The sequence below is a fragment of the Lissotriton vulgaris genome, chromosome 7 (genome assembly GCF_964263255.1).
Source record: "Lissotriton vulgaris chromosome 7, aLisVul1.2, whole genome shotgun sequence".
Lineage (NCBI taxonomy): Eukaryota > Metazoa > Chordata > Amphibia > Caudata > Salamandridae > Lissotriton > Lissotriton vulgaris.
Genome location: NC_141695.1, coordinates 254,606,540 through 254,678,628, shown reverse-complemented (window position 1 = coordinate 254,678,628; position 72,089 = coordinate 254,606,540).

Genomic DNA, 72,089 nt, shown 5'->3' with positions numbered 1-72,089 from the left:
CTGGGAACTATTCTGTACATGAGGAGTTGGGGATCCCCTATTTAGGCGATAGAATAGCAGCAAATCCTGTGTTGTGTTGGCTGAAATGTTGGCTTAACACCGACATCCCACTAACACATGCCCTATTGAAAGAAACTTTACAGCTAGACGGGAGGCTCAAAGTACAATGGGTGAAGTACATAAAGGATTGTTTAACGGCAATTGGTCGCCCGGACCTGTTTCATGCTCCAAACTCAATTACAACAGCTGATGTTATTTCTGTCAAGAACGCTATATCATTGTTAAGATGTACTGACAGAGAAGAGGCTGAGATATAGAAGGTTAGTGTAAGGAAACACTTACTATTAAAAACATGCCCACAAATGGAACCTTACCTGACATGGCCCATGACTAGCTATGATCGGTTTTTGCTAATAAGGTTCCGTTTGATCTATATCATCTTCTACTGGCAGTACCAAGTGGGGCTCAACGGGGTGAAGTGTTGCCAGCTTGTGGCTGCGACGGAAAGTCTCCTCAAGATCTGGCACACTTTCTCTTCATCTGCCCCTATTATTCCATCCCACGGAAATTATATCTTAGACCGTGCCTTAAAAAATTGAGTTTTGCACAAATTAAACCTGCACTTTACTATTTACAACTACTGAATATTGATTGTACATTATTTGTCTGTAACTTTTTTAAAAAAGCCATCTGTTTTAGGAAAAGTATGGATGGTTAATTATGCTGCAAACGCTTTAGATGTCTTTTTAAGAATACAGTTATTTATGTTTTTACTTTAATATTGCTCATGCCTATTGTGTCTGATGTGCCAATCTTTTTCTTCGTACTGTAAACTGTGTCATTATTTGCCATATGAAATGAATTGTTTGTAAAATGTTTAAATGTGTACTTAAAACTGTACTTTTATGATTGTAAAATCTACAATCGAATAAAGATTTTTGATTTGATTTATAAGATGTTATAAATAAACTCCCATTCTACCCTATGGGACAGATAACCTTTAAATATTGAAAAACAAAATGCACTGTTATTCACTACCAAGACATGCCACACACCAGTACCTGTCCTACTTTTAACAAACACAGCACCCTGCTCACAGGGGTACCTTGGGATTACCTTAGGGGTGACTTATATGTAAGAAAAGGAAAGATATGGGTGGCAAGTAACCCTGGGTGGAGTTTGCAGAGTTCTTCTATGCGGAATTCCACTGAGTTAAATAAAAACTCTGTGGAATTTCACGCCACCGCAACTGAGCCAGCGTTGTCCATAAGGAATTGTTTAAAACAATGCGTTGCAGCTGCTTACATATACAGACAGACATGGATCATCAGAGGCAAATGTTTTAAGCAAAGTCATGTTCACCGAGTAGTGTGAACAAAAGAAAACACCATGACCAATTTGTTTTCCTGCCATTCTGTACGCCAGTGCTTCAGGCTGCTTGTTCTATGGAGTGGGCAAAAGGTCACACACTGATAAAGGCCTACTTTAAATCAGCAATTCCGAATATTTGGCAATGGAACACCTTATATAATATGTAACTCTGGCCCCTGCAGAGCAAATGGTGCTAAATGTACTTTGAGCAAACACAACCTTTCCCTTAATCGTGAAATCAAAGAATAAAGATATATCATATAACCTTCCTCAGAACATTATTTAACCTATACAAAAAAATCCTTCATGAAGCACATTCTCTCTCACTAAACAGGTCGCTCTTCACAGCTCATGGATACATAATTGTTACTGCGCATGTCTGTCAGTTCATCTCCTAAAATGGGATCTCTAACTAATGACTATAGCTCAGCAGTTGCATCAATTAAATCATTCACAGACTGTAAGCAAGCGCAGATGAATGCAGCAGCAGTAAGTCATACCTTTGCACATACATCAGCTACAACCCACTGTTTTGCTCCACACTTAAAATGCTGCTCCTGTGGAGTCTTCATGCAGAGGATCGTCACTACTAACTGCCCCTCATATGTATAAAATGAGTGGCCAGGAGCATAAATTGTGTTAAATAAGCAATACACTACATACATGAGAAGATGGTTTATTCAAGACACACCACCAACTGAAACATCCTGCACTTCTAGTCTCCAGTCTCATTCTGCCTCCAGAGACACATCACCATGGAGACTGGAATGCAGTCACATGGAACAATAGAACTAAGTAACCTTAAGCATCTACTAGCATTACAACACATCTCTTATACCAACTGGAAAACAAAGAACAGTAAAATACAGAAAAAGAAATACAAAACTGACCTGAGTAAAAAGAACAACAATAAGCAAGAACTTAGCACAAAGCAAAGAAAATAGTTACATAAAATCCTTAAACCGTGCTGGAGCACAATGAGTACTCTGAGGAAACCTCTTTGATTGAACATCACTTGAATTAGAAGAAGATGAAGAAGATGAAGCACAATCAAAACACGATGAAGATGAAGGTTTAGCATCAGAGAACTTTACAAGTCTAGACATGCTCAATTTACAACCATTTTGCATGGTGACACCATTTCTGTATATAGAAGTGATCCTAAAAGGACCCATAAATTCTATAATACCTTTTTTGTGGAACCTTGTTTTTTCACCAGAACCCACTCAATAAATGTTCCAAACTTTGTATCTTGTAGAATTCTTTGAATCATAACGTTCCTTGTATTTATTCTGATAAGAATGAATTCTTAACTCCACCTCTTCTCTTTCCCAGGAAACAATATTTTGAGCAGGCACCAACTGAGGGATTTAACTTGGACTTGTCATGTCTACCCCTCAATAAAAAGAAAGGAGAGTTCTTTAAGACATGATTAACTGTGGTGCGATGCACCCACCAAGTGTCACGTAAAACTTCCTTAAGTGGAGCCTTAGTATCTAAAGATCTCTGAACACAACCTTTAACCACACGGTTCAAGCGTTCAGCTAGAACGTTTGCTTGTGGGGAATAAAGTGCAGTCTTGAGATGTAAAATTCCATGATCATCCAGGCAATTTTTCATCTCAACGGAAACAAATTGCACACCATTGTCCATAATGAGACACTTAGGGAACCCTTCACATTCAAATTCATCCCTTAAGAAATCCAAAACAACTTTAGTGTTAACTGTACCCACACATTTTGTGGAGACCCATTTAGATGTGTAGTCAACCAATAGAATCACAAACCTTTCAGAAGGTAGCAATAGATCAAAAGGACCCATTATGTCTAATCCAAGTTTCGACCAAGGTTGACTGGAAACTTCAACTGTTGACAAAGGTGCGTTGTTAACAACCTTAGATTTGTCATTGTTTGAACACTGATAACAATCTTTGACCACACTCTCAACTTGATGGTCCATATTAGGCCAGCAATAGCTCTCACGTAATCATGACTTTGTGAGACTTCTCCCAAGATGTCCTTCGTGAGCAAGATTTACGAATTTACATCTCAAATTCATAGGAGGAATTAATCTATCACCCCTCATTAAGACAACATGTATTACAGTCAGATCATCTTTCATGGACCAAAAGGGCATAAGATCAGAATCGACCCCTTTGCTGCGTGCAGGCCAACCTCTTATAACCAACTCTTTTTTAAGAGGAAATATATGATCTTGATATTTGGCTTCTTCCCATTCTTCATGAGAAATAGCACTTTCCCTGACCCAAGAAACACTGATAGTTTCAACATCCATATGATCATCTTGGTTTTGCAAAGGTAATCGGGAGAGACAATCAGCAGCTTTATTGGAAGAACAAGGTAAATATTGAACTTGGAAATTAAATTCCTCCAACCCTTCGGTCCAATGCTTTAGTCTAGGTGTCAATCTTTCACTCTCCATACATGAAAACACCTGCACAAAAGGCCGATGATCTGATCTTACAATGAACGGAATACCCCAAAGATAAAACTTGAAATGTTTGACAGCCCAGACAATGGCAAGAGCTTCTCTTTCTATGCATAAATATTGTCCTTCAGCCTTTTTTAATGCTCGTAAAGTAAATGCTACCACTTTCTCCTCTCCAGCATCACATTGAGTGAGGACAGCACCCAGACCAGATAAACTGGCATCCGTGGTTAAAAAGGTTTTCTTTTTAGGATAAAAATGACCAAGACTAGGTAATTGACTGATTGCTTTCTTAACAATCATAAAACATTCTTGCACTCATCATTCTAAACAAAATGAGAACCTTTCTTCAATAGATTCCTAATTGGTTCCACAACAGATGCAAAACCTCTGATAAACTTGGCATAAAATTCCGCTAATCCGAGAAAAAACTTTATTTTTGTGATAAGGAGTAGGAGCATCTACAATACTTTTGGCTAGTTCAAATTTTGGTTGAATTCCTTCACTAGAAATCACATGACCTAAGTAAGTCACCGAAGATGCTCCAATTTTGCATTTAGCTTTGTTTACAGTGAGACCTTTGTTGCCCAACCCCCCCAAAACTGTTCTCAAAACAGCATCATGTTCACAATCATCCTTGCCCCAAACCAAATTGTCATCCTGGAAAAAGATAACAATCGACATCTTACCAATTACCAACTTCATGATTCGCTTAAAACATGCTGCGGCCGACGCCAAACCAAAAGGCATTCTAACAAAACGAAATGCCCCCTGCGGCGTTACAAAGGACGGCAGATTTCGAGTCTTGATGAAGCGGCACCTGATGATACGCCGAAGACAAGTCAAGTACTGAAAAGACTTTGGCACCAGCAAGCATTGTGATGGTTTCAGCAATATTTGGGAGGGGTTGTCGGTCTACCCATATCCACTTATTCAACCCTCTGAGGTCCACACTCATGTGAATACACTTTCCCCCATCCTTGGGGGCAAAAACCACAGGGGCCAACCACTCTGATGTCTCAATCTCTTCAATTATGTTTAATTCTTTTAGCCTATCAAGCTCAGCTTTGAGAGGAGGTAGCATCATGTTAGGGACTTTACTGACTTTGTAAACACACGGTATGGCATTCTTTTTGAGAATAATGCGATGCTCAAAATCTTTGCGCAATCCAAGTTTGTCTGAAAACACATGTGGAAACTCATTAAAAAATCTATTAGAAGATGAAATCTGATCAATTAACATGACCTGATCATCTGGTTTGAGAGCATTGTGATTAAGGATAATCCCTAAATTCCTTTGATGTCTCCATCCTAGTAGGTTGTCCCCCCTATGTGCAACATATATCTTACCAACAGTTTCAATCCCTTTGAAGTGTATCCTCATAACAGTATAACCAGAGAAATCAATATGAGAACCACCATAGCTGACTGGGTTAATATCAGGTTCAAGTAGTTGTACATTAGGACAGGTTTTGTTCCATATCTCGTTGCCAATCATTGTGAAGGGAGAACCTGAGTCTGCCAGTACCACAAAAACTTCACCACCAATTTCAATGTTACATTCTGGCATTGTGATGGGATCAGCGTCAATCACTCCATCACTTCTTACAATGGATATAACTAGCTGTGGATTGGTAGATTCAGTTTCAACATTTTCTAGATAATGAACCATCTCAGAAGATCTGCAAACTCTAGCATAATGTCATTTTATACCACACTTTAGACATGTTGCTGATTTAGCATAACAAATAGGGAACCTGGAGGAGTGATTAACACTTCCACAACTATAGCATTTTTTCTTACTGCGATCAAATTGAGCCCTTGTTTTAGGATTTTGAAGAACTTTGCAAATGTTGTCCCCAGTTGCAATTGGTTGAATACCACTAGACACTTCATGAATATTACTGGGAGTGGCAGAACAGTCCATAGAAGTCCTATGTTCCTTCATTTCCTTTGCCCATCCAGAAGTATTCTCTATACCTTCCACAATAGATATAGCTTCCTTTAAAGAAGGATTTTTCGATAACAGTTTTTCCTGTACTCTGGGACTATTTGTGCATCTTACAAGTTGATCACGAATTAATGAATCAGCAAGTTCCCCAAATTCACAAGTACGTGCTAATGCTTTTAAAGATGCCACATATTTCCCAACTTTCTCTTTAGGCACTTGTGCACTCATGAAACGTTTGTGTCGTTCAAGCACAACATTAATCCGTGGGCCAAAGTAATTCTCCAACATTTTCAAAGACATTTCAAAAACATCAGAAGGTTCACCAGAACCCTCCCCAACCAGTAGTTTATCAATACTGTCATAAATGTTGCTTCCTCCACCCCCAGATAGTGAAGAAGTATGGCTTGTTTCCTAAATGCGAAAAATCTTTCTCCACCAATTGCTACTAAAAAAGAGTCAAATACATTTTACCATCTTTTCCATGGAAGTAAAGGTTCACCTTTTTCAGAGAGGAAAGCTGGGGGTTGGCTCATGGAAGACATTTTGTGTGGTGCTGTATTAGTAACAAAATAAGATTTAGAAAAAATTCAAATCACAACTAATACATTACTTACTAATATAAGCAAGGGTAGATAAGTTATACATAGAAGAAACAAGACTAAAAAGTGTGTGTATCACTGTTGGACACACGAATAGTGTGAGTCACAGAAGAACCAAAATTCCTGAAGAATAATTGTCAAGTATGTGTATCAGTGCAGTAATACACTAACCGAAGATTGCAACATGTATTTTGTTGATGCCTGCGCATTTAACACTTGATATCGGGTCAACGTCGGCTTCGTGAAAGCCCAGAAAGCTCCGTTGATATGCGTTGCTATGCATTGCTTAGGTAAATCTAAAATGGCTTCCATTGCATGCATGCGTTGCGTGCGTGACGTAATGATGTCTTGTTCAAGCCTCAATAAACACGTTGCACTAGAAACTCGAGCAGAAGAAAGAACTCCAACATGAGGAAGATTGCACGCGAACAAAAGTAGCAGCGCGAGTGAGAACGGTGAGTGTGGCCGTTGCGAGTTGAATAACAATAGGAGCGTTGCACTCAGACTGCCAAAGCCTTAACAAATAAAATGTAAATTTTAACTCAAAAATGAAATGTGGTGTTGCAAAATGTACGCCAATGCGGATCAATAATAATCCAGTCTGTAATAATAATATCCAAAAGGTGGCAGGATGCGTCAAGGCAATTACACTTGGTACAAGCACAGCAAGAGTAAAGAGAAATAACGTTTTTACTTACAGAAGTCCAAATGAAAGTCATTCAACGTGTATAGTGCAGTCGAAGAAAAACTCTTAGTTCAGTGCTTGAAAATAGACATCAGTGCTTGAAGGTAGACAGCAGACGTTTAGAAGAATGTTCTGTGGGTTCCAGGGTTAACTGGTGGTGTAGGAGCTTGTCCCTTCCAAGCTTTCCTTCATCGCCAGTGTTAAATAAGCCATACACTGGATAAATGATAAGATGGTTTATTCAAGACACACCCCAACTGACTCATCCTGCACTTCCAGTCTCCAGTCTCATTCTGCCTCCAGAGACACATCACCATGGAGAACTAAGTAACCTTAAGCATCTACTAGCATTACAACACATTGATTTTGGTGGCCTTCAACTCAATAACAGTGGTAATGCACAGCATGTTACCTTCCAATACCTGGGAACTTCAGTAAGTTTAGAGTATTTTTCGTGCAGTGCATGCAAAACTCAACGGAGAGCAGCAGCGGGAGATGGAGAAACCTCTGGCTGCATGAAGGGTGTGGAGAAGCTTTAGAACCTTCTTCTCTTCAACTGCTGCTGCAAGTCTACCCAGGTGGATGGCAAAGGTGGCTGCAGTTTCTGACCCTTGCAGCACAGAGCCCTTCTGACTCCTGGGAGTTGCTCATCCCTGCTTGCGCGCCACGCTCTACATGATCAGGCAAGAGACTGAACGTACTCAGTAAGCAAGCATCAGTCAGAGCATGCTCAAACAAGGCCACAGAATACCTTTGACCTGCGAGGTAATGTCCTAGCAAAGTGTGGTGTCGGTAAACTACGCTCCGTGGAATTGACAGCGTTTTTGCAAACTTTGTGTTTGAAGCGGAGTGCAGAGATGGTAAAAATCCGCAAATTCCGCCAGCAGACCGGAGTTAGCCTCACACCCTTACTGGTAAGTGGGTGCGCTTGCCAAGTCGACATGGCAGTTACAAATTGCGCACAGGCTCTGCAGTAGCAGGTTTGATTTACCTTCACAGGTCTACTTTTGTGGGTGGCACAATCAGTGCTGCAGGCCCACTAGTAGCATTTGATTTACAGGCCCTGGCACTCTCAGGGCACTTTACTAGGGACTTACCAGAAAATTAAATATGCCAATCATGGAAACACAAACTTATGATACAATTTACGCAGAGAGCATATGTAATTTAGCGCTGATTAGCAGTGTTAAAGTGCCCAGAGTTTTAAAACCAACATAACAGGTCAGGAGAAAATAGGAGGAAGAATCAAAAAGTTTTGGGATAAGCCTGCAAAAAGGTCAATTTTTAACATTCACACTTGCTAGTGGCCGTCAAATCTTGCACTTACATGTGTAGCGCAGAGTTACTGAATTCGACCAACTAAGGAAGCAAAATTATAATTTTACCTGGGCTTTGGCAGGCATAGAAATGTGATGAGGGAAAGTGAGGTTAGATGGTTGGACAGCGGCAGTAAATGGATAATGAAGGTAGATGGAAGGGGCAGAGGGAGCCAGGTGACAGTGGAGAATAGGTGAAAGGGGCTTGGCCCGCCAACTGACAACTGAGGATAGGTCGGAGGGGCAGTAAGCTGACAACTGAAAGTAAGAGGGAGAGGAAGGGCAATGGGCAGGGGCAGAAAGCTGACACCTGAGAGTAGGAGGGAGGTGAAGAGGTGGGGAAGAAAGCTGAAAACAGAGATTAGGTGGAGTGACTTGGGAATCACGCAGACTAGAAGGGCAGGACCATCAAGCTGACAATAGATGGCAGGTGGGAGGAGCTTGAACAGCATATTATAAAAAGAGGATATGTGGGCAGAGCAAAGGGCATCAAAGTGACAATGAACAGTAAGTGGGAGGGCTTGAAAAACATGTTTTTAACTGAAGGTAGATGGTAATAGTAGGGGAAGCAAGCTGACAACTGAGGGTTTATGGGAGCGGCTTGGGCAGCACACACAGAGCAGAGGTTAGGAGTGTAGGGCAGGGGTAGCAAGCTGACAATTGAGGGTATGCAGGAAGGCCAGGAAGCTGACAATTGAGGTTAAGTTTGAGGGGCAAGAAAGTACACAGAAAACAGAGGGTATGTAAGTGGGACATGAGCAGCAAGCTGATAAATAGGGTAAGCTGAGAGGTTGGGAGCAACAAGCTGACAACTGGGTTTAGCCTTGAGGGTCAGGGTAACAAACCGGCCAATGGAGGGATAGCAAGAGAGACAGGGGATACACTCTGATAATACGGATAAGGTGGAAGGGATTTGGACAGCACACTTTCAACTGATTGTAGGCAGGAGTAGTAGGTGCAGCATACTTCTGACAACAGAGAGTAGGCCGAAGGCACTTGGAAATCATACACATAATGAAGGGTAAGTGGTTGAGGTAGGTGTGGCAAGCTGACAATGGAGGGTAGGCAGGAGGAATTTCAAGCTTAGAACAGATGTATGATGGGAGGGCATAGGCAGCACACAAAGAACCATGTGAGAAGTTAGCCTGGCATATGATGTCCACTAGTTCTAGTGGACACCTTGTACCAGTCTAATCGACCCTTATTGATGGTGGTTGTAAAGTCAACCTTATAGAAAGCTATCCTACTGGTAGCATGAACCAGCAGTCTTCAGGCTAGAACTTCAGTAGGCGAGTTAAGCAAGTAGTTTTACCATATATAATCCCTTTACTACCAAATTAAAGGACACCACACAAGGTATATATCAAATATATATGTATTTAATCTAAACACAACCCCTCTGTACTCTTTATGAGGTCAGAGGTCAAAATTAAGCATGGGCGAATTTTGCGAATCTCGCGTTCGCGAATTTTGCGGATTTGCGAACTCGCAATCCGCAAAATCCGCGAATTCTTGCGAATTTGCGTATTTTTTTTTTTTGTGTTCGCAAGGATTTCTGCCAGTTCGCGAGGGGTTCGTACCAGTTCGCAATTGCGAACTTACATTTCGTCGCGCAACGGTCGCGAATTATGTTGTTTCTACGTCTGGTTCATCATCACAGGTTCCCAGCACCCTCTGTTTCACCACTGCAACCCTCTGTTACATCAATGCCACCCTCTGGTTCATCATTACTGTAGATTATGGGGGGGAAAAGCAAGCACACCAGCCCTGCTTCAACTGAGATGAATTAATTTGGGGTTAGTTTATTAATGTGTCACTGTTTTAAAATTCCAGTCTGGCACCTGCTTCCTTATCTGTAATTTTGCTTTCTGTTGCAGTGCATTTTTTTTCCCCAGGACCTTCTTTGTGGCCTACTTGTAGCTATTGTATGAGCCTGCTGTGAGGGTCAGAGCAGGGTCATACAATTGTTGCAACTAGCAACTGAATTCTGGAGGGGCCCCAGTCAGGAAGCACTACCGGGAATTGTTACTAATGATGAGTTTGAACTCTTGCCCCTGCCGAGTGCTTTCAGTTTTGAAAAACTCGTTTTTCTGCAATTTCGCGGGGTTCGCGGGGTGCGAACATGCGCGAGATCGGATTCGGAAGCCGCAAATTCGTGCGAATATGCAATTTGTTTTTTTTGCGGCGTGTTAGTTGGTAAGGTTTTGTGCGTTTTTGCGAGCCGCTCGTAGCGCAAGACGCAAAGTTACCCTTGCGGTCGTTCAAGGGCGCAGCCATCTTGTTTGCCTGACGTATTTCCGTTTCCGGGCGCGAAGTGTAATCTCGCAAAGTCCGCGGCTTGCCAGTACAGTCTCGCGCGTGTTCGCAAGGAAAATCTCGCGCGAACTTACCCGCGCGGTCGTGAACGGGCGCGGCCATCTTGTTTCTCATTCATTGCTATGGTTCTGGGCATGGTCTTTGTATCCTCTGTCAATCTCTGCCATCCTTTGCTTGTTTGAAGTTTTTTTTGATCTATTTTACTTATTATCTATCCCTCTATTTTTCTAGCCCTATATTTTTGTGTTTACTGCTACTTTTGGTTAATTTTAAACTACTTTTGTAAACTCTTTTCTTTTCTTCTCTTCCCTATTCTATTTTCTTTATTCCTTTCCGCCCAGACCATGGTGAAGGGAGCCGGGAAGCATCCCGAGAAGGGGAAGGGTCCCGCACCCCGTGTCCGGCTCCCGTGCGGGCGTTTGAGGGGGGAGCTCGTGATGCCACGGGAGATCTTTACCCCGGAGGAGGTGGCCCAACTCATTTTTTATGTTCAGCGCCGCCTCCCCAGGACCATCATGGGAGGCGGCAAGATCAGTGCCGGGTACGGGGCCCGGGAGCGCCGGAAGCGGTGGGAGAAGGTGTGCCAGGCCATTTACCACCACTCTCGGGTCTGGCGCACCTACAACCAGGCCACCCACCGCTGGACAGATGTCCTGACCCGTGAGCGAGATCTGCTCGACCTCCTTGGCCTTGAGATCCCCGGGCTTGGTGAGTAGTAGTAGCTATGTCTTTACTACTATGTTTTCTCCTGCTGTGTTATTATATTGCAAATTTTTGATTTTTACCAAGAGCAATAATGCTGCTCATTACATTGTAGGTAAATTTTATTTCAAAATCTTCTGTGCATTTCAGGTACACTGCTCTCCTTCTTCTCAGTAGTGTTGCTACTATGCTTATTTGTTTTAGATTTTGTGTTCATTTCATTGGCCTGTGAAATTATGCATGAGTGTACTTGAAAGAACTGCGTAATGCTACACACTAAGGTTCAGATTTTTAATTACCGGCGCATCCCTGCAAAAATGCAGGGATGCGCCAGTAATTGTGCGTCATGCCACCATCACCCATGGTGCGCCGTATTTACAATGCGGCGCGCCATGGGCCCAAAACGTCACCAAAGCGTTACGCATCTGTGCCGTAAAGGCGGCGCATTGCTGGAGTTGCGTCGCAACGATGGTGCAGCTCCATCAATGCTCTGGGGTGCCCTATCTCCCCAATGCTGCGTCAAGCCGTACGTCTGCTTCAAGCAGGCGTAGGGTTTGAGTCACGCATCATTGTCCTCAAAGTGACTGATTGAAATCTTGTAGATTTCCCTCAGCCAGTTTTAGGATACGTTCCTGCGCAGGAACGCCCTCCCTTGCGCCGGAACACCCCTATTGGCGCAGGGCTTTACAACGTGATGCATCTCCCAGATGCGTCACGTTGTTAATATACGCCGCACCATTGCGCCTCTTTTGTGCTGTCGCTGCGTCACAAAAGTCACGCAACAATGGAGCAAAAGAGCCGGAAGGGCCTTCTAAATCAGCCCCTACAGACTCAAGTCCAGTCCTTCCTTTGTACACATGGCGATAAGAAGAAATAGTGGTGGTGGATTAATAGTTTGAGTATTTTAATGACTGGTGAATGTAGTAGGAAACTTTAGTGTTGTCGCTGATCTTCAATCACGATGGACTTTGGCTGTCACTTTGCGTGCTGCGGACTGCTGCCTGCCAATCCTAGGCAAACCTTTTTAGTACTTTGTTTAGTGAGTTACATAGGGTAGTTTCCAATTCGACGGTCCTCAAATCAAGCAATACTAAAGTAATGACGTAGTCGACCACATGAGATTGGTCAATAATATATCCCGTGGAGTCGTTCCCTATTTGCTATTTCGCAAAAATATTTTGTTACTTTGTTAGTTCTTTTTTAAATGTTTGATTTGGTTGAGAAATATCATCCATGTTTTCTGTTTTTCTTTCTTTCATGTTGTACATCAGCTTCCCCCAGGGGCAAGAGGAGGACACAGGAGGAGGAGGAGGAGGGTGCTGTTGTCGAGGCAGGCCAGGACCGGGCAGTCGAGGGCTCCTTTGCTGGCCCCAGTAAGTTTTAATTTTAATATAGAGTACTTATTTTTTCCTAGCGTTCCTCATTCGATTTTTTCTAAATCGTCTTTGATCTTCTTGTAGACAGGATCTAAATTCTTATCCTGCCTCGACTATGACTCCGTGTGGTATTACTAGATTATTCTTATTAGTCTGTCTGTGTAGCTAACTAAGATTGCACATTTGGCATTTCCATTGGACTCCCATTCTAGTCAGCAATAGCTCTATGCACTGAGTGTAGTCCTCTGGGATTGTCCATAATGTCTTTTCAAGTATTCTAAATGTTTATGCTTTGACCATTGCCAACAATAAAAAGGTGAATGACCACCACCAAGAAATAATAAGATACTACTTTACTTTTGGTTTCGATAGGAGGACAATCCATTCTACTACTGTTGCAGGGACAAATCTGCACAAACAGAACTATGGACACTAAATAATGCATCGCTTAGCTTATCAATTATAATAGGTGCTGTAACTGTTAGACTTTCCACATACCTCAGTGATAACAGACTTTGTAGTTGAACCCCCAATCTCCTTACTGACTAGATAGTGTGGCAGAGTCATTTAGCTCCCAAAGTCACCGATGGCAGAGGCACGGACTCATGCTTGCAAAAATTCGAAAACCTTTAGCTCATCCACTCTAGTCTGGAGGACCAAAAACCACAGAGTCTATTTAAGTTTAAAAGCTTTATTAAAAGTAAACACATTTATTAAATTCAAGTTTGTCATAAAAGTGAACGTGTAACTGAAAATGGAAAAGTGCTTAGTGCTGACGATTAATTGGACACATTTCTTGTGGTCGAGCCGAGCTCTCACCTGGTTTGAACTTGATCCTGCTCGTGTTCTTAGAAGTCAAGGTTCTGTCTGTTAGGAGAAAAAGTGGTGCGTGTTAAAAAGTAAAAAGCAAACATTCATCAGTTGTGCCAAAAAGTGCAGCAAGACAACAGCCTTCCCTGGAAAAAGGGACATTTTTACTCTAGAGTACACAGTCAAAAATTATTAAATTGTACACTTTTTTTCACATTTCTTTCTTCCTCCTAGACCAAATATTATATAGTAGTGAGTGGTGTATTCTAACATTATTAAATGTACTTTGTAGGTGGAACATCTGGAGACGGGGCCAGCGCGGAGGTGGTGGTGGCATTGGACGAGGAGGACAACTCTGGGGAGGAGGCGGTGCAAGTGCCGGACAAGGACATGCCTGTGAGGGTTCACACGGTGGTGGCGGGCAGAGGTAAGCTATACATTCCTTAGTCATTGGGATTGAAGACTGCAGAGTGTGCTTTCTGCACGGGTGTATTATAAAAAAAGCAGGTAGTAGCCTCCTCTAAATGTACTTCGACTTAGCTGTGAAGTTTTTGGCGAGAAGAATCCCAATCAGATCTGAGGTGAACTTGATGGATGGGATGAACGAAAAGCGAAAGAAGGGTGTAAGTGTGGAAGCACGAGAAATGTAATTATGACTGGCAAAGAAGAATGATATGTGTTTGCTTGGTCCCCGAGGTGGCTGGGAAGGTACGAAAATGGTATGGTGCATGGCTGGGTGAATGATGAAGCAAGGATGGGTAGAAGGAGAACAGCCTGGGTGGGTGAGACAGAAACTGTATGTGTGCAATATACTTTGAATGGATGGATGCCTGGATCATTCATGGTACTATCTGACTCTTAGATAGCATATGTGAATCTAGAGAGAGTAGACGGTCACTGGATGAACTAAGTGTTACTTTGAAGAGCATGTAACACCGCACCCGCACGTCCGTTCCAGTGTAGGAAAGGGAAGGAAAAGAAGTTGTAACGTTGTCCAAAGACTACCATGAATAGTAGCAGTAGTTTGTATTGCAACTGCAAGCACAGCATATATCCAGTTATTACGGTGGACACTCCCTACCTCCCTTAATAACTTTAGTTTAGTAGTAGTACGTCATTCATGTGTGGGGGTATCACTGTTCACTCAATAATAAGCAAAGCACCTAAAGACTGCAGAGTGTGCTTTCTGCACGGGCGTATTATAAAAAAAGCAGGTAGTAGCCTCCTCTAAATGTACTTCGACTTAGCTGTGAAGTTTTTGGCGAGAAGAATCCCAATCAGATCTGAGGTGAACTTGATGGATGGGATGAACGAAAAGCGAAAGAAGGGTGTAAGTGTGGAAGCATAATTTCACGCCACCGCAACTGAGCCAGCGTTGTCCATAAGGAATTGTTTAAAACAATGCATTGCAGCTGCTTACATATACAGACAGACATGGATCATCAGAGGCAAATGTTTTAAGCAAAGTCATGTTCACCGAGTAGTGTGAACAAAAGAAAACACCATGACCAATTTGTTTTCCTGCCATTCTGTACGCCAGTGCTTCAGGCTGCTTGTTCTATGGAGTGGGAAAAAGGTCACACACTGATAAAGGCCTACTTTAAATCAGCAATTCCGAATATTTGGCAATGGAACACCTTATATAATATGTAACTCTGGCCCCTGCAGAGCAAATGGTGCTAAATGTACTTTGAGCAAACACAACCTTTCCCTTAATCGTGAAATCAAAGAATAAAGATATATCATATAACCTTCCTCAGAACATTATTTAACCTATACAAAAAAATCCTTCATGTAGCACATTCTCTCTCGCTAAATAGGTCGATCTTCACAGCTCATGGATACATAATTGTTACTGCGCATGTCTGTCAGTTCATCTCCTAAAATGGGATCTCTAACTAATGAATATAGCTCAGCAGTTGCATCAATTAAATCATTCACAGACTGTAAGCAAGCGCAGATGAATGCAGCAGCAGTAAGTCATACCTTTGCACATACATCAGCTACAACCCACTGTTTTGCTCCACACTTAAAATGCTGCTCCTGTGGAGTCTTCATGCAGAGGATCGTCACTACTAACTGCCCCTCATATGTATAAAATGAGTGGCCAGGAGCATAAATTGTGTTAAATAAGCAATACACTACATACATGAGAAGATGGTTTATTCAAGACACACCACCAACTGAAACATCCTGCACTTCCAGTCTCCAGTCTCATTCTGCCTCCAGAGACACATCACCATGGAGACTGGAATGCAGTCACATGGAACAATAGAACTAAGTAACCTTAAGCATCTACTAGCATTACAACACATCCCTTATACCAACTGGAAAACAAAGAACAGTAAAATACAGAAAAAGAAATACAAAACTGACCTGAGTAAAAAGAACAACAATAAGCAAGAACTTAGCACAAAGCACAGAAAATAGTTACATAAAATCCTTAAACCGTGCTGGAGCACAATGAGTACTCTGAGGAAACCTCTTTGATTGAACATCACTTGAATTAGAAGACGATGAAGAAGATGAAGCACAATCAAAACACGATGAAGATGAAGGTTTAGCATCAGAGAACTTTACAAGTCTAGACATGCTCAATTTACAACCATTTTGCATGGTGACACAATTTCTGTATATAGAAGTGATCCTAAAAGGACCCATAAATTCTATAATACCTTTTTTTGTGGAACCTTGTTTTTTCACCAGAACCCACTCAATAAATGTTCCAAACTTTGTATCTTGTAGAATTCTTTGAATCATAACGTTCCTTGTATTTATTCTGATAAGAATGAATTCTGAACTCCACCTCTTCTCTTTCCCAGGAAACAATATTTTGAGCAGGCACCAACTGAGGGATATAACTTGGACTTGTCATGTCTACCCCTCAATAAAAAGAAAGGAGAGTTCTTTAAGACATGATTAACTGTGGTGCGATGCACCCACCAAGTGTCACGTAAAACTTCCTTAAGTGGAGCCTTAGTATCTAAAGATCTCTGAACACAACCTTTAACCACACGGTTCAAGCGTTCAGCTAGAACGTTTGCTTGTGGGGAATAAAGTGCAGTCTTGAGATGTAAAATTCCATGATCATCCAGGCAATTTTTCATCTCAACGGAAACAAATTTCACACCATTGTCCATAATGAGACACTTAGGGAACCCTTCACATTCAAATTCATCCCTTAAGAAATCCAAAACAACTTTAGTGTTAACTGTACCCACACATTTTGTGGAGACCCATTTAGATGTGTAGTCAACCAATAGAATCACAAACCTTTCAGAAGGTAGCAATAGATCAAAAGGACCCATTATGTCTAATCCAAGTTTCGACCAAGGTTGACTGGGAACTTCAACTGGTGACAAAGGTGCGTTGTTAACAACCTTAGATTTGTCATTGTTTGAACACTGATAACAATCTTTGACCACACTCTCAACTTGATGGTCCATATTAGGCCAGCAATAGCTCTCACGTAATCATGACTTTGTGAGACTTCTCCCAAGATGTCCTTCGTAAGCAAGATTTACGAATTTACATCTCAAATTCATAGGAGGAATTAATCTATCACCCCTCATTAAGACATCATGTATTACAGTCAGATCATCTTTCATGGACCTAAAGGGCATAAGATCAGAATCGACCCCTTTGCTGCGTGTAGGCCAACCTCTTATAACCAACTCTTTTTTAAGAGGAAATATATGATCTTGATATTTGGCTTCTTCCCATTCTTCATGAGAAATAGCACTTTCCCTGACCCAAGAAACACTGATAGTTTCAACATCCATATGATCATCTTGGTTTTGCAAAGGTAATCGGGAGAGACAATCAGCAGCTTTATTGGAAGAACAAGGTAAATATTGAACTTGGAAATTAAATTCCTCCAACCCTTCGGTCCAATGCTTTAGTCTAGGGGTCAATCTTTCACTCTCCATACATGAAAAAACCTGCACAAAAGGCCGATGATCTGATCTTACAATGAACGGAATACCCCAAAGATAAAACTTGAAATGTTTGACAGCCCAGACAATGGCAAGAGCTTCTCTTTCTATGCATAAATATTGTCCTTCAGCCTTTTTTAATGCTCGTAAAGTAAATGCTACCACTTTCTCCTCTCCAGCATCACATTGAGTGAGGACAGCACCCAGACCAGATAAACTGGCATCCGTGGTTAAAAAGGTTTTCTTTTTAGGATAAAAATGACCAAGACTAGGTAATTGACTGATTGCTTTCTTAACAATCATAAAACATTCTTGCACTCATCATTCTAAACAAAATGAGAACCTGCCTTCAATAGATTCCTAATTGGTTCCACAACAGATGCAAAACCTCTGATAAACTTGGCATAAAATTCCGCTAATCCGAGAAAAAACTTTATTTTTGTGATAAGGAGTAGGAGCATCTACAATACTTTTGGCTAGTTCAAATTTTGGTTGAATTCCTTCACTAGAAATCACATGACCTAAGTAAGTCACCGAAGATGCTCCAATTTTGCATTTAGCTTTGTTTACAGTGAGACCTTTGTTGCCCAACCCCCCCAAAACTGTTCTCAAAACAGCATCATGTTCACAATCATCCTTGCCCCAAACCAAAATGTCATCCTGGAAAAAGATAACAATCGACATCTTACCAATTACCAACTTCATGATTCGCTTAAAACATGCTGCGGCCGACGCCAAACCAAAAGGCATTCTAACAAAACGAAATGCCCCCTGCGGCGTTACAAAGGACGGCAGATTTCGAGTCTTGATGAAGCGGCACCTGATGATACGCCGAAGACAAGTCAAGTACTGAAAAGACTTTGGCACCAGCAAGCATTGTGATGGTTTCAGCAATATTTGGGAGGGGTTGTCGGTCTACCCATATCCACTTATTCAACCCTCTGAGGTCCACACTCATGTGAATACACTTTCCCCCATCCTTGGGGGCCAAAACCACAGGGGCCAACCACTCTGATGTCTCAATCTCTTCAATTATGTTTAATTCTTTTAGCCTATCAAGCTCAGCTTTGAGAGGAGGTAGCATCATGTTAGGGACTTTACTGACTTTGTAAACACACGGTATGGCATTCTTTTTGAGAATAATGCGATGCTCAAAATCTTTGCGCAATCCAAGTTTGTCTGAAAACACATGTGGAAACTCATTAAAAAATCTATTAGAAGATGAAATCTGATCAATTAACATGACCTGATCATCTGGTTTGAGAGCATTGTGATTAAGGATAATCCCTAAATCCCTTTGATGTCTCCATCCTAGTAGGTTGTCCCCCCTATGTGCAACATATATCTTACCAACAGTTTCTATCCCTTTGAAGTGTATCCTCATAACAGTATAACCAGAGAAATCAATATGAGAACCACCATAGCTGACTGGGTTAATATCAGGTTCAAGTAGTTGTACATTAGGACAGGTTTTGTTCCATATCTCGTTGCCAATCATTGTGAAGGGAGAACCTGAGTCTGCCAGTACCACAAAAACTTCACCACCAATTTCAATGTTACATTCTGGCATTGTGATGGGTTCAGCGTCAATCACTCCATCACTTCTTACAATGGATATAACTAGCTGTGGATTGGTAGATTCAGTTTCAACATTTTCTAGATAATGAACCTTCTCAGAAGATCTGCAACCTCTAGCATAATGTCATTTTATACCACACTTTAGACACGTTGCTGATTTAGCATAACAAATAGGGAACCTGGAGGAGTGATTAACACTTCCACAACTATAGCATTTTTTCTTACTGCGATCAAATTGAGCCCTTGTTTTAGGATTTTGAAGAACTTTGCAAATGTTGTCCCCAGTTGCAATTGGTTGAATACCACTAGACACTTCATGAATATTACTGGGAGTGGCAGAACAGTCCATAGAAGTCCTATGTTCCTTCATTTCCTTTGCCCATCCAGAAGTATTCTCTATACCTTCCACAATAGATATAGCTTCCTTTAAAGAAGGATTTTTCGATAACAGTTTTTCCTGTACTCTGGGACTATTTGTGCATCTTACAAGTTGACCACGAATTAATGAATCAGCAAGTTCCCCAAATTCGCAAGTACGTGCTAATGCTTTTAAAGATGCCACATAATTCCCAACTTTCTCTTTAGGCACTTGTGCACTCATGAAGCGTTTGTGTCGTTCAAGCACAACATTAATCCGTGGGCCAAAGTAATTCTCCAACATTTCCAAAGACATTTCAAAAACATCAGAAGGTTCACCAGAACCCTCCCCAACCAGTAGTTTATCAATACTGTCATAAATGTTGCTTCCTCCACCCCCAGATAGTGAAGAAGTATGGCTTGTTTCCTAAATGCGAAAAATCTTTCTCCACAAATTGCTACTAAAAAAGAGTCAAATACATTTTACCATCTTTTCCATGGAAGTAAAGGTTCACCTTTTTCAGAGAGGAAAGCTGGGGGTTGGCTCATGGAAGACATTTTGTGTGGTGCTGTATTAGTAACAAAATAAGATTTAGAAAAAATTCAAATCACAACTAATACATTACTTACTAATATAAGCAAGGGTAGATAAGTTATACATAGAAGAAACAAGACTAAAAAGTGTGTGTATCACTGTTGGACACACGAATAGTGTGAGTCACAGAAGAACCAAAATTCCTGAAGAATAATTGCCAAGTATGTGTATCAGTGCAGTAATACACTAACCGAAGATTGCAACATGTATTTTGTTGATGCCTGCGCATTTAACACTTGATATCGGGTCAACGTCGGCTTCGTGAAAGCCCAGAAAGCTCCGTTGATATGCGTTGCTATGCATTGCTTAGGTAAATCTAAAATGGCTTCCATTGCATGCATGCGTTGCGTGCGTGACGTAATGATGTCTTGTTCAAGCCTCAATAAACACGTTGCACTAGAAACTCGTATTTACAACAAGGGGTGGTGAGGGACAGAGTCTCTGAATTAAGCAGAAAGCTCTCACCCAGTCAAGAGATCAGGGCTAGATCCAACACCGTTTTTTATCTCACTGCACCATCCCAGTTTCAGAACCTGGCTGTATGCAAATTAGTCTGTTCCTGTCCCAGTGCATGATGGGAACAGGGCAAACCAAACTACAAAAGCCAATTCTTACACTGGGAAGGAAACAAGCTCCCGGGGACCGGTTTCTGGCATTACAGCCGTCTTCGGCCCGGTTTGCTTGAATCCTGATGGTGCAATGAGCAAGGGTCTCACATCTGAGAATACCCTTCCACGCTTAGGGTGGACAAAAATATTTACAACAAGGGGTGGTGAGGGACAGAGTCTCTGAATTAAGCAGAAAGCTCTCACCCAGTCAAGAGATCAGGGCTAGATCCAACACCGTTTTTTAGCTCACTGCACCATCCCAGTTTCAGAACCTGGCTGTATGCAAATTAGTCTGTTCCTGTCCCAGTGCATGATGGGAACAGGGCAAACCAAACTACAAAAGCCAATTCTTACACTGGGAAGGAAACAAGCTCCCGGGGACCGGTTTCTGGCATTACAGCCGTCTTCGGCCCGGTTTGCTTGAATCCTGATGGTGCAATGAGCAAGGGTCTCACATCTGAGAATACCCTTCCACGCTTAGGGTGGACAAAAATATTTACAACAAGGGGTGGTGAGGGACAGAGTCTCTGAATTAAGCAGAAAGCTCTCACCCAGTCAAGAGATCAGGGCTAGATCCAACACCGTTTTTTAGCTCACTGCACCATCCCAGTTTCAGAACCTGGCTGTATGCAAATTAGTCTGTTCCTGTCCCAGTGCATGATGGGAACAGGGCAAACCAAACTACAAAAGCCAATTCTTACACTGGGAAGGAAACAAGCTCCCGGGGACCGGTTTCTGGCATTACAGCCGTCTTCGGCCCGGTTTGCTTGAATCCTGATGGTGCAATGAGCAAGGGTCTCACATCTGAGAATACCCTTCCACGCTTAGGGTGGACAAAAATATTTACAACAAGGGGTGGTGAGGGACAGAGTCTCTGAATTAAGCAGAAAGCTTTCACCCAGTCAAGAGATCAGGGCTAGATCCAACACCGTTTTTTAGCTCACTGCACCATCCCAGTTTCAGAACCTGGCTGTATGCAAATTAGTCTGTTCCTGTCCCAGTGCATGATGGGAACAGGGCAAACCAAACTACAAAAGCCAATTCTTACACTGGGAAGGAAACAAGCTCCCGGGGACCGGTTTCTGGCATTACAGCCGTCTTCGGCCCGGTTTGCTTGAATCCTGATGGTGCAATGAGCAAGGGTCTCACATCTGAGAATACCCTTCCACGCTTAGGGTGGACAAAAATATTTACAACAAGGGGTGGTGAGGGACAGAGTCTCTGAATTAAGCAGAAAGCTCTCACCCAGTCAAGAGATCAGGGCTAGATCCAACACCGTTTTTTAGCTCACTGCACCATCCCAGTTTCAGAACCTGGCTGTATGCAAATTAGTCTGTTCCTGTCCCAGTGCATGATGGGAACAGGGCAAACCAAACTACAAAAGCCAATTCTTACACTGGGAAGGAAACAAGCTCCCGGGGACCGGTTTCTGGCATTACAGCCGTCTTCGGCCCGGTTTGCTTGAATCCTGATGGTGCAATGAGCAAGGGTCTCACATCTGAGAATACCCTTCCACGCTTAGGGTGGACAAAAATATTTACAACAAGGGGTGGTGAGGGACAGAGTCTCTGAATTAAGCAGAAAGCTCTCACCCAGTCAAGAGATCAGGGCTAGATCCAACACCGTTTTTTAGCTCACTGCACCATCCCAGTTTCAGAACCTGGCTGTATGCAAATTTGTCTGTTCCTGTCCCAGTGCATGATGGGAACAGGGCAAACCAAACTACAAAAGCCAATTCTTACACTGGGAAGGAAACAAGCTCCCGGGGACCGGTTTCTGGCATTACAGCCGTCTTCGGCCCGGTTTGCTTAAATCCTGATGGTGCAATGAGCAAGGGTCTCACATCAGAGAATACCCTTCCACGCTTAGGGTGGACAAAAATATTTACAACAAGGGGTGGTGAGGGACAGAGTCTCTGAATTAAGCAGAAAGCTCTCACCCAGTCAAGAGATCAGGGCTAGATCCAACACCGTTTTTTAGCTCACTGCACCATCCCAGTTTCAGAACCTGGCTGTATGCAAATTAGTCTGTTCCTGTCCCAGTGCATGATGGGAACAGGGCAAACCAAACTACAAAAGCCAATTCTTACACTGGGAAGGAAACAAGCTCCCGGGGACCGGTTTCTGGCATTACAGCCGTCTTCGGCCCGGTTTGCTTGAATCCTGATGGTGCAATGAGCAAGGGTCTCACATCTGAGAATACCCTTCCACGCTTAGGGTGGACAAAAATATTTACAACAAGGGGTGGTGAGGGACAGAGTCTCTGAATTAAGCAGAAAGCTCTCACCCAGTCAAGAGATCAGGGCTAGATCCAACACCGTTTTTTAGCTCACTGCACCATCCCAGTTTCAGAACCTGGCTGTATGCAAATTAGTCTGTTCCTGTCCCAGTGCATGATGGGAACAGGGCAAACCAAACTACAAAAGCCAATTCTTACACTGGGAAGGAAACAAGCTCCCGGGGACCGGTTTCTGGCATTACAGCCGTCTTCGGCCCGGTTTGCTTGAATCCTGATGGTGCAATGAGCAAGGGTCTCACATCTGAGAATACCCTTCCACGCTTAGGGTGGACAAAAATATTTACAACAAGGGGTGGTGAGGGACAGAGTCTCTGAATTAAGCAGAAAGCTCTCACCCAGTCAAGAGATCAGGGCTAGATCCAACACCGTTTTTTAGCTCACTGCACCATCCCAGTTTCAGAAGTTGGCTGTATGCAAATTAGTCTGTTCCTGTCCCAGTGCATGATGGGGACAGGGCAAACCAAACTACAAAAGCCAATTCTTACACTGGGAAGGAAACAAGCTCCCGGGGACCGGTTTGCTTGAATCCTGATGGTGCAATGAGCAAGGGTCTCACATCTGAGAATACCCTTCCACGCTTAGGGTGGACAAAAATATTTACAACAAGGGGTGGTGAGGGACAGAGTCTCTGAATTAAGCAGAAAGCTCTCACCCAGTCAAGAGATCAGGGCTAGATCCAACACCGTTTTTTAGCTCACTGCACCATCCCAGTTTCAGAACCTGGCTGTATGCAAATTAGTCTGTTCCTGTCCCAGTGCATGATGGGAACAGGGCAAACCAAACTACAAAAGCCAATTCTTACACTGGGAAGGAAACAAGCTCCCGGGGACCGGTTTCTGGCATTACAGCCGTCTTCGGCCCGGTTTGCTTGAATCCTGATGGTGCAATGAGCAAGGGTCTCACATCTGAGAATACCCTTCCACGCTTAGGGTGGACAAAAATATTTACAACAAGGGGTGGTGAGGGACAGAGTCTCTGAATTAAGCAGAAAGCTCTCACCCAGTCAAGAGATCAGGGCTAGATCCAACACCGTTTTTTAGCTCACTGCACCATCCCAGTTTCAGAACCTGGCTGTATGCAAATTAGTCTGTTCCTGTCCCAGTGCATGATGGGAACAGGGCAAACCAAACTACAAAAGCCAATTCTTACACTGGGAAGGAAACAAGCTCCCGGGGACCGGTTTCTGGCATTACAGCCGTCTTCGGCCCGGTTTGCTTGAATCCTGATGGTGCAATGAGCAAGGGTCTCACATCTGAGAATACCCTTCCACGCTTAGGGTGGACAAAAATATTTACAACAAGGGGTGGTGAGGGACAGAGTCTCTGAATTAAGCAGAAAGCTCTCACCCAGTCAAGAGATCAGGGCTAGATCCAACACCGTTTTTTAGCTCACTGCACCATCCCAGTTTCAGAACCTGGCTGTATGCAAATTAGTCTGTTCCTGTCCCAGTGCATGATGGGAACAGGGCAAACCAAACTACAAAAGCCAATTCTTACACTGGGAAGGAAACAAGCTCCCGGGGACCGGTTTCTGGCATTACAGCCATCTTCGGCCCGGTTTGCTTGAATCCTGATGGTGCAATGAGCAAGGGTCTCACATCTGAGAATACCCTTCCACGCTTAGGGTGGACAAAAATATTTACAACAAGGGGTGGTGAGGGACAGAGTCTCTGAATTAAGCAGAAAGCTCTCACCCAGTCAAGAGATCAGGGCTAGATCCAACACCGTTTTTTAGCTCACTGCACCATCCCAGTTTCAGAACCTGGCTGTATGCAAATTAGTCTGTTCCTGTCCCAGTGCATGATGGGAACAGGGCAAACCAAACTGCAAAAGCCAATTCTTACACTGGGAAGGAAACAAGCTCCCGGGGACCGGTTTCTGGCATTACAGCCGTCTTCGGCCCGGTTTGCTTGAATCCTGATGGTGCAATGAGCAAGGGTCTCACATCTGAGAATACCCTTCCACGCTTAGGGTGGACAAAAATATTTACAACAAGGGGTGGTGAGGGACAGAGTCTCTGAATTAAGCAGAAAGCTCTCACCCAGTCAAGAGATCAGGGCTAGATCCAACACCGTTTTTTAGCTCACTGCACCATCCCAGTTTCAGAACCTGGCTGTATGCAAATTTGTCTGTTCCTGTCCCAGTGCATGATGGGAACAGGGCAAACCGAACTACAAAAGCCAATTCTTACACTGGGAAGGAAACAAGCTCCCGGGGACCGGTTTCTGGCATTACAGCCGTCTTCGGCCCGGTTTGCTTGAATCCTGATGGTGCAATGAGCAAGGGTCTCACATCTGAGAATACCCTTCCACGCTTAGGGTGGACAAAAATATTTACAACAAGGGGTGGTGAGGGACAGAGTCTCTGAATTAAGCAGAAAGCTCTCACCCAGTCAAGAGATCAGGGCTAGATCCAACACCGTTTTTTAGCTCACTGCACCATCCCAGTTTCAGAACCTGGCTGTATGCAAATTAGTCTGTTCCTGTCCCAGTGCATGATGGGAACAGGGCAAACCAAACTACAAAAGCCAATTCTTACACTGGGAAGGAAACAAGCTCCCGGGGACCGGTTTCTGGCATTACAGCCGTCTTCGGCCCGGTTTGCTTGAATCCTGATGGTGCAATGAGCAAGGGTCTCACATCTGAGAATACCCTTCCACGCTTAGGGTGGACAAAAATATTTACAACAAGGGGTGGTGAGGGACAGAGTCTCTGAATTAAGCAGAAAGCTCTCACCCAGTCAAGAGATCAGGGCTAGATCCAACACCGTTTTTTAGCTCACTGCACCATCCCAGTTTCAGAACCTGGCTGTATGCAAATTAGTCTGTTCCTGTCCCAGTGCATGATGGGAACAGGGCAAACCAAACTACAAAAGCCAATTCTTACACTGGGAAGGAAACAAGCTCCCGGGGACCGGTTTCTGGCATTACAGCCGTCTTCGGCCCGGTTTGCTTGAATCCTGATGGTGCAATGAGCAAGGGTCTCACATCTGAGAATACCCTTCCACGCTTAGGGTGGACAAAAATATTTACAACAAGGGGTGGTGAGGGACAGAGTCTCTGAATTAAGCAGAAAGCTCTCACCCAGTCAAGAGATCAGGGCTAGATCCAACACCGTTTTTTAGCTCACTGCACCATCCCAGTTTCAGAACCTGGTTGTATGCAAATTAGTCTGTTCCTGTCCCAGTGCATGATGGGAACAGGGCAAACCAAACTACAAAAGCCAATTCTTACACTGGGAAGGAAACAAGCTCCCGGGGACCGGTTTCTGGCATTACAGCCGTCTTCGGCCCGGTTTGCTTGAATCCTGATGGTGCAATGAGCAAGGGTCTCACATCTGAGAATACCCTTCCACGCTTAGGGTGGACAAAAATATTTACAACAAGGGGTGGTGAGGGACAGAGTCTCTGAATTAAGCAGAAAGCTCTCACCCAGTCAAGAGATCAGGGCTAGATCCAACACCGTTTTTTAGCTCACTGCACCATCCCAGTTTCAGAACCTGGCTGTATGCAAATTAGTCTGTTCCTGTCCCAGTGCATGATGGGAACAGGGCAAACCAAACTACAAAAGCCAATTCTTACACTGGGAAGGAAACAAGCTCCCGGGGACCGGTTTCTGGCATTACAGCCGTCTTCGGCCCGGTTTGCTTGAATCCTGATGGTGCAATGAGCAAGGGTCTCACATCTGAGAATACCCTTCCACGCTTAGGGTGGACAAAAATATTTACAACAAGGGGTGGTGAGGGACAGAGTCTCTGAATTAAGCAGAAAGCTCTCACCCAGTCAAGAGATCAGGGCTAGATCCAACACCGTTTTTTAGCTCACTGCACCATCCCAGTTTCAGAACCTGGCTGTATGCAAATTAGTCTGTTCCTGTCCCAGTGCATGATGGGAACAGGGCAAACCAAACTACAAAAGCCAATTCTTACACTGGGAAGGAAACAAGCTCCCGGGGACCGGTTTCTGGCATTACAGCCGTCTTCGGCCCGGTTTCCTTGAATCCTGATGGTGCAATGAGCAAGGGTCTCACATCTGAGAATACCCTTCCACGCTTAGGGTGGACAAAAATATTTACAACAAGGGGTGGTGAGGGACAGAGTCTCTGAATTAAGCAGAAAGCTCTCACCCAGTCAAGAGATCAGGGCTAGATCCAACTAAGCATGAGCGAATTTTGCGGATCTCGCGTTCGCGAATTTTGCGGATTTGCGGATTCGCAATCCGCAAAATCCGCGAATTCCCGCGAATTTGCGGATTTTTTTTTTTTTGTGTTCGCCCGTGTTTCTGCCAGTTCGCGAGGGTTTTGTACACTTTCGCAAATTGCGAACTTACCTGTCGGGTCGCAAGTTTCGCGAACTTGTTGTTTCTACGTGTCCAGCCTGTTTGGGACACTCTTCTTCATCACTGCCACTCTCTGTCACCACTGCCACTCTCTGACTACTCATGCCACCCTCTGGCCCACCCATGCCACCCTCTGTTTCATCACCACACCCTCTGGTTGTCCAATGTACATTATTTTCGGCAAAGCAAAGCACACCTTCCCTGCCTCAAGTGACCTGAATTAATTTGGGGCTGATTAATGTGTCACAGAATATTTTTTTAGCTGGCACCTGCTTCCTTAGTGCGCCCTGATTAGTGATCTTTTGCACTTGCTAAGTGCTTTCATTGTTGCAAAATTAGTTACAACACCTGCCCTGCCCCAACTGACAATAATGAATTAGGGGCTGATTAATGGATTTTAACTTCCAGCCTGGCTCCTGCTTGTCTCCCTTAGCTGTAATTCAGGACCTTTGTGGCATATGTGTAACTATTCTGAGGTTCAGAGCAGGGTCACATAATAGTTTCAACTGGCAACTGAACTCTGGAGGGGCCCCTCAGGAAGCACTACAGGAAATGGCTACTAATGATGAGCCTGAACTTTTGAACCTGGTAAGTAGTTACTTTCAGTTTTGCTAGGATCGTATTTCTGCAATTTTGCACTTATTTGCGGGGCGCGAACTCACGCGAACTCACGCGAACAGTGCGAGCAGTGCGAGCAAAATCCGCTGCTCGCGGATTTGCGGATTTTGCGGGAGATTCGCAAATCTCGCGGATTGCGGATTTCCCGAAAATCCGCAAAATCCGCGAGCGGAACGGATTTTCTGCCCACCCCTAGATCCAACACCGTTTTTTAGCTCACTGCACCATCCCAGTTTCAGAACCTGGCTGTATGCAAATTAGTCTGTTCCTGTCCCAGTGCATGATGGGAACAGGGCAAACCAAACTACAAAAGCCAATTCTTACACTGGGAAGGAAACAAGCTCCCGGGGACCGGTTTCTGGCATTACAGCCGTCTTCGGCCCGGTTTGCTTGAATCCTGATGGTGCAATGAGCAAGGGTCTCACATCTGAGAATACCCTTCCACGCTTAGGGTGGACAAAAATATTTACAACAAGGGGTGGTGAGGGACAGAGTCTCTGAATTAAGCAGAAAGCTCTCACCCAGTCAAGAGATCAGGGCTAGATCCAACACCGTTTTTTAGCTCACTGCACCATCCCAGTTTCAGAACCTGGCTGTATGCAAATTAGTCTGTTCCTGTCCCAGTGCATGATGGGAACAGGGCAAACCAAACTACAAAAGCCAATTCTTACACTGGGAAGGAAACAAGCTCCCGGGGACCGGTTTCTGGCATTACAGCCGTCTTCGGCCCGGTTTGCTTGAATCCTGATGGTGCAATGAGCAAGGGTCTCACATCTGAGAATACCCTTCCACGCTTAGGGTGGACAAAAATATTTACAACAAGGGGTGGTGAGGGACAGAGTCTCTGAATTAAGCAGAAAGCTCTCACCCAGTCAAGAGATCAGGGCTAGATCCAACACCGTTTTTTAGCTCACTGCACCATCCCAGTTTCAGAACCTGGCTGTATGCAAATTAGTCTGTTCCTGTCCCAGTGCATGATGGGAACAGGGCAAACCAAACTACAAAAGCCAATTCTTACACTGGGAAGGAAACAAGCTCCCGGGGACCGGTTTCTGGCATTACAGCCGTCTTCGGCCCGGTTTGCTTGAATCCTGATGGTGCAATGAGCAAGGGTCCCCGGTAGCTTGTCTCCTTTCTGGTGAAGAATTGGCTTGGTAGTTTAGTCTGCCCTGTTCCCATGATGCACTGGGCCAGGGACAGACTGATTTGCATATAGCCAGGTTCTGAGCTGGGATGGGGCAGTGAGATAAATAACGGTGATGGATCAAGCCCTGATCTTTGGACTGGGTAAGAGTGGTCTGTTTAACTCAGACACTCTGTTCATCACCACCCCCTTTTTGTAAATCGTTTTTGGCCACTATAGGTGTGGCAGGGTATACTCAGACATGAGTCCCTTTCTCACTGCTCCATCAGGATTCAAGCAAGCCGGGCCGAAGAAGACTGAAATGCCAGAAACCGGTCCCCGGTAGCTTGTCTCCTTTCTGGTGAAGAATTGGCTTGGTAGTTTAGTCTGCCCTGTTCCCATGATGCACTGGGCCAGGGACAGACTGATTTGCATATAGCCAGGTTCTGAGCTGGGATGGGGCAGTGAGATAAATAACGGTGATGGATCAAGCCCTGATCTTTGGACTGGGTAAGAGTGGTCTGTTTAACTCAGACACTCTGTTCATCACCACCCCCTTTTTGTAAATCGTTTTTGGCCACTATAGGTGTGGCAGGGTATACTCAGACATGAGTCCCTTTCTCACTGCTCCATCAGGATTCAAGCAAGCCGGGCCGAAGAAGGCTGAAATGCCAGAAACCGGTCCCCGGTAGCATGTCTCCTTTCTGGTGAAGAATTGGCTTGGTAGTTTAGTCTGCCCTGTTCCCATGATGCACTGGGCCAGGGACAGACTGATTTGCATATAGCCAGGTTCTGAGCTGGGATGGGGCAGTGAGATAAATAACGGTGATGGATCAAGCCCTGATCTTTGGACTGGGTAAGAGTGGTCTGTTTAACTCAGACACTCTGTTCATCACCACCCCCTTTTTGTAAATCGCACTAGAAACTCGAGCAGAAGAAAGAACTCCAACATGAGGAAGATTGCGCGCGAACAAAAGTAGCAGCGCGAGTGAGAACGGTGAGTGTGGCCGTTGCGAGTTGAATAACAATAGGAGCGTTGCACTCAGACTGCCAAAGCCTTAACAAATAAAATGTAAATTTTAACTCAAAAATGAAATGTGGTGTTGCAAAATGTACGCCAATGCGGATCAATAATAATCCAGTCTGTAATAATAATATCCAAAAGGTGGCAGGATGCGTCAAGGCAATTACACTTGGTACAAGCACAGCAAGAGTAAAGAGAAATAACGTTTTTACTTACAGAAGTCCAAATGAAAGTCATTCAACGTGTATAGTGCAGTCGAAGAAAAACTCTTAGTTCAGTGCTTGAAAATAGACATCAGTGCTTGAAGGTAGACAGCAGACGTTTAGAAGAATGTTCTGTGGGTTCCAGGGTTAACTGGTGGTGTAGGAGCTTGTCCCTTCCAAGCTTTCCTTCATCGCCAGTGTTAAATAAGCAATACACTGGATAAATGATAAGATGGTTTATTCAAGACACACCCCAACTGACTCATCCTGCACTTCCAGTCTCCAGTCTCATTCTGCCTCCAGAGACACATCACCATGGAGAACTAAGTAACCTTAAGCATCTACTAGCATTACAACACATTGATTTTGGTGGCCTTCAACTCAATAACAGTGGTAATGCACAGCATGTTACCTTCCAATACCTGGGAACTTCAGTAAGTTTAGAGTATTTTTCGTGCAGTGCATGCAAAACTCAACGGAGAGCAGCAGCGGGAGATGGAGAAACCTCTGGCTGCACGAAGGGTGTGGAGAAGCTTTAGAACCTTCTTCTCTTCAACTGCTGCTGCAAGTCTACCCAGGTGGATGGCAAAGGTGGCTGCAGTTTCTGACCCTTGCAGCACAGAGCCCTACTGACTCCTGGGAGTTGCTCATCCCTGCTTGCGCGCCACGCTCTACGTGATCAGGCAAGAGACTGAACGTACTCAGTAAGCAAGCATCAGTCAGAGCATGCTCAAACAAGGCCACAGAATACCTTTGACCTGCGAGGTAATGTCCTAGCAAAGTGTGGTGTCGGTAAACTACGCTCTGTGGAATTGACAGCGTTTTTGCAAACTTTGTGTTTGAAGCGGAGTGCAGAGATGGTAAAAATCCGCAAATTCCGCCAGCAGACAAGAGTTAGCCTCACACCCTTACTGGTAAGTGGGTGCGCTTGCCAAGTCGACATGGCAGTTACAAATTGCGCACAGGCTCTGCAGTAGCAGGTTTGATTTACCTTCACAGGTCTACTTTTGTGGGTGGCACAATCAGTGCTGCAGGCCCACTAGTAGCATTTGATTTACAGGCCCTGGCACTCTCAGGGCACTTTACTAGGGACTTACCAGAAAATTAAATATGCCAATCATGGAAACACAAACTTATGATACAATTTACGCAGAGAGCATATGTAATTTAGCGCTAATTAGCAGTGTTAAAGTGCCCAGAGTTTTAAAACCAACATAACAGGTCAGGAGAAAATAGGAGGAAGAATCAAAAAGTTTTGGGATAAGCCTGCAAAAAGGTCAATTTTTAACATTCACACTTGCTAGTGGCCGTCAAATCTTGCACTTACATGTGTAGCGCAGAGTTACTGAATTCGACCAACTAAGGAAGCAAAATTATAATTTTACCTGGGACTTGGCAGGCATAGAAATGTGATGAGGGAAAGTGAGGTTAGATGGTTGGACAGCGGCAGTAAATGGATAATGAAGGTAGATGGAAGGGGCAGAGGGAGCCAGGTGACAGTGGAGAATAGGTGAAAGGGGCTTGGCCCGCCAACTGACAACTGAGGATAGGTCGGAGGGGCAGTAAGATGACAACTGAGAGTAAGAGGGAGAGGAAGGGCAATGGGCAGGGGCAGAAAGCTGACACCTGAGAGTAGGAGGGAGGTGAAGAGGTGGGGAAGAAAGCTGAAAACAGAGATTAGGTGGAGTGACTTGGGAATCACGCAGACTAGAAGGGCAGGACCATCAAGCTGACAATAGATGGCAGGTGGGAGGAGCTTGAACAGCATATTATAAAAAGAGGATATGTGGGCAGAGCAAAGGGCATCAAAGTGACAATGAACAGTAAGTGGGAGGGCTTGAAAAACATGTTTTTAACTGAAGGTAGATGGTAATAGTAGGGGAAGCAAGCTGACAACTGAGGGTTTATGGGAGCGGCTTGGGCAGCACACACAGAGCAGAGGTTAGGAGTGTAGGGCAGGGGTAGCAAGCTGACAATTGAGGATATGCAGGAAGGCCAGGAAGCTGACAATTGAGGTTAAGTTTGAGGGGCAAGAAAGTACACAGAAAACAGAGGGTATGTAAGTGGGACATGAGCAGCAAGCTGATAAATAGGGTAAGCTGAGAGGTTGGGAGCAACAAGCTGACAACTGGGTTTAGCCTTGAGGGTCAGGGTAACAAACCGGCCAATGGAGGGATAGCAAGAGAGACAGGGGATACACGCTGATAATACAGATAAGGTGGAAGGGATTTGGACAGCACACTTTCAACTGATTGTAGGCAGGAGTAGTAGGTGCAGCATACTTCTGACAACAGAGAGTAGGCCGAAGGCACTTGGAAATCATACACATAATGAAGGGTAAGTGGTTGAGGTAGGTGTGGCAAGCTGACAATGGAGGGTAGGCAGGAGGAATTTCAAGCTTAGAACAGATGTATGGTGGGAGGGCATAGGCAGCACACAAAGAACCATGTGAGAAGTTAGCCTGGCATATGATGTCCACTAGTTCTAGTGGACACCTTGTACCAGTCTAATCGACCCTTATTGATGGTGGTTGTAAAGTCAACCTTATAGAAAGCTATCCTAGTGGTAGCATGAACCAGCAATCTTCAGGCTAGAACTTCAGTAGGCAAGTTAAGCAAGTAGTTTTACCATATATAATCCCTTTAATACCAAATTAAAGGACACCACACAAGGTATATATCAAATATATATGTATTTATTCTAAACACAACCCCTCTGTACTCTTTATGAGGTCAGAGGTCAAAATACAATACAAGTCACACAGTTAATATACGATATGTTGCACAGTATACATTTTGCCCTAGGGGCCTCACAAACCATATACTAAGAAAGTGGTATAAGTACCGCGTGAGAGTTAGAAAGCATGCCTAGGGCCTGCGGAATCGCTGGGGCTACACTAACCAACCAAAGGTTAGGAAGTAGGAGGCCCACGAGAGACGCGTGCAGTCTCTTAACACAGGTGCGGGTTCCCATTGACTTTCTATGGAGATCGTAAAAGTTACAAAGTTACAATTTAAGGACACTTCCGGATGGACTAGGATGGACCCCTTTTAAACTAGGACACTTCGAGAGTCAAGACCCACAGGAGCACCGGAGTACTCATGTTACCTCTCCCAGGGAAGCCGGGTGCATAGGTGTCTTTTCGTGTCAGGTTTCATAGTCGATTAATATGGAGAGCTGCAAAGAAGTGCTGCAGGTGACCAGAGGAAAAGTGTCTGGGTGGATCCAAGGGTGTATCGGAGATGTGAAGAACCTGAAAGCAGAGGGGACAGAGTCTGGGTCCATCAACTTATGAAAACTTCGTGCGGAATTGGAATTTTCTCCAAGAATTGAGAGGAAATGTATCTTGCCCAGATAAACATGTTGAACCTTTCTGCAGATCACACAGAACAATATTTGTGTATTCCATTTGCAACTGAAATTCTGTGGAAATGTGTGTGAAGGCGATACACTGATCTCAAAATATTTGCAAGGCAAAAGTAAGGGAAATTAAGGTGCTTATATTTTAGGGAGCGCAGTGCATGTTGGGGGTAGTGAAGTGACAGACATGTGAGGAAGGGCATTCGGGGAAGAGTGAAAAGAGGATGATGAAGAGGAAAGATAAATGGGTTGAAGATGTGCAGATGGACAAGATATGCAGAGAAAAAGAGGATACATATCTAACATAAAGCAGACATAATTGAAGGCCAAAAATCCTTCCACAGGCCTCAACGCTATTCAAGTTCAGAATTTAAACATTTTCAATGTTATTTATTTATAAGAAATCATTGTTGTTACTCATTTATCTTAACTAGCTAACACCCAGTGACAAAGCCAATCATACTGACAGGCTTTAGCGTATGTCAGTTGCTGTGCCATTTATCTGGATAAAATTACATCTCAGAGAGAAACCAAAATACCTGTCTGATGGCACACTATGGGAATCACAGAAATGTATTCGTCATGTTCCTTTATAGGGAGCACCCACTTTTTTCAACTCACTTAAAGGCCTGTCTGCACATATTTCTTTATGACTGGTTACAGCCAGCAGCTGCGGGTGCTTCCCGATGTCTGGTTGGAGCATATTTTTCTAAAGTTAATGCTGCATGCAGTGCAAGACACAGGGCAAGCTAAGCATACAATTTAAAGGGCCAAAGTTGTCATGCAGAACATTTTACATATTAAAGTAACTGTTGAACAAGTTAATGCAAGAAGATACGGGCCGTTTTTAATGTGTTTAATATTTAATATTTCAAGACTATACGTTCCCACTGCTTAATGAGCCTTGCTTTATCGGTGCATTCATTTGCTCTAAAATGCACCATTTGCCAATCTTTTTTAAATTTCTTTCTCAGGAGAGGGACTCTCCCTAGACCCCAGGTTTGTCCATTGAACTTGTTCACATCACTACTAATGTTTTCTATTGGAAAGGGTAGAGCCAAATCAGTCTTTCTTAATACCCTAACCCTCTTCAGAAGTCAGACTTGCTTGGCAACCCAGAAATTCTCTGAAATAATGTTTGAGTTTTCTTTAATGAATGCCTAGAAAAAATGAATTTGTAGTCCATTTATCACAGATATAGTGCTGAAAATCACACCAAAAAGATGCCAATTATTTCAATTAAATATTCCAAAGCTCATTTTCTGTTGCCCCCCAGACGTTACACTATCATTTAGAGAGATGCTTTAGTGGGGAAGGCAGGATCTCCCCTTTCACATCTTAGAAGCATTGTGTATATTTCAAGTTTTTGAGTAATTTAAAAACGCGTGGTGGGCATCAATTCACACAGATGGACTTGCTCAATATCACGAGAAACATGAAAGTATTAACAGTGCAACAAACAGGGACTGATGCCCACTTTTGTAATAAGTGTTGAGTTCACATTTATTTATGTGCTGAAATCTGCAGCTTTGCTGTCTCTAGTGAAACTTTATTATATATAGTGAGGGACAGCAGTGACTACCATCATGTACTGTCTGCGCTGAACGACAGATCGTCAGCTTGTTGTCCTGTGTCCTCTATTCTGAGAGTGACAGCAGGGATTGACTTTCTGTGCCATCTGTACTTGGTGACGGATGAACTCGCCTTCCTGCTCCATTAATTGTGACATCAGTGTATATCTTCCTGCACCATCTATTCTAGGTGACATCAAGGTTTGCCTTACTGTGCCACCTTTACTGCCTTGTCTTTTTGTGTTATCTGTAAGATTGAAGGTAGCCCTTGACGCCCTGTACTCTCTGTAATGATTGACGGCTGACACTATATTACTGCATTCTGAAAGATGAGTCACACCTGTGCATACTTCATTTGCAAGCTACAGTAACTTTAAGACTCCCAGTGTAAGACCACTCCATTCACTCGACTTCAGCAATGTTTGCCTTCTACACTGAATGAGGGATGGGCCTCCCTTCCATTTATCTACCATGCAACACCAGAACTGAAACTCTGTTCCCCATCTAGCGAGTGGCAATTGCGCTGCAGTACTTTTTAGTCTGTGATGCGTGTGACAGCCGTGAATGAATTTCAGCTCTAATAAGTTATAACTGCATTGTCAGTTTGTGCAGCCCCCAATGAGGAACAGTGTTGCTGGTGTGCTCTGCTGTCTTTAATGTTTATTTAAAGCATGTGCTATATTGTCACATCTGACCTGACAAGCACAGCCACTTTCAGGGCCACTAAAGATTGCCTCCTGTGGAGACCGGATATGCATCATTTTCTGTACACATCCGAATCTGCCTGACCACAGATGGATGCTGCGTAGTATGTGTATGTTTCCAGTTGTGCAATTACCACAATTTAGGGCCCAATTCACATCTCATACGGAAGGCACTCCCAGAGCTATCCGTAGCCTTACCATCCGCCCGACTCATCCCGGGAGCCGGGCCATCCAAATGACGAAGTACAATGCACAAAATTCTTCAATTCCCGAGTGACTCATACGCTCCGATTCTAACTGCATTTTCCTTATGAGCACGATCCGTAAACGCTGAATAGAGTCATGCGGAGGCATTTTCCAATCATATTCCGTTCGGCCTAGTAAGATGCGTACTTCCCATGTGCCAAACAGGTCGCCACCTCCAACACGTCAGAGCATCCGGAAGAGCAGTATTTCAACTCTGATTCCCGCCACAACACAATCTCTGTGAACAAGACGGAGCAGCCATGTAATGTACACCTAGGGTCGATACTACAAACCTAACCGACCCGTTTGTCACAGTCAATAAGTCAGACACCTACCACACACTGAAACTTCACTACCCAGCAAAAGGCAAAATAATACACAGCTTGTGAGAAACCACAGTCAATACTTGGGTCAGGGGAATTCTTGCAGGAATTTAGAGGCAAGGGGGTGGGGGATGGCAAACCCTCCCACCAATGTCTGCCTCATAGTGGAGTGGATGCCTAACACTACCGGCGTTGTCCACCCCATTGGGTGGTGGATGCCCAGCTCTCCTACCTTTGTCTAACCCATAGAAGAGTGGATGGCGAGCACTCCAAGCATTCTTTACCCCATAGGGGGTAGATGCCCATCACTCCCACTATTTTCTACCCCATAGGGGGTGGATGCGTAACACTTCCAGTGCTGTCCACCCCATAGGGCAGTGGAGGCCCATCACTTCCACTGTTGTCTATGCCATAGAGGGCGAATGCCTAACACTCCCACCGTTGTCCACCCCATGGGGGGTTGGATGCACATCACTACCACTGCTGTCCACCCAATAGGGGGGTGGATGCCTAACACCCTCAGTGTTGTCTTCCCCATAGGAGGGTAGAAGCTCATCACTACCACTATTGTCTACCCCATAGGGGGCTGGATGCCTAACACTAACAACATTTTCCACCCCATAGAGGGATGGATACACATCACTCCCACCATTGTCTACCCCATAGGGGTGTGGTTTTCTAACACTCCCAGCATTGTCCATCCTATAGGGGGTGGATGTCTAACACTCCCACCATGGTCTACCCCATGGGGGGGGGGTGGATGCCCAACACTTCCACTGTTGTCTACCCCATAGGTGGATGGATGCCCATCACTACCACCATTGCCTACACCATAGGGAGGTGGATGCCTAACACAACATAGGAGGGTAGATGCATATCGCTCTCACTATTGTCTACCCCATAGGGGTGGATACCTAACACTCCCAGTGCTGTCCTCCCCATGGGGGTGTATGCCCATGACTACCACAGTTGTCCACCCAATAGGGGGTGGATGCCTAACACTCTCAGTGTTGTCTATCCCATAAGGGGGTTTATGCCCATCATTCCTCCGTTGTCTACCTCATAGGGGGGTGGATGCCCATCACTACCACCATTGTCTACCCCATGGGGGGATGTCTAACACTACCAGAATTGTCCACCCCATAGAGGGGTGGATACACATAACTCCCACCATTGTCTACCCCTTAGGGGGGTGGTTTCCCATCACTACCACCATTGTCATGCCATAATGGTGTTTAGGGTGCAAACCTCCAGCAATAGTTACCCATATTGTGCTAGACGGTAAACCCCCCTCAATGTAGTGACAAAGTAGGGGATGTAGGCCTCAACCCCACCCCCTAAATGGTGCAGCAAGAAAGGGGTTGCGAGCTAACCCCCCCCCCCCCTCAGCATTGTAGTGAGAAAGTGGGGGATGTGGCCAAACACCAGCAGAACTGTTGAGGCAAACTTCGTTGGGGGGGGGCACACCCTCAGCCATGTGCAGCTAATCTGTGTTTTGGAGGAGTAACATTTCAAGCAATTTCTAATTGGACAATGTGAAATGTGACCATCCAAAATGCATCAACAGCCACATTTGGGGTACGGGCAAATGGAAATACAAAGGATTCAATCCACAAATGGAATAAGCAGAGAGAGGATGTATGAGGCCCAAGGCCAGTAGAGAAAGAAACAAAGCACACCATCCACTCAATTCCCATCAAAGACACAGGGGAAGATGCACAAATACAACCAACCAGCCACCCACTACAGAGCAAACACAGCATGTGTCTGAATGTGGAAGTTGGGTTAACCTGGGTCAACACACACAACGCTGAGCTCCACAGAGATTTATGTGTGTTGAGTACAATCATGAAGTCTTTCATAGGGGACTTGTATTAGCAATGTGGCCAATCAGTCATTGGTTGATGAGCGGGTGCACCAGAGTCACATGCGGACATACATTGGCAGACAGCAAGCTTCAGCAGATATGAGACACAGCCACAGATTTACTCTGGGAATTCTCACTGCCCAAACACATGCACATGATCTACACATATGCACATGTCAACTTCAACACAAGTTGTGCATTAGATCAACACATGCAGGAATGATCCCCCCAACACTTATTGCATGGCATAGGCCACCTCTGGTGCATCTGGATGGAGAAGCATGTCTGCCACATGAGCACCAGCCCAGTAGACATACCTTTACATCCCATGACGTATAAACACACATGGTGCAGCCCTCATCACATCTACACCTACACTCGCAGCACTTCTCTCCATCACCATGTACACAACATGTCTCAAATACATGCTATGCACACAATGTACACATTCCCTCATCAGCAGATGACAAACGTTACATGTCAGATGGACCACTCTCATTAACATCACCACACTCAGTGATGCCTTTGACTGCACTCATGCCACATCATGCAGCATCACAGCACCCAGACAGGCACACTCCGCACATCTCCATATCTCACAACAAGACACATACATAGTATGATGGCTGTTTACTCAGTTATTTGCATATCACCGCATAATCACCCAAAACAGCACAAGTTCAAAGGATTGTCACTTGTGGAAAATATGCATACACATATTCAAACACAACATTCTACAACTTGATAACACCTCACATTTTACCATCCGTGACAAATGATCACATCACTGGTATACAAACCTTAACATTCACAAATCCACCATGACCCATATGATTAGTCAGACCTTGTTTCAATGTTGCCCTGTCACATCTACATATGACTTCCATTACCAATATCCCCATGGACTTATGCACAGTATCAAGAAACATCACTCATCCAGAACTGCCCTGTTATAGTCAAATCGCACATTAGTGCAACAGACCACATCTCTTATCACATGCCACAATACAACCTTCTCCAGTGGGAAACCCCCCATCACATCCATACATTTCTACCACTCCTTGTGCAGGGTCAAAGCAATAAATCAAGCTCACTGTTATGTGGTTGGTACTGGCTGGAATAGGGAGTTGCCGTCCCTGGTGGTGCTGTCAATATAGGGGGCCGCTACCTGTATCTTAAGCAATTACATAGTGTGTGTGTATGAGTACTATTTGTATGCTGCTTTGTACCTGCATATCTTCGGTTTTGTATCTCTGCTACTATGTGACAACTGATGATGAAGGTTGGATGCCTCTACTCCTACCCCGTGGTCCCGCTTGAGGCCACTGTCTCGTTTGGTGGGAGGAAGACAGGACGCATGGTGTGCGGTACTGGAACCGGCTGCCCTCCCATCTGCTGGTCTGTTCCCGTGCCTGTGAGGTATGCTCCATTGATTGATTCTGCATCCTTCCAGCCCGTGCATGCTGTGTGTCCTTCTTCTGTGAGGGTTGGCTCTGCCCCTTCCAGTGCAGCCGTGCTGTGTTCCATGGCGGCGGACGAAAGCCTGTCCTGGTTTGTGGCATTCTGGAGACTGTTCTGATCTGCGGTTTTAGGAGTGGTCTATTTGGTTGCTGACATGCAGACTGGACAGAAGCTGGGGATGTTTGGAGTGATGCTGTGATGCTCAGAGTAAGACGACTGGAGAAGACTGGATTTTCTTTGTTTCCTGTGGCCATGTGACATTAAGTGGAGGTAACTGGTGCAACCTTTTTGTTAATACTTGTAGTCCGTGGGTAGCTTACCCTGCTAAGTCTGCACCTGTCGGCATAAAGTAGTTTTTCTTTGTTCTATAAAACTGGCAGCAGGAACTGTTTTATCTTGTATCATGTCCTCTGTGCACCTGTGCAGCTGTTTTTACTTGATGACCCACCATTTGCACATGCAGCCCACTGGAGAGACAGGCTGGAGCACCTTGAAACTTATTTTGCAGTAATGAGCCTCCTAGCTGAATGCCTGGTACACTTTGGTGGGTCTGCATTACACAAGCTTGGTAAATAAGTAGTTGAAGCGAGACCCCCACATAGCTATGCTACATTTAAGTAACCCTGGGCAGTGAACTACGTTATGCTCATGGACTTTGTGTAGTTTTGGTAACTTTGCGATTCGGGTAGAACACGTAGTTACCGAATACTACCCAATCTGTACCGTAGCGTAATTGTTTTTCTTCTTAGTGCGCTCAATATGCGTTCTTGTATGCACAGTAACAACTTACTCTGATTATGCATTCAGCGATGAGCTTTCCTATCCGTTCGCTTGCGCCACAAGATGTGGAATCTGCTTGCACAATCCTGCGAGAGTGTACAAACGCGGACACGTCATTCAGACGCGCAATCTGACTTCTGGTGGCAGTGTTGGTAAGATTGCGATCCCGAACTGCAACCTGCCAAAGAATATCTCTCTCGAGCATCATAAAATCTTTTCGACAATTATAATTTTGCTAAAAAGAAAAACTCAGATTGTGATTTGGCTGTAGTTTTTTGTGCAAGGAGTCCTTTTTCTTTTATTACTTTTTTTTTCCAGAGGAAGGAAGTGCCCATGAGTCTCCAACTTCCTGTTCCTGTCCAGCAGGTTCCTCCCAGTGCTTTGTCCATGTGCTGTTCACTTTCATTTGGATTTGGAGCTGGAACGATCACTTGTTGTGTCTGTCTGCTGTATCATATCATTGGATTGGACTTGAGGACTTTTGGATTTGAGATTTTGCAAGTATATTGGAGAATTGGTGTACTTGTTTGTTTGATTTGGGCTTGTTTGTAGTGTACCTACTAACTCAATTTTATGGGGATTTTCATAGTTTTAAAAAATAATTGTTGTGGTTGGCCTGTAGTTTCAGTAGGGGCCTAGTTGTTTTTCTTTGAAATATCAGCCAGTAGGCCCAGATGTACCCATGGGTGCATGTTTCTGTGGTGTCAGTTAAATTTAAACAACATGTAGGGCAAGGATGGCATTGGATTAAATTGCTAAATGTGGTTTTTGGGGTGCATTTCACTTTTTGGGGGTGTGTGTTAATAAATAAATACCTTTGTTGGATGTTTGTATGTGCTTGCTGTGTAACTTTCCAACCTTTTGTAGCCCTGTTGATTTTCGTTTTTGCATTTTTGTATTAAAGCTGTGTTGTTTAGAAGGCCTCTTTTGTATGGTCATACATAGGGCTTATAGGCCTGCCTGAGTTCATTGTTTTTCATGGCTTGTTGTGACTTTGAGTAACCATTTGGCTTGGGGCCATTTTGTGGTGTTAGTTTAATAGTGTGCTGCTTTTTCCATATGTCTTTTCTTTGTTCCCCTTGGCTTATGCTTGTTGTTGAGACCTTTTGGGTGGCGGCCATTTTGTGAAGGCAGGCAGTGTGCCTTTGCCATAGGCTTGCATTGTCTGTCTTCCATTTCTTTTTGTTGTGGGTGGCTAGCGGCCATTGTATGAAGCCATCCAGGCAGTGGGCTTTTGCCCATTGTCTGTCTTCACTTTTTTGTTATTGTGGGTGGTCTGGCCATGTGGGTGGCTTGCATTATCTGTCTTCCATTTCTTGTTGTTGTGGGTGGATAGCAGCCATTTTGAGGTGCCATTCAGGCTGTGTGCACTGCTTTTGCCATAGGCCTGTATTCATGGTCTGTCTTCACTTTCTTGTTACTGTGGGAGGCCTGGCCATGTGGGTGTCAGCCATTTTGTGGAATAAGGCAGTGTGCTTACTTTTGCCATAGGCTTCAAGTTCCAAGCTTGTGGCCTAGTCTACCAGTAGACAGACTGATTTGCATATAGCCAGGTTCTGAGCTGGGATGGGGCAGTGAGATAAATAAGGGTGATGGATCAAGCCCTGATCTTTGGACTGGGTAAGAGTGGTCTGCTCAATTCAGACACTCTGTTCATCACCACCCCCTTTTGTAAATCGATTTTGGCCACTATAGGTGTGGCAGGGTATACTCAGACATGAGTCCCTTTCTCACTGCTCCATCAGGATTCAAGCAAGCCGGGCCGAAGAGGCTGAAATGCCAGAAACCGGTCCCCGGTAGCTTGTCTCCTTTCTGGTAAAGAATTGGCTTGGTAGTTTAGTCTGCCCTGTTCCCATGATGCACTGGGCCAGGGACAGACTGATTTGCATATAGCCAGGTTCTGAGCTGGGATGGGGCAGTGAGATAAATAACGGTGATGGATCAAGCCCTGATCTTTGGACTGGGTAAGAGTGGTCTGCTCAATTCAGACACTCTGTTCATCACCACCCCCTTTTGTAAATCGATTTTGGCCACTATAGGTGTGGCAGGGTATACTCAGACATGAGTCCCTTTCTCACTGCTCCATCAGGATTCAAGCAAGCCGGGCCGAAGAGGCTGAAATGCCAGAAACCGGTCCCCGGTAGCTTGTCTCCTTTCTGGTAAAGAATTGGCTTGGTAGTTTAGTCTGCCCTGTTCCCATGATGCACTGGGCCAGGGACAGACTGATTTGCATATAGCCAGGTTCTGAGCTGGGATGGGGCAGTGAGATAAATAACGGTGATGGATCAAGCCCTGATCTTTGGACTGGGTAAGAGTGGTCTGCTCAATTCAGACACTCTGTTCATCACCACCCCCTTTTGTAAATCGATTTTGGCCACTATAGGTGTGGCAGGGTATACTCAGACATGAGTCCCTTTCTCACTGCTCCATCAGGATTCAAGCAAGCCGGGCCGAAGAGGCTGAAATGCCAGAAACCGGTCCCCGGTAGCTTGTCTCCTTTCTGGTAAAGAATTGGCTTGGTAGTTTAGTCTGCCCTGTTCCCATGATGCACTGGGCCAGGGACAGACTGATTTGCATATAGCCAGGTTCTGAGCTGGGATGGGGCAGTGAGATAAATAACGGTGATGGATCAAGCCCTGATCTTTGGACTGGGTAAGAGTGGTCTGCTCAATTCAGACACTCTGTTCATCACCACCCCCTTTTGTAAATCGATTTTGGCCACTATAGGTGTGGCAGGGTATACTCAGACATGAGTCCCTTTCTCACTGCTCCATCAGGATTCAAGCAAGCCGGGCCGAAGAGGCTGAAATGCCAGAAACCGGTCCCCGGTAGCTTGTCTCCTTTCTGGTAAAGAATTGGCTTGGTAGTTTAGTCTGCCCTGTTCCCATGATGCACTGGGCCAGGGACAGACTGATTTGCATATAGCCAGGTTCTGAGCTGGGATGGGGCAGTGAGATAAATAACGGTGATGGATCAAGCCCTGATCTTTGGACTGGGTAAGAGTGGTCTGCTCAATTCATACACTCTGTTCATCACCACCCCCTTTTGTAAATCGATTTTGGCCACTATAGGTGTGGCAGGGTATACTCAGACATGAGTCCCTTTCTCACTGCTCCATCAGGATTCAAGCAAGCCGGGCCGAAGAGGCTGAAATGCCAGAAACCGGTCCCCGGTAGCTTGTCTCCTTTCTGGTAAAGAATTGGCTTGGTAGTTTAGTCTGCCCTGTTCCCATGATGCACTGGGCCAGGGACAGACTGATTTGCATATAGCCAGGTTCTGAGCTGGGATGGGGCAGTGAGATAAATAACGGTGATGGATCAAGCCCTGATCTTTGGACTGGGTAAGAGTGGTCTGCTCAATTCAGACACTCTGTTCATCACCACCCCCTTTTGTAAATCTAGTCTACCAGTAGGGCCAGCGCCTTGAGACCCTAGCGGGTGAGTAGCGCGCTATACAAATTCGCTGATTGATTGATTAATTGATGTTGTCATCATGGGTGCATAAAAACAGTTTCTGTGTTGTCTGTTGAATTTTAACATCATTTATGGCATGGATGGCATTGGATTGAATTGCAAAATGTGGTTTTGGGGTAAAATTTCAGTTTTTTGATATGTGTTAAATAAATAGCCTTTTCAGCCAGTAGGTAACACTTGGCGTTCATAGGTGTGGGCGGAAAATCCGTTTCGCTCGCGGATTTTGCGGATTTTCGGGAAATTCGCAATCCGCGAGATTCGCGAATCTCCCGCAAAATCCGCAAATCCGCGAGCAGCGGATTTTGCTCGCACTGCTCGCACTGTTCGCGTGAGTTCGCGGCTTCCCAGTACAACTTCGCGCCCCGCGAATAAGTGCTAAATTGCAGAAATACGATCTTAGCAAAACTGAAACTACTTACCAGGTTCAAAAGTTCAGGCTCATCATTAGTAGCCATTTCCTGTAGTGCTTCCTGAGGGGCCCCTCCAGAGTTCAGTTGCCAGTTGCAACTATTATGTGACCCTGCTCTGAACCTCAGAATAGTTACACATATGTCACAAAGGTCCTGAATTACAGCTAAGGGAGACAAGCAGGAGCCAGGCTGGAAGTTAAAATCCATTAATCAGCCCCTAATTCATTATTGTCAGTTGGGGCAGGGCAGGTGTTGTAACTAATTTTGCAACAATGAAAGCACTTAGCAAGTGCAAAAGATCACTAATCAGGGCGCACTAAGGAAGCAGGTGCCAGCTAAAAAAATATTCTGTGACACATTAATCAGCCCCAAATTAATTCAGGTCACTTGAGGCAGGGAAGGTGTGCTTTGCTTTGCCGAAAATAATGTACACTGGACAACCAGAGGGTGTGGTGATGAAACAGAGGGTGGCATGGGTGGGCCAGAGGGTGGCATGAGTAGTCAGAGAGTAGTCAGAGAGTGGCAGTGGTGACAGAGAGTGGCAGTGATGAAGAAGAGTGTCCCAAACAGGCTGGACACGTAGAAACAACAAGTTCGCAAAACTTGCGACCCGACAGGTAAGTTCGCAAATTGCGAAATTGTAAAACCCTCGCGAACTGGCAGAAACACGGGCGAACACAAAAAAAAAAAAATCCGCAAATTCGCGGGATTTCGCGGATTTTGCGGATTGCGAATTCGCAAATCCGCAAAATTCGCGAACGCGAGATTCGCAAAATTCGCCCATGCTTAGGCGTTCAGCTCGCGTAGTTTTGGCAACTCCGCTCTGTGTGACAACGCAGACTTATACTTTTTTTTACTTTGTGTGCTCAATATGCATGTTTGCAAACACAATAACGGCTTTTTGTGAAGATAGCGATGCCGAACACGTAAAATTTGAAATCGGGCAAAGAATGTCTCCCAAACATTATAAAACCTTCTTGAAACTGATGATTTTGTTCTTTTTGTTCCAAAAACTCCACAGATTGTCATTTGGCTGTAGTTTTTTGAGCAAGAAGTCATTTTTCTTTTTTAACATTTTTTTTAAAGAGGAAGAAAGTTTCCCAGAGTCTCCAACTTCCTGGTCCTGTCCTTTCTCTTCACTTTCTTTTTTATTGTGCGTGGCCTGACCATGTGAGTGGTGGCCATTTGGTGAAGCTAGACATTGTGCTTTTGCCATAGGCCCCCAACTTGTGGCCTAGTCTGCCAGTAGGCCCAGAAGTACTCATCAATTATCATGGGTGCATGAAACATGTGTTTTTGTGTTGTCTGTTGGGTGTGATAAATAAATGCTTTTTTTGCATGTGTATGTGTTGTTGTTGTGGCTGTTAACTGTATAACTTTCCAACCTGTTTTTAGCCATGTGGATTTACGTGTTTGCATTAAAGCTGCGTTGTTTATCAGGCATCCTTTGTCTGGCCATATAGGCCTGCTTGAGTTCATTGTTTGCCGTGCCTTGTGCCTGTGAGTGACCATGTGGCTGGGGGCCATTTTGTGATGGTAGTTAGTAGTGTGCTGTTTTGCCACATAGGCCTGTGCGTATTTCCATTGTTCCTCTCGTCTTACTGCTTCCAAATCCATCCCTATTGCCAGCTGCAGCTCCCTGTTGCTGCATCCATCCCACATGATGCACAAATTTAGGCCAAACAGGTTTCACTTCATTTTTGTTTTTGTTCTTTGCTATTCCTCTTCTTCCTGAGTGTACACAGTACACCAGGAAAACCCTGGCCTTGTTGTCAAAGTCTTATAAATGGGTACACTGTTGTTGTTCGCTGAGTTACTAAAATTTAACAAGTGTGACCACCGCATACTAAGTTGCAAATGATATTAGTTTGATTGTACTATTGTTTGACTGAAGTTCTTCTGGCATTTTTGCTTTTAGGTGCACAAAAGACTGAGGAGGAGGTGTGTTATCATCGCCCCTTGTGCTGCCAGACAGACATATTGCTGCTGTACACGACATGATGTGTGACCTGACCAGACATCTCTGCAACTTGTGCAATGGAGTGCTGCTGACTTCTGAAATAGATGGGCCCAAAGAAAGCTGGTACCAGGTCCTCCAAGACCAAGAAAGTTGCTGGGAAGAAGGAACAGAAGAAGGAATTTTCACATAAGTCTGGTGTTCTGCTCGAACCTTTTTTGGGAAAACAAAAATGATGCCTGCAGCAGCAGCATCTGGGGCAAGCTGGGGGCAGCACCTCCGCATAAGTGGGCCCAACCCAACAACCCAGGCCCAAGCACATGAGTGTGGAAGAGGTAGCCAGTCTAATGGTGGAAACCAGTGATGCTGAGCCTGAGATAAAGTTATCGCTATTTCAAAGTAGTAGCCAGTCAACGCAGGAGGAAACACTGCAGATAAGTGGCCAACAACAGCCTCAACCACCCCCCACAATAGTAGTTGTTTTTCATCCCGAAGTAGGGGCAGTTCGGACATTGAGTCTCATGTAGAGGAAGAAGAAGAGGAAGCCACTCATTCAGAAGATCCATTGTCTTCAAATATCCAGCAAAGGAAAAGGAGGGTTAATCCATCAAGTTCTTCGCCAAGCACCCCTTCTGATGATCTAGATGCCACTTGAAAGCCACACACTGAGTCTGAAAGGGAGACACATCCAAAGACCAGGCTAGGGAAAAGGAAGGTGCCAGAAAGCCTTACATTTATGAAGGTCGATGTAGAACAGCAGGATTATGATGATGACCCAGTCATCATGAACATCACTCCCGGCCCGAGGATATGGAGACCAACATTATTACCCTATCCAAAAATGATGCTAGGATGTAGCACCTCCAACACAGGTAACACCAACACAGTCTACAGCTTCCATATTTGCATTAGCAAAGGCCCGACAGCGACCTACATCCAGCACAACCGCCACCCCAGTCGAAGTAGGTAGTGGTACAGCACATAGTCAAATTCAATGCACACCCTCCAGTTCATCAGGCATTGGAAGTGGCACCTCCAGCAGGAGGCAAAAGTTAAGCTCCCCAGTTTGGTAATTCTTTACGTTTAGCGAAAAGGAGGAGAACATTGCTATATGCTCCCTTTGTAATACCTCTGTTAGTTGGGTTAAACATGGTAAAAACTATGGTACCGGAGGCCAAATATCCCTTCCGAAAAAACACCTCTTGATCGACTGGGAGGACCACCTCCTCAGCATAAAAACTGCAACCATTGGTGTTGGTGGGGATAAACGTAGAAGATCGGATCACGGTGGAAGAGGAAGGACAGGGAAACATTCTCTCTGGTAGTGGTACAAAAAAGTAGCCCTGTCCCCAGCAGTGCAGTGTTATTGTCACCCACATCTTCAGCAACATCTCAGTGGCACAAGAGTCAGTCTGAGACAGCAAGGAGTACCTCAATGAAAAAAAGTGTGTCGTTAAGCCTAAGGAAAACCATGCAGCCTGCCATCATCAGCATGTTTAGGGGGGACGGGCAGTACGAATGCAACCACCCAATAGCATGTTTGTTTAATGCAAAGCTGGCTAAAATGTTAGCACTGGACCTTCTCCCTTTTTCTTTTGTTGAAGGGGCGTGTTTTCTGGAATTTGAGAGAGCCATTTGCCCAAAATTGTAGGTTCTCAGACGCTACTATTTTGCCTGAGTTGCTGTTCCAGCACTACATCACAACGTGCTATAATTGCTTGGAAAAGCCTTGAAGCAGAGTGCTGTTCAGAGTATCCACCAGACAACAGACATGTGGACCAGTTGCCAAGCCACTGATTACATGTGCATCACTGCACCTCTTTTGTGGGGGTTAGAGAACAGACATCTGCTGGTGTTGACACTGCTAAGATTTTTATGCCACTCGCAAACATGCAACTGTAGCCATGTTTGCCATGGGGAAATCTCATACAGCTGCAAACATTTTGGAGTAGTTTAACAGCAAGGTCTTTGGGTGGCTGCGACCAAGAGGGCACTGGAGTACTACATTTGTGAATCACAGCAGAAAGAGGAAAGCGACTTAGATGACGTAAGTAGTGGGTTACATGACCTACTTCTGTCCAAACCACCAGAGATTGAGGGTGAGCTCCTCTTCCCTGACAACTAGGGTTTCCAATTTTTACTTTCTTCCTTCCTTTATTTGTGTGTGTATCTGTCTTTCTGGTTCAAATCAAATCAAAAGAAAACCATCACCACCATCTTCTCTTTTTATTTCCCTATTGGAGTTGCACGTCTGCGCATTTAACTGTCCACTACTCAGAGTCCTGCTCCATCTTCCTGACTCGCCCTAAATATATTTCTATCAAGCCAGACATTGGATGAAGAATAGTACAAGAAATGTTGCCTCTAACAGTTGCTCCATAAGAAGTGAAACGTGACTATAGCTATCCTCCGTTTTGTTTCTGAGACGAAACTCATCACTACCGCTTCTGCAGGCATCCACAACTCTTCACTGTCAGAACTTGGGCAGGCATTCAAAAGTAAACTCATCACTGTCAGAAGGCTACAGCCTCGGCAGGCAGGCAGCCAAAGCTTATCACTGTCAGGACAGAAGGTACTTTGCAGAGAAAGACAAGACTCTTAGAAGAATGACCACTACTCAGGCCGCAGCCCATCATAATGCTGACCAGGTGAACCAGCTTCAACTGCGACAAAGTGCCACAGATGAATAAGAAGAAAAATGAAACAGCGACTAACAACACTCAAAATGAATGTGGAGTAATAATTAGGCCACAGCCTCTTTAAAAAAAACACACACCTGTTCTGACAGCCCAAGAGAAGAGCAAGACAGGTAATTAATATTGGCATGCATCGGATGCTTGCTGACTCTGAGCGATTGCTGTTGTTTGTTGTGTTGAATGATGTTGTGCATGAAGTCAAACTCTACTTGTTAATCTACAAAGTAAAAGTTACTCAAGTGACAGTCAATGTTTCCTTGTTGTTTAATAACCACATTGTACTTCTACTACTGCAGGTGCAGGCCAATATCTGTTACAATGTTTTAATATGGAATATGGACTTAATCGGAGTCACTACAGACTGAATAGGAGTTGAACAGCATGACGTACCTTACCATGATGATGACTGTCACCTCACCATACTATCTTGGAATGCAGTCAGTCAGTTGGATCAGAGATGATTGATGGAATTACTGCGTTTCATGAAGTGGCACAAAAGGCAAACACAACAATTCAACAAGAACTACAGCAGACCTACATGTCCGTGTAGTGGTGGAATCAATTGTAATGGTATGACTGACTGTGGCTCATTGATTTAGTCACTTAATTTTGAAAATGCTAGGTTGCTGTATATGCCTTTTGTCTGGCTCTGTCAAACTTTAAAGTAAATGGAGGTTCGGTCAAGGACCACTGCCGTGGGCCTGTTCTGTTGTTGTTGTAGCTTAATGCTGTAAACAGAGTAGACACAATGTATCCCAGCCGCCTCAGTCTGAAAGTGTTCTCTCTTCTCTTCTTGCACTCCCCCGTAATTGATGCTTTTTTTATTCATTGATTTTTCAATACCCCTTTTGTTTTTTCATCTACACTTACAGGCCAGCCTTTAAGGGTGAAGGCCGGCCTGTAAGTGTAGATGAAAAAACAAAAGGGGTATTGAAAAATCAATGAATAAAAAAAGCATCAATTACGGGGGAGTGCAAGAAAAGAAGAGAGAACACTATATCGGGAGAAACAACTCACACTCACCTTACCAATCCTCATCAGGCAGACAGTAGCACCCAAGATTGATGTGCAGAGTGTCCATGGAAGGGAGGTCAAAGAGAAATGACGAGATTCAACTCCACATTTTGACCAGGATAATACAGTAACTTTAGTATCATTCATCATTCATCTTTTAATTAATTTGATTCCTTTTTTCTCTTTAATCATTATAACTGTGTGTTGTGTTTTTGTTTGTTTGCTAATTTATCCCTACAACTATTTGTTAATTTTCTTTGCTATCTTTAAATGTAAGCCCGGTACAACATGTAATTTTGGTCTCTCTGAGGGCATACAGGCAAGGCAAATTGCATATTAATATACTGGTGCCCTGTACTGTCTAATTGTCTAGTAGTACTTAGTAAGTACTACTCATTAAACATCAAGTTAACTTATCTTCATCATCATGCCTGCATTTCCTTTTTCTCCCTTTATAGATTTATTGGATATGATCGTGGTTGTCTACCAAGATTGAATTTTGCTTTTGTTGTGTCCATGCGTACTGTTTTTCTTTGTCAAACCTTTCCCCAAACCTCCTTTCCCAGACATTCATCAAACCCTTACCTTCTTCTCCAAAGCTGTGTGATTTATATTGAGGTGTGATGTGACTACATTAAATGTACATGAACAATTGATCACATGCTTGCTTGGGAAGATGTGGTGAAAGCAACACTAATTCGATTTCAAGGCAGGGCGAGGATCTTCATCTGCTTGCCCACCCATGCTCAGTCTATGTGCAAGCCCATTTTTATTTCACAAAGGGACCTAATACATCATAATTAATTGCCAGCATTGATTGGAATCAACATCAACATCCTACCCCACAGAAGTAAAGCTTACAAATTTCGATTGTGCTAAGTGACTCATTCGACACAACTACAGTTTCTTGTATACTACTAGCCAGCTATCCCCACCACCATTATGTTTTATTTGACTTTAGCAGTTGCAATATTGTTTGTTTGACAGTCTTATTCTGTACTGTACTTTACTTCATTCTACTACTCCTCCCACAGTCTCCCTCAGGGCCGTGACTGTCTCTTTTTTTTTGTGTTGCAAATGCTACTGCAAGTGTCTCCTACTACCACCACAACCATGCCATCTTCTTCTCCATTCTCTTCGGAAACCATGGAGCCATCGCTGTGCCAAACGTAATCATCATCAATCACAGGTAAGATAAGTTTGGTGGGAAGTATAATGTACTAGGAGGAGAGACTGACAGTACAAGTAGGAAAATTACTCAGTGAGGGGTACCCCACCTATCTGTTTGTGTGTTTCAAAATCAGCATATTTTTAAAATAAAACACTGGCTGTGGCCCTGCAGCAGCAAGGAAAGGAAACCATGTGATGTCAATTCGTAAAACAGTAACCCCCCCACAAAACATTAATATCGTATGTTTAAGTATAAATATAATGTATTACCCTAACAAAAATAAACTATCCCACACCTGACCCACACCTGACCCACCCCTCTCCCTAACCCCAACCAATGTCCAAAACAAAAAAGTCCAAACAATGTCCATAAACCCTAATGCCCAATTCCCACCCACCAACAAAAGGAATAAAAAAAGGGCAATCCAAAGGGGTCCTACATAGTTCTTAGATTCGACGGGATTTAAGGTGTTTGTCCACGAGGATCTTGACCTGCTCCTCTAGCTGCTCCTCTAGTCGTGCCATCAGGAGGAGCATCTGGTGGTGAAATGCCCTGCAGTTGCATCTAGGGTTGGGGGTTGCAGTGCTGGATGTTAAAAAAGTGTGGCGGCGGGCAGCTGCCTGACCATGGTGCCGAACCACTGTATGCGGGGCCTGGCTGGGGCCCGGGGCATTGGAGGAGGCTGCCGCTGCTGCCGCCTCCTCCTCCTCCTCCACCGGTTCTCTTGGCAGATGACCTTCAGTTTCTGGCTGCCAACTCCTTCCATGTTGTTTTTTCTTTGGAAGGAGGATCTATATCAAGAAAGAAAAATAATATTGTAACCAATACTCTTAGCAAAACAGCAACACAAAATTAATTCAACACATAGCGGCACTGTAGCACTGGGAAGCACAGTACATCACATTTGTGGTAAGTATCTATCCTACCACTTCCTCTACCTCTAGCATTTGTGGGAGTTTAAGGCATTATACTAGCACTATGGACTCCAGTACGCAGTAGACCAGTCTTCTTCTTATCTCTAGTTTTATGAAATTACATATTCTTGTTGTAGCTGGCATGCCAGCTCAGTCAGCTAAGCTTGCACCCAAGACAAACATACGAGTCATGATGCAGACTCACGTTACTTTTATTTACTACTGTCTGCAGGTGGGGAAGCTTGCATTTTTCCCTTATGGGTGGTACTGGCCATACTCTCTCTGTTACATTAGGGGAATTGCTCAATTTCACTTTCACCCTGCCCTGGCTACTACAAAAAGGCATACTATATATCTGATCCAATGATCGTTGCATATATATGGGACGGCACCATAAGGTCAGTAGCAGTCTGTGGTGTGAGTGCTTCCGGACGGTGATGTGGGGAGGGGGAGGGGGAGGGTCCAGGTGGGAGTTAGTAATCTATGGATGAAGGTCAATTACAGGTAAGTAAACATATAAATAAATAAAACTAATTTTGTTGCACACACTGCATTGCATTTGGCGGTACAGTGCGCACAATGAAATTGGTTTTATTTATTTCTATGTTTATTTACCTGTATTTGACGGTAATCCATAGTTTACTACCCCCCACCTTGTCCCTCCCCCTCTCCACATCACCACCGGGCAGCACTCCCACCTCCGACCGCTACACTACTGCATAAGGTACTTGTTTTGATTGATTGTGTAACCAACAGATAGGTCACCCTTTGCAGGCTGGCTGACACAGTTGAAAATGAATTAACATAGGTAGGGTGTGGTCCTCCGAGTCAGAGGAAGGCGCTTGATAACTATACACAATATATATATATATGATGTGCTTACAAACTACTGTGAATCAAGTGTATTCTGAAAATATAACTTATATTCCCCTCGGCTTTGCTTCTCTGGCGCGTTTCCTTTTACATTTTCTTCAAACTAAGGCTCTGCATTTAGTGACAGTCTCCACCTATGCTGTCTATGATGAATACTTTCAGGCATCCATCCATTCAAAGTAAATGTCTATCTTTTTTTATATATCTTTTAACAAACCTTAGTTTGTTTCCCCAACTACCACCCATACATCCACTCCTTCCTTGCTTGCCTTGGATTTGAATTTGACCCAAAAACTGCTGATGTTTCGTGCTAGCCAGTATCGACCCATACTGTGTCACCCACCCAGGCAGGCATCTTCTTTCACCTTCCACCCATCCTTCAACAACCCATGCATCTGATTCCTATCACTATCAGCCACCTATGCATGCTTCCAACATATCCTTCCCTGCCTGTCATCTCACATCTCGCCCATCCTTCCTCCTTCTACACTTCTTTCCCTTTTTGTTCAACACATCCATCAAGGTCATCTGATCCGACTTTTAGTCTTCTCCATAAAACTTTCACAGCTGAGTTGGAGTCAGATAGAAGAGGCCATTGGTTACTTAACTCACGCTGCTAATGCTATTTGCTAATGCTAACTAAAGGCTGTCTTCTTCAACCAATGTATAATGTTCACTTCAACTTCATACTGAATAAGTCTCAGCAGTACAGTGAGTGAAGTGAACACCTTTCCAGCTAGTGTAATGTCAATAACTAATAAATATAACTTACCACCACCCACCACTGCTGCTGGCTCACCCCCTGTAGCTCCTGCAGGTGCCGCATCTCCTACCCCCTCCGGAATGGCCGCATCACCGCTGGCCCAGCTGGCACTGGTGGTCGATAGTACGCCTAGAAAAAACATTACACATTTTTAGATGCCTGTACACCTCCCCCTATTCATTTGTTTTCACTAGCAAGATAGAAAAAAAGTTAATACATGCATATACAACATACATCACTAGTCCAAATTGGGTACTAGCCAAGAAGAGTCAGTAGACACTAGTAGTGTTATGGTAACTAGGGTTAATATAGTCTACTCTACTCTTTGCAAAATTAGCCTGAGCCATGCAACCATTTTAGCTTCATGTGTTTTGCGCATGTTACCTCGCAGCTTGTTGCGCAGTAAGATGCCTTTGAGCCCACCTGAGCTCATACAGCTACTGTCTGAGAGTTGCATACAAGAGGTCGAACAACAAGCCACTTTGTTATGGAGTTCGGTTAGTCCGTATTGCTTAGCCATAACATATTACACTTTTTGGCATGACTGAGAAATGCTTGCATTATACTATCTAATGCTCACCATTTTTCTCATAACAGGCAGAGATTCCCCTCTACGAACCAGAGATTTGCAGAGCTTATGATGCATTTAACCAGTATTTCTACGTTCTTTGTTGATCGGTCCCCCAGAATGGGAAGCAACACTTACATCGAAACTTTTACAACACACTACCATTACAACGCGGTCATTACAACGCACACCATTACAGCGCATTGCGCTGGGGGCGCTCTAGGATAGGGAATACGTTTAATTTACTATCCAACACCTTCCCTAGTGTCCACGGGGACTGGAGTTGGAATAGTAAATTAAACTATTCACTATCCTGCACCCAAAAGCGCTATGCGTTGTAATGGTATGCGATGTAAAAACCGCGTTGTAAAGCCAGGCGTTGTAATAGCCTGCGTTGTAACGTCATACATCCCCCAGAATTCGCGCAGATCTTTTGTCTTTTATCATGCATTTGTAACAATGTTTATTGTTTTAATCTTATGCATTTTGCTTTTGGAGATGTCTATAGTACACTAAATGTTATACAGTACAGAGCTTGTTAGTTTTAAATAAACCTTTTGAACGTACACATAGACTCTGTGGTATTTGGAGTGGTGGGGTGGACTTACACAAGTGAGTGAGCAAAAGCGTGTTATGCTCTGGTGTGGGAAATCATTGGGTATCTTAGGGTGGGGGTTCGTGGACCTAATGAGACACTATAGGTAGTCAGTCACGGGATTGTGGGTTCTGACTGAGGTGTGAGAAAGGTCCAACCTCCTATCACCAACATCCTAATTTCTTGTGCATAGTTCTGTATGTGGCTGTGCAGAATCCTCACGACAGTAGTAGTATGTACTATATCCTATCCTATCAAAAATAGTTGAATATCTGGTTGGGCATTTTGTTGGTGGGAATTATCAAAGCCTCAAGATTAAGAAGACTAGAAGAGGACAACCAAAAGGACTGGACTCAATGCTAGAGCTATTGGTCAATATGAGTTTTTTTCAAAACCTTAAATAAAGAGTGGCTAACTGGGCAAGCTTAGCTCCAGATAGACTAATAGTAGTAGTGTAGAGAGTTATAGCAGAGGCACTTAGAACTTAGAGGCATGGATAACCAGAATTTAGAAATAGATGGTTAAGATCAAAGAAGCTTTTGTAAAAAATAGAATTAGGAAGTGGAACCAGAATTAATAGTTACAAACAAATAAGGTGCAGAAAAAAGTTAGGGAAATATAATTGTTAATATTAACTATTGGAGGACTTACTGGGGCCAGCAGGGCCCTTGGTAGAGGAGCGGTCTTCTGGTTGTCCCGCCGACTTGGACCCCGTCTTCTTGCCCCTGGGTGCTGCTGATCATGTAAGATATAATAAAGAAATAGACAAACATTAATGATTGCTGTGAAACAAATAACTTATTTTAAAAACGCTCAAAAAACATTTTAGCAATCAACAATTGCACTACAATTGACCTATCTAATCAGTTTGACTACTGGCTTCGGTGACCACATAAGCAATTACATAGTGTGTGGGTCAGAGCTATTCGTATGCTGCTTTGTATCTGCTTATCTCCTGTTTTTTTATCTCTGACACTCACATACTCTGATTGACACATCACATGACTAGCACTCCCATAGGGACAATTTACACACTCCATTTCCCCTACACAACAAATAAGAATTAATTGAAGTCACACCCCACACCATCTCAAATAGTCCTGCTATCATCACATAAGAGTCTACCCTTCATGCATACCTAGGATACACCAGTCTCCATCACCTCTACCATTGTGTGTGCCAACTCAGCACATGCAACATCAGCCTTGCTAAACACACCTGCTAAGTTGCACTAATACATTTACTATCACTCCCCTGTGTGCCAATGAAGAGCATAGAAGTGACACAGGCTCCAGTGGGGTCTGCAAGACAGATGGACACACTACAAACCTGTGCACAAACACTCCATTCTGCTCAACACATGTCGCCCACAGACAAACCACACACATTCCTGCAGATCTATACCAGCTTGGTGTGACCAGGTACAGCATCATGCATAGCTCAAAAGAACAACATTATTTATCAAGCACAAATCATAACCCACACAAGATACTTATGCCCAATTACATTAGGGGTGTGGGTGAATACATGAATGCAAAGCACACACAGACCAAACATGTACTGAACATGATGTATATACACAACCAGAGAGGAAGGGTGTAACAGGCTACTCTCCTACCCCTTAAGTACAATTATTAACAGCAAAAGAGAGCCTACTATTGTGAATTTCTGAAAGACATGATGCCTAGGTGAAGAAACACACAGTGACTGAACTAAATTAGATATGTGGTCAAAAAACTAGAGGAAAAGAAACAAGGAGAAAAAACTATTTTCTAAAAGAACCCTCACTCACCCTAGTGGTGACATGCTTCATCATGGGGTTCGCCACAGGAGGGACCGAATATCCCCCCTGTGTGCCTCGACGCCTGCAATTGCAGCGGAGCAGGTATTACAATAGTGTGATGTGTGAGATCAGTGAAAAATGAATAGTGAATTAAAAGATCCCAACTGAACCCCAACAACTTTATTAAAGGGCCAATTGTTCACATTAAAACAGTGAGATACCTTAGAGGTTTAGATTAGAACCCTAGTGACCTAGTGTGGGTGGTCAACATGTCTCTGCTGGTTTTTGCTTTCTCAGCTCAGTTTTTTTCTGGACCAAATTAACAATCGAAAAAACCGTCCTCCGGGGGTCCACACACGCTAAGGCGTGCCCACACCGTTAAGACAGAAGAGGAAAGACCAAGATTTAATACTCTCCTCAGTTAACTCATGGTTTTACCCGCAGTCAGTGTTCCTGCAATTTGTCTGGATACAATCTGTAATATAAAAACACATGCATTTTAGATGTATCTATATCAGTTTATTGACCTGCTATACCAAAAGTTTTTGGACTACGATTTCCTGACTCATATTTGGTCTTTTTTTTAAAAAGGTATAAGCTGTAATTAAGCTGAATAACTGCCTATCTTATTAAAGGCATGTGGATCAATGGAGTTTTGCTTCACGTTTAAAAACACCGGATAATCAGCCCATAAAATTCCAGTCCCATCAACCTCCTCTCAGAGGCCACCAAGACAGAAAAAACAGACAAGCCAAAGTAGGAAATTCAGTCAATTTTAAAGCACTCACTCTGTCTGAAGAGTTGGCGTGCCACATGGACGCTCAGTGTGGCAATTTCTTCACGTCCCGCTTTATCTGTAGAAACAAACCAAACGGAGCGGGTTGCCACACATCAGTCCTCCCATGCTGCTACGATGTTATCACAGCAGCAAAAACTAAAAATTAAAGTGTGGTACAGAGAAACATTCGCTTACTTTTAACAGGACGACTCGCCGCCTGGAACCTAGTATTTCATTCCACTGGTGTCCGGATCTTACTCCTAATGGCGCCGTTGTCGTATTTAAAACAGCGTTATTGGTACGTGACTAAGTCATGAATCACATGACCAGAAGAAAGACATTTCCTGAACATTTATATTCAGGCTTTTATGGTAGTTTTCATGAAAATTTTTATATGTAAATGTAAAGTTCAGTCTTAAACCTTTCATTGTTAGATCATCCGATCTATGGATAGTCGTTATAGCGCCTTTGTCAATGGGAAGTGACCCCATTGCACTAACTCCTTACGCGCTAACGCTACACTTCCGGTGGAATCAACTGAAAGGCTAGACCGCTGACCTTGCTTCTAAATACTCGTGTTCTTATTCCGATAATTAATAAGTTTTGTACACTAAATCGGTGTAACGATACAGCAAAAGGAGTGACACGGATTGCAATATAAACTAAATTCTGATCGTGGCCGGGTCCTAATCCTCCTAATTAGGCGCCCAGTCATGAAAGAGAACCCAGTTGTACTCAAGTCCTATAAGTAAATGCACATAACTTTTAGGAATGAATAAGTGGGCATTATCTCAGTACGCTGCCCCAAGGAATATCATCATTAAGTCCCATTTGGTGAGACGATAGGCGGTATACCCATCTCTGTTCCTGTTCAAATAATTTCTGCTCACTGCCATACTGCAGGTGTTCAATCACTGTCCAGTGAATATCATTGGGGGAATGTTTATATTCAAAAAAGTGTGAGGTCATTTTCGTGTTACTTTTGCCACATCTTATGCTGCTCCTATGTTCACAAATGCGGAGTTTGACCATCCTTTTCGTCATCCCCACGTAATTTAAACCACAGGGGCAAGTTATTAAGAAAACAACGTTGGTGGTATTGCAGTTTGTGTGGCTTCTCTGTTCCCAGATCTTATTGGGTTCCAATTCTAAGGTCTTTGAGCTTGTGGTGAAAGGACACACACTGCAACTACCACAAGGATAGTGCCCCACTACAGGTGGTAAACCCCAGGCATTCAGGACACTTCTAACAGATTCCTGCCTCTTCCGGGGGCGAGTGTGGACCAAAGAATCCTTAAGACTTCTCGCTCTTTTGTACGAGAAAAGAGGTTTTTCCCAGTTACAATTGTTGGATGTGAGGATTCTCCAATGTTTATTAATACAGCGACTCACTACATTAGATGCTGTATTATATGTAGTGACGCATGTCAATGGTGTCTCACTGTTCTCATTGTGTGGGTTTTCTTCTAAAAGGGAATCTCGATTTTGATTCCTTGCTCTTTTATAACTCCTTGTTAGTAGATGTTCAGGGTAGCCTCGATTATGCATTTTAACAGTCAGGTTCTTGGATTGCTCTTTATAATCTTTTACATCACTGCAGTTCCTCCGAATGCAGAGGTACTGCCCAAATGGTAGATTCTCCCTCAATGGTTGAGGGTGGAAGCTGGTATAATGTAGAAGATTATTTTTGCTGGTTGATTCGTAGTAGGTTTTTGTTTTCAACTTATCTCCTACCCGTGTAATGGTCACATCCAAAAACACTACAGTTGATTCATTAAATTCATGAGTGAATTTGAGATTCGAATCACGGCCATTAATCCAACTGAAAAAGGAACCTAGTGTCTCTTCGCTCCCTTTCCAGACCAACAGCACATCATCTATGTACCTTTGCCATAGAATGATGTTGTCAAAGAACGGATTGTCAGATGGTAAGATGTGCATTCTCTCAAAATTAAAGACATACAAACCAGCCACACTAGGGGCAAAAGTGCTGCCCATTGAAGTACCAGTGGCTTGTAAGTACAACTGGTCTTCATACTGGAAAAAGTTCCTTTTGAGGGCTAAAGAAGCACAAACCACCACAAAGGATTTTGATGTTTTGTAATCCCACACGCTGGTCTCTAGCGTGTTAGCAATTACTTCAATAGACGCATCTTGCGGAATGCAAGTGTAGAGGCTCTCAATGTCTAATGTCGCCAAGAAACATTGACCCTCTGGTAGGATTACTGTTTCCAGCAGAGCGCGTAAGCTTTTGGTATCCTTAATGTAAGTGCTAGTAGCCTCCACTATTGCTCTTAAGAAAAAATCACAATACTTGGACAAGGGTTCAAGCAGGGATCCCAAACCCGAAACAATGGGTCTCCCTGGTGGTGGTAGGGTTCCTTCATGTGTTTTCGGGAGAGTGTAGAAGTAAGGAATTTTACCTTCTGAAACTGTCAAGAAGTCAGCCTCCTGTTTGGTAACCCAACCTTCCTGCTCTGCTCACATTACAAGTTCAATTATCTCTGATTTGAGGCTCTCAGATGGATCCTCTCTCAGCAGAACATAGTTGGTTTCGTTACTCAACAATCGCCTACATTCCTGATCATAGGCACTCTTGTGTTGGATGACAACGGCACCCCTTTTGTCTGCACTCTTTATAACTATATCAGAATTTTTCTGTAGTGACTGTATTGCTTTGAATTCGCCAGCTGTTAGATTTTTATACGGACTGGGAGTCTCGATAGATTCAATTTCTTTGACCACAGCCTGTTCAAAGGCCAGTATTTTTGGTGGAACACTGTGTGGAGGAGGGGTGAAAGTAGACTTAGGTCTAAAATTAGTATTGCCCTGTATTCTCTGTGTTGGATCAGTCACCTGTTTTTCAAAAAAACTTTTTAATCTCAGTTTTCGAAATTAATCAGTAAGTTCACAACGTAGTTTAAACACATTAAAACCCGGAGTTGGGACAAACCCAAGCCCCTTTTCCAAGATTCTGTTCTCATCCTCTGTTAGAATAACATTAGTCAAGTTGGTAATTATACTCTCTGGTTGCTTGGACCCGGTCTCTGTTCCGCGGTCTTGCTCCTCGTATTGTCACCGACCACTTCGTTCTGATCCCAGTGGACCTGATTGAGCCCTTTTCGCTTTCCCCTGGTGCCCCGACCCCTCCCTAAAAAAGGAGGTTGGAACATTGGGGGCTGATAAAAGGATGGCTGCATATGGCCAAAAAGTTGATTCCAGCCCATCATGGGGGAAAAGGAGGTTGAGGGTGGTATGGGTTTTGAAAACGTGGTCCATTCTGTTGGTATGCTTGCCAGTTTGGATTAAACACACCTCGACCCCTGCCTCTTTCTTTGTTCTTTTTACTGGCACTACCAGTGCTGGAGCCACTGGACTGGGAATCATCATAAGTGTCAAAATGATAACCTGATTTAGTCGGAGGAATAAAATCAGGTGCTGAGTAAGGATACACCTTCTCATATGCCCATTTCTTTAAATCTTTCTGAAACTTCTGACCCTTGGACTGAGCCAGATTCTCTTTGTAATCATTCAGCTCTTTATTTAGATCATCCAATCTTTTTTTATAACCCGTAAGGGTAGCCTTGAAATGGGCTTCTGTAGTCTGTATCTCTAATTGGATGGCCTCCGAAAATCGTAGAGCGGTTTTTATTATGAGGATGGCCCAGTCCCGTGTACACTGCCAGGCTATTTGAGCCCATTCCTTCTTAAATAATGCATCCTCGAGGAAGATTCTTGGCGCGTTAGTCACCAACAGTCCCTTGGGAGCCGTATTCTTTAGCAGATATTGTTTAAGCATCGTACCGTGTAAGATAGCTCTAATAAGGCTTCTTTTTAGTTCTCCCAACTTATCCCACTCTGTGGTTTGGGAGATCGTTTGAGATATAGAGGGGTCAGCAAACAGAGTCGCATCTCCTGAGAGAGCATCAACCTCTTCCCTACTATAAGAAAGACCTAGATCCTCCATGCCTGTCTGTATGAGCTGTACCGGCGTAGAAAACGTAATTACTCTCACAGCTGTGCGCTGCCTAATATGTATATACAACCAGAGAGGAAGGGTGTAACAGGCTACTATCCTACCGCTTAATTACAATTATTAACAACAAAAGAGAGCCTACTATTGTGAATTTCTGAAAGACATAATGCCTAGGTGAAGAAACACACAGTGACTGAACTAAATTAGATATGTGGTCAAAAAACTAGAGGAAAAGAAACAAGGAGAAAAAACTATTTTCTAAAAGAACCCTCACTCACCCTAGTGGTGACATGCTTCATCATGGGGTTTGCCGCAGGAGGGACCGAATATCCCCCCTGTGTGCTTCGACGCCTGTAATTGCAGCAAAGCAGGTATTACAATAGTGTGATGTGTGAGATCAGTGAAAAATGAATAGTGAATTAAAAGATCCCAACTGAACCCCAACAACTTTATTAAAGGGCCAATTGTTCACATTAAAACAGTGAGATACCTTAGAGGTTTAGATTAGAACCCTAGTGACCTAGTGTGGGTGGTCAACATGTTTCTGCTGGTTTTTGCTTTCTCAGCTCAGCTTTCTTCAGGACCAAATTAACAATCGAAAAAAACATCCTCCGGGGGTCCACACACGCTAAGGCATGCCCACACCGTTAGGACAGAAGATTTAATACTCTCCTCAGTTAACTCATGGTTTTACCCGCAGTCAGTGTTCCTGCAATTTGTCTGGATACAATCTAATATAAAAACACATGCATTTTAGATGTATCTATATCAGTTTATTGCCATGCTATACCAAAAGTTTTTGGACTACGATTTTCTGACTCATATTTGGTCTTTTTTAAAAAAAGGTATAAGCTGTGATTAAGCTGAATAACTGCCTATAACGTGCCACATGGACGCTCAGTGTGTCAATTTCTTCACGTCCCGCTTTATCTGTAGAAACAAACCAAACGGAGCGGGTTGCCACACATCAGTCTTCCCATGCTGCTACGATGTTATCACAGCAGTAAAAACTAAAAATTAAAGCGCGGTACACAGAAACATTCGCTTACTTTTAACAGGACGACTCGCCGCCTGGAACCTAGTATTTCATTCCACTGGTGTCCGGATCTTACTCCTAATGGCGCCGTTGTCGTTGCCGTATGTTTCTTGGCGACATTAGACATTGAGAGCCTCTAAAAATGCATTCCGCAAGATGCGACTATTGATGTAATTGCTAACACGCTAGAGACCAGCGTGTGTGATTACAAAACATCAAAATCCTTTGCCTTTGTGGTTGATTGTGCTTCTTTAGCCCTCAAAAGGAACTTTTTCCAGTATGAAGACCAGTTGTACCTACAAGCCACTGGTACTTCAATGGGCAGCACTTTTGCCCCTAGTGTGGCTGGTTTGTATGTCTTTAATTTTGAGAGAATGCACATCTTACTGTCTGAGAATCCGTTCTTTGACAACATCATTCTATGGCAAATGTACATAGATGAGAGTGGACATGAGAGTGGGAGAGCACTAGGGCAGGCATGTCTGATGAGATGCCTTCTATGTATGACACCAATTGTGTCAAAAGACTGGTATGTGCATGAAGGACATTCAGCATGGATGTCTCTCCCACATGGACCTGCTTCAGTAAATCCATGGCCTCCACACTAAGGGCAGCGGGGGAGACTGATGCAGGGGGTGCAGTGCCTGGCCCAAAGGCAACCTGCTCCCTAACACAGTACTGTCCACTGACACCCTGAATGGGAACAGCTGTGAGAGTGGTGATGTTGGTGGTGGTGTTGGTCGGGGCAGACTCCAATGTTGTGGGATCCAATCTGGTAACACCCACCACAAGTGAGTCATCACTGGAGCTGGAGTGGTGTTCAGTTGTTGTAGAAGTTTCTGACCTGCCCTCAGCATGGATGTCTGTCCCACATGGATTTGCTTCAGTAAATCCATGGCCTCCACACTAAGGCCAGCGGGGGAGACTGATGCAGGGGGTGCAGTGCCTGGCCCAAAGGCTACATGCTCCCTAACACAGTAGTGTCCACTGACACCCTGAATGGGAACAGCTGTGAGAGTGGTGATGTTGGTGGTGGTGTTGGTCGGGGCAGACTCCAATGTTGTGGGATCCAATCTGGTAACACCCACCACAAGTGAGTCATCACTGGAGCTGGAGTGGTGTTCGGTTGTTGTAGAAGTTTCTGACCTGCCCTCAGCATGTGACAAGGTAAACATTCTCCAATCCCCAGTCATCATGATGTGCACCTATGTCTCAGACATCAATGGTCAAATGGTCTGCATGCATAGTCATAACATGACTCATTTTACACCGACATCAGTGAGCATGTGCATGTGTCCAGTGTCTTTGGTCCACTGCTGTCAGGTAAGACATCAGAATCTTACTTTGGATAAAGTAGTAGGCCTGGCCAGGGTGCGACTTGAATGGCCCAGTTTCTTGTCTCAGCTATGGAGTGTGTTAGGATGATTACTGTGGCTCTCATGCACATTGTATACAGCTCACCAGTTACAAATGTGACCAATATTCAATACACTTCCAGTACAAATACTGCATCATCACAAACATTTATGTGGCACACTATGCCACTGGCCTCTCTGGCTGCAAAGTGTGCACGGACTCTTGATACAGGTCCTGTACATCTCAAGGTTACAGTCAGCACAGTGTCCCAATCCTGTTTACACTGCAGTATTGATGTCCATTGCGTGCTAGACACCATTTTAATACTTTGACAGGATCACATTGCTCTAGTTATCCATCAGAGTATGTGAACTAACAGATGTGTTTACATGCACATTTTACATCTCTCAAGCGGAAAGTAATGCAGCATACACATGGATTTTTAAGCCACCAGTATGCACAGTGAAGGGATGATACACACATGTCAACTGTTGTGTATGTGAGATTAAAGACATACATTTGATGTTTGGCCAGGTTTCAAACATTGACCACCTGTGTCTTTCAAAGATTGGCACATGTACTCACTGTCACAAAGTCTGACCCATGGATTCTCACATTTAAATGGTGAAAGAGTTGCCTGACACACAAACATGTGACGTGTGTCTTGGATGGCCTGATTTTGCATACCTGTCCTTGGTTCATGTGATACATGTGATTACACTGAGCACTATGTCTGGGTACAATACATTTGGCACAATGATCAAGATAAATTCACTGAGGCATCGACATTGGTCTCACCTGTTGCCCGGATGTATAGCATTATTTAAGCATACCTGTGTGCTCCAATAGAAACAGTCTGCACATATATGTTTAAACCACACTGAGTACAGGTCATACATCAGTCCATGGGCTGAAATATATGTCAGCCAATTACATCACTTATGATGGTTAAATCCATCTACATGTTGTATATTGTGCAGTTTACATGAACATTGGACTACAGCCAATACACAGGACCTAAGTGACACACATGTCACAGACAGAAAGGGGGACACATGAGCATCAAATGATTATGGGGCTTAGCTACATTTTGAGACAGAAGTAATGTATTGGCAGACTGACTATCTGTGAGAGGGGTAGCAGGCTGAGGGAGTGCAACGTACATGTTAAACATAGGTTTGCGACATGGCACATACTCACTACCTCCTTGCTGCTGTCTGGCCTTCAACTGCTCATCCAGGTCAGGGAAGACCACCACCAGGATCCGTAGCATATGGAAGGCAGGGTCCATCAGCTGCATCTTTAGCGAGGAGGTAACAGCTTCAGCTATATCCTTGCAATCCTCTGTGTCCAGTTACAGAGGTCCTGCCATCTCTTCTGGCAGTGACGGGTGTGGTGTTTGAAGAACCCCATGGATTGGATGGCCCAGTCAATGGTCGGCCATATCTTGGCCTTCTGATGGGAGTCGACCTGTAAGGATGACATAATAATACACCATTACTCCACATGCTACTTTTTTATGTGTTACACATTTGTACACATAGATCATGGTCAGAAAGGCAAGTATGTCCAATGGGTAGGCAGGTGTCATCATGGGCAGTTGTCCTGTGTGCAATTATTCCTCAAAACCATAAGAACAGTGCTGAGAAGTCTAACACAGTACACAGACTTCAACAGCACTGTACCTGGCCAGAATCCAAATCTACATACTGTAAAACTTGCATGAACTCTTTGTGCATGCTTGTGCTTGGGAATCCCAATTCTAGCAGTGCATGGTTTTACACATGGCCGATGAAAAGGTAGTGTAATCACCACTCAACTTCTCCCTTGGTTTGGTTTACCCATACAACTGGCTGTACTGTGGAAGGAGGCTGTCCAGTAGGGCCTGGTTCTTCTCCTCGGTGAATGTGGGGGCCCTCTCCACAGTACGTGACATGGTAGCTCCCAGAGGATGTAGATACAGAAGCAGAGAGATGAGGAGGTACAGAGAAGATGCAGGTTGTGCAGAAAGTAAAGTAAATAGGGAACAGACATATGTATATCTGTGCATCAGAGGCAGACTCAGTTCAATGCATCTGAAGCTATTGGTCCGAGTCGGTCGCATTATCAGAATCGGTCCAATACATTACATTGATAGCATCGGACATGCCTACCGCGATGTTCAAAATATCTGCATCGGAACCCTATTGAGTTTAATACATTGGTGATGGAAGATTACCAATTCGGATTGCACGGAAAACGAAATACGTGTCTGCCACTATGCCAACAAACAGCCAATGGATGCATCCAGCTCGGTGCGGATTCGGTTCCTGCGTCTTTTAAATACTCACCTGCATCATTTACCATGACAACCAACAGTCAATGGGGGCATCTGGCTCGTTTTGGATGTGACTCACACATCCAGTGAATACTCACCCACGTCATTCACCATCACAACCAACAGCCAAAGGATGCGACCTACACTGTTCGGATTCGGCTAATGCGTCCTTCACTAAACGGTCAGCAGTGTAGACAGTAGTGTTAATCTTTATGTTCTGCTGCATTACATGTTTGGGGACAGTGATTAGCATGACATATTGGACATTGGACTTGATAGCTCAAACTCCCATGAGGAGCCAAGCTTGAGGAGAGACCAGGCAGTATGCAAGCGATATCCCTATCACTGCACACAAAATCATGGCTCATGACATCACAGCGCACAACATCATGGCACACAACATCACAAATGGCATCACAGGAATTGACATCATAGAAAGTGGAATTACAAGCCATGACTTTACAGTAAGTGGCATCACAAGAAGTGAAATCAGATCCAAAGCCCTCACAGATATGCTTACCAGGTCCATCATGTATAGGTTTAAGCGCATTGCGAGGATATAAGCACAGCGAGCTAAGGAAGATGAAAGGTGACTTCTACACCTTGTAGTCCCCCATTTTTAGGTAACACATCCTGTACATTCATTCACAAATGTATATAATTTATTGTATATGTAATATGCAAGTCTGATGTAAAGGGCTCCGAAACCCTGCATTGGGATGAGTAGGGCTATACAAGAAAAAAAGTGGTACTTAAATTATTTTAACACCTCCTCAGCGGCAGTAAACTCTATATAAATGCACTTTGTTTTATCTAAACACTGGGAAAGTCCAACACATCTGATAATCATCCAGTGCATGCAGTGCATGCATATCCCAGGAATGAACAGAGTGAAAAGCTGCCTCTCTTAAGTATCTGTAAATTATTAACAAGGTGTGAGCCGTTGTTTCCCCTCCACTTCATTTGAATCAGGTGTGAGGGTCCTGTCTGCTCCCAGTTAACAGACTCTCACAAATGGAGGTCTGATGGCCCCTCAAATTTGGCATTTGTTTTAAGCCCAGCCGGAGTCTAAAATAAGTAAGCCCCAACTTAGCTGTCACGTTGGTGCTTGTTGCAGATGGAAAGCAGACAAAGTGCAGGCACTGCTGAAAGTATTCCAGTGTTTGAAAATTACACCAGGACAAGTTCAGCACAGTATTCAGTTGGGCCCAAATTCTTGGCAGGGTGGACGGCTTGCACCCTGTGAAAGTAGTGGGTGGACGCCGTCCACCTACATCTACCCCCAACTTGTGCCCTGTTTGTGAGGCCCATCACAACATTGAAAGCCCACATTACAGTTCACCCTCCTAGGCTCAGACACAGTCCTAGGGGATCATTGGGTTAAGAGTTGTAGAGTATGTGATGTTTTGATCACGTGTTAGACGCCTGTGGCTAGTTACAGTGCAGCACTGTAATTGGTGCCTAACCATATCTTGGTGACATGTCTGGTAAGGGTCACATAGCTGTGCTCTGTAGCTAGGCTCAACCTTTGGCCATACCTCCATTGCGTCTTGATTTGATGCTGTCTGTGTGTAATTGCAAGTTCATTTGTACAGTGACCTCAACTATGTTTGCACTTGTAACAGGTACTGCAGGAGACCAGCAGCAGTCCACAGGCCCTTCCCTGTCCTCCAGAACATGGAAAAACAGTATAGTATCAGATGATACCGCTTCACCAGACCACTCATTGTGGAGTTGGCAGATCAGTTGGCCCCACATTTGCAGCCTGCACTCCCAGTTCCTTTGTGCTGACACCCAAGGTGAAGGTGACGGTGGCCCTACATTTCTTTGCCACAGGGTCCTTCCAGTATACTGTGGCAACTGCTGGTGGGATGTCCCAGACAGTGTTGGAGGAATCATTGCAATTTATGAAAGTCTACAACAAGTTCCCAACACCAGGACAGTTGACAGAATTCAAGGCGGATGCAACATGTCATTGCCTCCATTGATGGAACACAGGTGTTTTTGATCCCAACATAAGCCAATGAACAAGCCTACAGGAATCAGAAGCATTACCACTCCAGAAATGCCTTGGTGGTATGTCTGGCTGTTAAGATGATCTCCCACATCTGCGTGCGTTTCCCAGGCTCAGCACATGATGCATACATATAGAGAAATAGTGGGATACTGAAGGAGCCCTCTAATATGCACCATTTAAGATTATTATGCGTGTTGCATGTTCCACAATCTGGCAGTGAGGAATGAGCTACCGGTCATACAAGATGGCAGAGACCAGCAGCCACAAGCAAGGGATGATCCAGGACTGGGACATGTTGCCAGGAGGTAGAGGAGGAGGATGTTCGGAGACGGATCATCAACAATTTTTTCACATGAGTGTAAGTGTGCAATGATGAGGTGACAAAGCACTTTGGTCTGGTGTACAATATGTTTGTATGCGTGTAAGTGTATGCTACTTAACATGAACATCTGAGTTGTTTAGGGTCTATTACGTTTGTAGGGTGCCAGGTAAATGGAACATGAATCCTAGCTAGTGTTCACATGGACCAATTGGTGATTCTGATATGTCTCTAGGAGATGTGGGAAAATGATTAAGGAGTTCCTGACTGTTCTGTGTTCTGTGTATCTCCTTCGCAGTGTCCTTTTGCTGCCATCTGGAGACTTGTGACCTCCCAGACCCTCAATCTAGTGACACATTGCAAGTTAGCTTTGGATCTGGATTCTGTGCCACACACTTACTTTTTGTTCAATTGTGAACAAAAACTGCCAAATGTCTGATACTGATACCTGGTGTTTGTTTGCCCATGACTGCCATCAATGCCTTGTACTCCTCACACCAGTCCCCAGTGTCAGCCATGTTGCCAGTACTTTTCTATTGAATGTGAGGTAAGCACAGTTCCTGGTTGGCCTGTTGGCGTATGCATGAGGATCTGTGACTGCAACTCCCATCATTTCCTGTCCTCCACACACCTTCCCAGCCAGCCCATGGAGCACACCTGGGACTATGCATTCCCTGGGAATAAGTGGAAATGTACTGTGAATATGACTGAGAGTGAGGACTTTTATGAGAAGCACAATGCCTTGATGAGCATTGGGGCAAATCAAACAGCAGTCCCTGTGTCAGCTATCTTGACAGTACATTTCCTTTCACTCTTAGAGACTGCCTAGTCACAAGTGTGCTGTTTGTGCTTCCTTGGAAGGTGACTGACTCATTGTCAGTGAAATTTCACTCCCACCCTTGCAGCTCCACCACTAGGTGAGGCCTCTCCTGAGCCCCTGTACTCCTGTAGTGTTTGTTGTGTGAGGCCCTCCTCCACCTGCAGGTTATAGCTGCGCCTCATCCCTGGTCGTCCAGTGGACATCTGACTCCTTTCTCTCACTCCGCTTTCTGCCACCTTCATCCTCTCCTTTCTGCTCAGTTTTCACCCTTTAGCTTTCTCAACCTTCCACTCTTTATAGCATTTTTCTTCTGCTTTCTGCTCTGTTTCGCCCTTTATTCCTTTCACCCTTTTACTCTATATATCTTTCTCTTTTACTCTTCACATTTTTCTGCTTCTTTTGCTTGCTTCCTCCATATTTCCTGCCGCTGCTGCCCTGTGCACCCGCCCCCAGAATAACTAGCCCAATCTAGTTCCCCTCTCTGCCTCACAGCTGTCCAGCCCTCACCTACACCTACTTTATGGTGGCCGCTGCGGGGACAGGAGAGCAAGTCCACTGACTCATTGTCAGTGAAATTGCTCTCCCACTCTCGCTGCTGCCCCCACAGCCCTCCCCCCAGTGCGACCAGCCCCAGCCAGATCCCCTCCCCACTCCTGCCTCCAAGCTGTCCAGCCCTCCACGACCCCTAAGTATTGGCGGCCACCGCACGGCCGCACCACTGGCCCGCTAAAGGCAAGCTCATATGCGCCCATCTGCAATCCAACTGCGAGCAGCGCCAGGAAACCTGGTCCTAAGCACCGCCAATGAAACAACTCAACAGCACTCAACGCACTCAATCCAGACCACAACAATAACTGCAAGTGAGCATCACCAGCTGACACCCACGGAACTTTCACCTGTCACCTTTGCTGGCACACCTGCAGCACTACCAGGAACATGGACCCAGCACAACCAATCCGCAAGAACACAACCGAACTGAAGACACTGCAATGCATCCTCCTCAACGTCTGATCACTCCACAAACAGGCCCCTGAAATCTGGGACCTCCTGGACAACACCACCCCAACATAGCATTCTTCAGCGAAACCTGGACCAACACCACCTTGGGACCAGACATCACCATCGCCATTTCCCAAGGATACAAGATCTTCTGGAAGGACCATCCCACCAGTCCAGAAGGAGGAATCGCCATCATTGACAAATCTACCCTCCGGCTGAGCACACTCCCCGACGAGCCCACAGACATGATAGACCACCAACACTTCAAGATACAGGCCAGCCCTACCTCCACCCTCTGAGTAACTCTTGTCTACAGACCCCCGGACCCTGTGGACCTTTCATCAACTCCTTCACGGACATCATCTCAGTGCAAACCATCGCATCCACCAACTACACCCTGATAGACCTCAACTTCCACCTTGACAACCAACTAGACCGCAATGTAATCACCCTCCTGGACAACCTCCACAACATTGGACTCCGCCAGATTGTGACAGAACCCAAGCACTCAGCAGGACACATCCTCGACCCCATCTTCAGAACTGGAAACTCCATCATTTCAGCCACACCATCAAACTTTGTGGACCAACCATTGTGGCATCCAATTCACCTTCAGAACACCCACCATCCAAAGACACCAGCACCTGCTCCCACGAAGAAACTGGACCAAAATCACAGACGACCAGCTGACCTTCTCACTCGGCAACTCTACTCCAAGTAATGGGGAAGTCGACGACCCCAACACCGCAGCCCGAACTCTGCACAGATGGATTTCTGACAGCGCCAACACCACAGCCCCCCTCAAGAAGAACAACAACACACACACCAATAAAGTCAGATTGTTTACCACTGAACTTTGTGAGTCCAGACGCACATCCCACAGCCTCAAAAAAGCCTGGAGGAACTCCAAATCCATAGAAGCCCTCAACAACTTCAGAGTCACCACCAAAGCCCAACACCAACTATATGAGAAAAACAGCGATCACAGATAGAATCTCGGCACACGTGCACAACAGAAAAGAACTCTTCAACATCATCAAGCAGTTTTCCCAACCCCCCAGTGAGTCTACTGACATTCCTTCCTCACAAGACCTCTGCAACAAACTCAACACCTTCCTCCACCACAAAATCAAGAAAATTTACAACAACTTTCACGAAGTCAACCAACACACTGAACTCCCACAAGCCACCTTGAAGCCAACGATCAACAGCTGGACATCCCTCACCACCTAATACATACTGAAGAAAATGAATTAAGTCAATCCACTCTGGGGCCCCCACAGACCCCTCCCCCACCACATCTTCAATAGAGCTGCTGACACCACCGCATCCATGATCTGCCACACAATCAACCGCTCCCTGGCAGACGCCTCCTTTCCTAACAATATTCTCTGATGACTGTAAACACGCCAAGATCAACCTCCTCCTGAAGAAGCCCTCAGCGGACCCCACCGACCTCAAAAACTGCTGATCAATCTCCCGTTCCCAGCAAAAGTCATCTAGAAAGCCATCAACAGCCAACTCACCACCTTAATTGAAGAGCACAACATGCTTGACTCCTCCCAATCTGGCTTCAGAAAAAACACAGCACAGAAACCACCCTCCCCGCTGCAACAGATGACATTTGCTCCCTCCTGGACAGAGGAGACATAGTAGCCCTCATCCTCCACGACCTCTCAGCAGCCTTCGACAAAG